The sequence below is a fragment of the Rhineura floridana genome, chromosome 4 (genome assembly GCF_030035675.1).
Source record: "Rhineura floridana isolate rRhiFlo1 chromosome 4, rRhiFlo1.hap2, whole genome shotgun sequence".
NCBI classification, from domain to species: Eukaryota; Metazoa; Chordata; class Lepidosauria; order Squamata; family Rhineuridae; genus Rhineura; species Rhineura floridana.
The window spans coordinates 16693785-16765873 of NC_084483.1; positions in this window are offsets into that span (position 1 = coordinate 16693785).

Genomic DNA, 72089 nt, shown 5'->3' on the forward strand with positions numbered 1-72089 from the left:
TTGAGAAAGTGGATAGAGAAAAGTTCTTCTCCCTCTCTCATAATACTAGAACTCGTGGACATTCAAAGAAGCTGAATGTTGGAAGATTCAGGACAGACAAAAGGAAGTACTTCTTTACTCAGCGCATAGTTAAACTATGGAATTTGCTCCCACAAGATGCAGTAATGGCCACCAGCTTGGATGGCTTTAAAAGAAGATTAGACAAATTCATGGAGGACAGGGCTATCAATGGCTACTAGCCATGATGGCTGTGCTCTGCCACCCTAGTCAGAGGCAGCATGCTTCTGAAAACCAGTTGCCGGAAGCCTCAGGAGGGGAGAGTGTTCTTGCACTCGGGTCCTGCTTGCGGGCTTCCCCCAGGCACCTGGTTGGCCACTGTGAGAACAGGATGCTGGACTAGATGGGCCACTGGCCTGATCCAGCAGGCTCTTCTTATGTTCTTATGTTCTTATGTTCTTATTAAATTAGAAAAAGTGACCATTACTGTTTTGAAGTTCCAGATGGTGAAATAAATGATTTTAGCCTGATAATTAGGAAGACAATGCCCAATTTCATCCACTGTTATTCAGCACCAGTGTATCATTTGACTGGCATAGATGTGGAAGGCTCTGCATCAATGAAGGCATCATCCCAGTAGCAAGGAGCTATTTTAACGAGTGCCAGAGACCTCGGCATGGTCATATGAGGAAGAAACAGAGAGTGAACAACATATGGCTAGTAATATAGAGCAATATGAATTGCCCTTTTGTAGTTATTATTACATGGAAATTACACAGTCGACTCCAGCCTCTGTAGCAATCATCCATGCAAAAAAAGAGAGGAAAAGTGCCCTACAACATTTTATTTATTTATTTATTTAACAAAATTTATATACCACGATTGTAAAAAAACTTCTAAGCAGATTACCAAAAATACTAAAAATTATCAATAAAACAACTAAAAACAAGTACTTAAAACATTTTCAAAACATTTAAAACCATAACTAACTAAAAAGTTTGAAACACATCAACATCTAGGTGTCTGGATAGTCTTGCCTAAACAAAAAAGTTTTAAGCAGGCACCAAAATGAATACAGTGCCTGATGTCAATAGGCAGGGAGTTCCAAAATGTAGATGCTGCCACACTAAAAGAATGATTTCTTGCAATGCAGAATGAGTATTATGTGGCGCCTGTTCTGCAGATTGAACTGCTCAAGGGAGCACATATGGGGTAAGGCAATCCCACAAGCAATAAGGCTTATTTATTTATTTAAGGTATTTATTATACAGCCACGAGAGTGGCTGTATACTATAGCCAGCAAGGATTTTTCCCATTCCACTATGTTAAATTGAAAATGTCCCCATGCCATTCTGCTTCTTCCTATAAGGTCATGTCAAAACAAAATCTTACAAAACTTATAGTCCTGAACTCAGAAATGCTTGCTAAACAACCCTCTAAGATTTCATGGTAATACAAAAAACACTCAGAAAGAATCCAGAGTTCAAAGTCTAAAAGAAGAGTGCAGAAATCCAGACCCCTATTGTACATTTTTCTGTCAGTGGTCTCATAATTTGTTGAAATTAATTACAAATCAGCCATGTTCACAGAGTAACTGTAATCCTATTACTGACGTTGCCCCATACTCTGAGCCCCTAACAACTCTAAACAACCTTCACAAACTACACCTCCCAGGATTCTTTGGGGGAAGCATGACTGTTTAAAGTGGAATAAATGACTGGTGTGGATGTAGCCAGGAGCAGCTTTGCTTTTCATTTGGGTGGGAGGCTACATGTGTCTGCTGCAGAATAAAAAAGTGGGTAAAAAAACCCCCAAATAATTATACTGTTAAACAATGTTTTCCTTTTGCAAAGGAAAGGGGCTTTTCCTCTACCCAGTGCCCACCCAATCTCTTCCCCTCCCCCCTTACTCCTCCCCCTCCCCCTCTCCATTCCACCATCCTCCCCTCCTCATCCCCCTTGCCACCATATGCTCAGAGGCACATGTTACCAAATTCTTCCTACACAGGAAGCTATACAGGAAGTGGATTGGACTGTGAAAGACACAAGGCTGGTGCCAGAGGGTGGCCAGGTTGGGCCCTGGCTGAGGGCCCCTGCAGTCAGAGGGGCCCTGAAGGACCCCTCCTTAGGGTGGGAGGGTAGTGCTCCTGTTCTGTGATCCTTGGCAGCATCAGGTCCTACAACCTGACCCTGCCGCAGATCGCCAAGAGGGAGCTCTCAAGCATTCCCCCAATACAGACAGCACAGGCTTCAAATAAGCCTGCACACACACCCCACCTACCTTACCCATCAGTGTGAATGTGCACGCATGTCTTCCATCACTCAAGATGGCAGCAGGGTCTTCCCTAAGGCTCTGACAACCCCACCGTCATTTTGGTTGATGGCAGGCATGGGCACTTCATTCACACAACACAAGAGGTAGATGGGATACAGGTGGATGTATTAACCCATTCCACCTGTATCGGTTGGGTGTTGGGCTATTGTGCCACAGGCCTGGGCAGGCTGGTGCCCATCAGCCCAGTCATGTCTGACGCCAGCCCTGGAAAGACCAACCCAAATTGTGTTTGCATTTTTACAAATTTGGAGGCCAGTACGATATCTCAGAGAGGAGGTCAGGTCTCCTGCTCCCCTGGTGCATTCACTACAGCTGCCCAATTTCCCTGTTTTTTGAAGTTTGAGAGAAATATCTATTGGCTATAGGTACATTCTTAAACTGCAAGGGTTTTTTTTGCCTGTTAGTGAATATACCTGTTGTCAGGTGGACCCTATGAAGTGATTGACATAAAATTATTAAAATAAGTGTCCATAATGATTATACAAAAAAAAAAAAAAAGACAAATGGCAAAGTACCACTTTTTGAAACTCTGTTTCTGTTTCTTTCCCAATCCCTTCAGGACCAAATTGTTCTTTGGAAGCCCCTGTGGTGGCAGTTGAGGGAGGGAGGGACTCTCACTGGGACCTGGATGATGGAGGCTCATTAAGTTGATTCTGTTTCTTCTCCACTTTCCTCTGGATAGGGATGGGGGAGAAATCTGATTCAGTTCTCATTTAAAGGCACACCTACCTAATTGGCATGTCCTGAAACAATACATGAATAAAAACACAGCCACCTTTCAAAATTCATACTTCTCCAAATTTGGTAATTTCTCCATTCAAATAATGCATACAAAAATGTATATACTAGGATACAATGTGCATAAAAATTCATATATTCATAAAAATGCCATACAAAAATACATTATACTAGGCAAAATTGCATAGAAAAATGTGTATATTAAGAGAAATTTACACTAAAATGCTGATGAATTTTCATGAGGACTCTTTTTGAACGGATATGGAAAACTGAACTTAAGACTGGGAAAATCATAAACGGAGAGAAACCAAAATTGACATTTACCCATCTCTACAGTTATTCTGGTGCAGAATGGATTGTTGATCTTTTAGTGAGGTACACTGGCAGTCACTGGAACTCCAGGTGTTTATAGGAAACCCAAATGAGTCTGTTGAATATGCACAGAATGGACTTGATGCTCATTTAGACAGCCCATAGAATTGGGCACATATACTCAAACATCTCTAAGAGTTTGATCTGTATTATTCATATTATAAGGAGGGTTGGTCATCTGATTGTTGCGTGGCCTGCAGTGGGTGCGGAGCTGCTACTTAGATACCTTGGCTTCTGCCATATTATCCAGCAAGCCAGGCTCTTTTTTGAGCTTTGTTGGAGCAAGTTCCCCTGGGTGCTTTGAAATCCCAGACAGCATAGTTTTGTGTACAAATACTAAAACCATGTAATGACAACAGAAGATTTATGTAACTTTAAAGTTGACAACGAGGACATTGAACTTGTCAAGGATTATCAATACTTTCGCACAGCTATTAACCAAAATGGAGACAATAGTCAAGAAATCAGGCTAGGACTGGGGAGGGGAGCTGTGAGAAAACTAGAAAAGGTCCTCAAATGCAAAGATGTATCACTGAACACTAAAGTCAGGATCATTCAGACCATGGTATTCACAATCTCTATGTATGGATGTGAAAGTTGGACAATGAATAAAGCGGCTAAGAGAAAAATCAACTCATATGAAATGTGGTACTGGAGGAGAGCTTTGCACATATAATGGACTGCAAAAAAGACAAATAATTGGATGTTAGAACAAATTAAACCAGAACTATCACTAGAAGCTAAAATGATGAAACTGAGGTTATCATACTTTGGACACATCATGAGAAGACATGATTCACTAGAAAAGACAATAACGCCAGGAAAAACAGAAGGGGATATAAAAAGAGGAAGGCCAAACAAGAGATGGATTGATTCCATAAAGGAAGCCACAGACCTGAACTTACAAGATCTGAACAGGGAGGTTTATAACAGATGCTATTGGAGGTTGCTGATTCACAGGGTCGCCGTAAGTTGTAATTGACTTGAAGGCACATAACAACAAGTAGACAGGGTCAGTTGCATGATCTTTCTTTCCCTCCTTATCAGTCTGCCCACAAGTCACAATTTCACCACATATTTTACTACCTATCTTTACCTGATGGTTGGTAAAAATCCTTGTTTTCCTGCTATTCCAAGTTCTGGTCCTCATGATAGGCAACTGACAGCAATCAATCACAAAAGGGCAACATCCATATTTGCTTCAATTCTATTGTAAACAAATTACAATTCTTTATAGGGTTTGTATATCAGTGTGATATTATGCATGTCTGAGGCATCATCTTTGGCAGGTACCACTTTCAGAAGTCAGGAGAGAACACATAGAGACAAGACCGTTCTGAACCCTTTCAGAGGAAAACTTATAAATTTTCCAGTTGAACGGATACTACAGATGACCAGGCTACCTTAGAAAAAGGACAGAGAAATCTGCTTATTTTAGTTCTCTAAGTTTCTCATTTTTCCAATCTTAAATTCAGTTCATAACAATCTACAACAATTTGTGGTTTTCAAAAAAGTATTTTTCTTTGAATTTCTCCTGATAAATGCATCTTTGTATGTAGTTTTTACTAAAAACATTTTTGCAAGGGGCTTTCCCTAATATAATGTACTTTGGGGGAAATGTGCCCAGAAATACATAGATCAGCGAAAATGCCATACAAAAGTGCATGTTATTAGGGAAAGCTGCTTGTAAAAATGTATTTATTAGTCAAAACTGCACACAAATACGTGTTTACTAGGAGAAATTCACACTAAATGTGATTAATTTTTAAAAATCACAAATTGCTGTAGACTGATTTGAACAGAATTTATGACTGAAAAAATGAGAAAGAGAACTGAAATCACTCCATTTAGAGAAGTGTGAATTTTGAAGGATAGCTGTGTTTCGGTTCATACACTGGTACAAGAAGTACAAAATAGGCAGTTTCTCATCAAAATACAAAAAAAAAATATTTCTCCTCCGTACTCCAAAATGTGAAAGCTTGTTCTGAAGTGCTTAGTTTGTGTTCACTGCACTGTGTGGGAAGCAGATTCCATTCAGTATAATGTGTGTTGCTGGAAACCACCGGAGCAGAGAGTGCTGTTGCACTCACGTCCTGCTAGTGGGCTTCCTATGGGCATCTGGATGGCCACTGTGAGAACAGGGTGCTAGACTAGATGGGCCGTTGGCCAGATCCAATAGAGTTTTTCTTATTTTCTTATGTGTGCTACAATAGGTAGCAGTTCCATCCAGCAAAGGGAACTGCAACTAGACTGCCCATAGAGATCTGGAAGCTGAACTCTAGTGTAAAGGTCACATGGGAGGAGCCGGAGCAAGCACTATAGAACTTGTATTCATTCTCTCAATAAAGCTTTAGTCATAACAAGCAGGTTTCTGTCTTCTTTGAGGAAAGAAAACACTATTCATACATGGTGTCAGAAGTGAATCTACTTTTCTGAAGACAAAGAGGGCTCATGTACCACTGCTTACAGAGGCAAGAAGCACACTGGTGGCAGAAGAAGATCCTTTGGCAATGGCAGCCAGCATGACTCCAGTTCCAGGGCCCATGGACATGGCTGGTGATATTGGTAATAACTGGATGTTTTTCAAAGCGCAGTGGGGGAATTATAAGATAGCAACTGGATTGGATGGCAAAGATAAAAAGATTAGGGTTGCAACACTGCTATCAGTGATGGGAAAAGAATGCCATTTGCTCCAGCAGCATCTTGATATTATAGCAGCAGATAGACAAGATCCCTCCAAATTGCTAGAAGCCTTCAAAGGCATTTTGAACCTACTAGAAATGTTATGTATGAATGCTATCTCTTTAACAAATGTGCACAAGAACCTGATGAAACGCAGAAAGGTAGATTCATGTGCATATAGCACTTTGAAAAAAGAATTGATTAGAGACAGATTGGTTATAGGCATTACGGACAAGGGAGCACAGATGAGAATGCTCCGAAAGCCTGTCTTGACTCTGCAGGAAGCCATAGACATATGCAAGGCTAGTGAACAAACCCTTGTGCAAATGCAAGAAATGCACCCTTCAGAAGCTGATAGCATGCATTATATCAGCAAAAATAAACATTTTAACATGCATATGCCATCATGCAAAAACATGCATATGCCATCATGCAAAAATAGTGCTGAGCCCAGAAGATTTCAAAGTGAGAGTTGTGGATACTGTCGCAAAATTCATGATCCTGGCAAATGTCCAGCATTTGGAACTATTTGCAGAACCAGTGGCAAAAAAAAATCAATAAGCAAGAATTTGCGATTGACTTCCGGGAAGGGTGACTTCGCCTGTGCCTGCCTTTGAGACGAGCTCTCGTCTCAGAAGAAGCTTTTTCAGTTTTAAAATCAGTCAGAACTTTTTTTTTTACTGGTAAAGACTTTCTCCCGGGCAGGGAGAAACCTAGAGATTAACCACAAAAGCTTGTGTTTGTTGGGGGGACTGGATTTCTTTAGTTTATGAAAGAAGGTTCAGCCAGCAACGCCGGACGGACTTCCAACCAAGCTCTAACTGATTAAGCGAGACGTTTATCTTTTCTTTAAAGATAAACGGATTTTAACAGGCAAGCATCCTTCTTTCTATTTTTATCATCTGTCTTAAATTGTTGCAACAAAAAGAGATTTGTCAATGAATCAGCTATAAAGAATCCCTGGGTGAGTTATAACTCTTCTCTTTCATTCACGAAATTAAGGAGGAAAGAAATCGTAATAGCTTATCTTTGTTTTTTATTGCAAAAAGCTGGCCTGGAATTGTACATTTTAAAGATACAAACGGATGAGGGATTTCTATTCCGAGGAGAAAAAAAATAATAATAAATCTGATTGATGAGCTTTTGAGTATTATATGTCTGGGGCTATTTTTTCTGGTCTATTTCATTCTGACGAATCTGCTTGTTCTGGATGCCACTAACTGTTTTGATGCTGTGAACTAAATTTGTTTTGCATTCCTGAGCATATAAGAGATAAGGCAGGCTGTGTTGGCTACACTGTGATGTCATCAGGCTTGGAATATTAACCCCTTTGTTGCTGGAATAAGAAGTGGTTTTTTTTTTCTTCGTGGTTTTAAGAATGGCAATCAAGGAAGTGACTGAGAATCTGGAAGTAACTATGTTTCAGAAAATAATGGATGAGATTGAGATAATGAAACAAACCCTGAGACAGGGTAGACAGGAGATGAAAATTGAATTTGGCAAAATGAAGCAGGAGCTTAAACAAATAGGGGATTTTGTGAGAGAGGAGGTTGATGAGATCAGAGATACAAATGGTCAAGCATTAGAAGATGAAAAAAAGAAAAATTAAAGGGAAGATGCAAGCCCTGGAGATTGGAACAAATGTGGAACTGGAAAAAGACTTGGAGTTTATGGATATTAGAGATAAAGTTTACTGTTTGGAATTCAGCGTTGTCTCCGAAGAAATTAATGAAGATATCAGAGATAAAGTTATCAATGTCTTGGATAAATTTCTGGACTGGAATGATGTGATGGAGTTTGACATAGAAAAAATCTATAGAATTAATTACAGATATGTGACAATGGAAAAACTTTCAAGAGATGTGCCAGTGCATTTCGTAAAAAAGAAGAATAGAGATATGACTTTACAACAATATTTCAGCAACACATTCAGAATTGATGGCAAGGAAATATTTGTGATAAAGGAAATTCATATCAGACTCTTATTATATGACTATGGCTATGACAGCAAGATTATTATGGGACACTGATAATGGAAGAATGGCTACTGAAATTATTGGACCTAACAGGATTATTATGGGTGCAAGGATGGAAGATGGAAGATGGAATTAGCATTGATAATGGAAGAATGGCTATTGAAATTATTGGACCTAACAGATTTGATAAGATGGATTAATTGACATGTTTATTTGGAGAAAAATTGATAGATATATTTCTCAAGGAGTTGAAACTTCTCTTTGACTTTTTGTGGAAAGAATAAGGTGATGTTTATGAGATTTGATGATTAATTAAGATAACTACTGGAGGAAAGTGATTTTGTAATATAATTTAAGAGACAGGTTTGTTATATATTGTAGACCTATAACTGATCTGCGACAAATCGGAAGTCAACATTTTATTTTATTGTTTAATTTGTATTTTTGTTTTGTTTTGTTTTTGAAAATCTGAATAAAAATTAATGATAAAAAAATAAGCAAGAATTTGCAAACAATCTAAACAGAAAAAAATCTGCACAGCATGTGAAACAGATAGGCAATGATGATCTATACAGCAATTCAGACAGTGATATTTTTTTACATACATGACATCAAAACAGTGCATACTAAGACAAAAAATGGTTTGTCAAATTTGTATTAGCACCTTGCACAGAAACCTTGCAGTCCTAGCTCAAGCAAGTCACTGAATGTCAAATAGACAGTGGTGCATCTGTAAATGTAATGGGTTACAGAGATTGTTTCAATATTAGGCAAGAGGGAGAGGTAAACCCATCATCAAGCAAATCTAAGCTGAGACTATACGATGGCACAGTTCTCTAACCACTAGGTCAATGTGTGCTTCAGGCAGAATATCAAGGAAAAAGATATCAGCTAGAATTCCAGATTGTAAATTCCAGACAAAAGCCCCTCCTATCAGCAAGCACGAGTGAACGTTTGAAACTGGTAACATTAAATACTACACAAGATGTCCATACACTCAGACTTGAAGCCAACAGTACCTTGGCTATGTGTCAAGTACAAGGTGGCATAGCAAAGGCACAAATTCTAAAAAATTACCATGATGTCTTTGAGGGACTTGGCTGTCTTCCAGGCACCTTACATTTCAAAGTGGATGACACTGTGCAGCCAATGTAACGTATGCCACGTAGAGTCCCTGTCACATTGAAAGACAAAATCATAACTTCAATAAGACAAATGGAAAAACATGGAATAATTGCCAAAGTGACAGAACCTACCAAGAGGATAAGCAGCATGGTAGCCATAGAGAAACTTGGTAAACTTCACATCTGTATAGATCCAAGTAATTTAAACAAGGCATTATTACGAGCTCACTGCCAGATGCCCACCATAGAAGAAATCTTACCAGACCTTGCCAAGGCAAAAATATTCTCTGTCTTAGATGCAAAAGATGGGTATTGGCAAATCTTATTAGATGAAGAAAGCATCTCAGAAGGACGTTATAGGTGGCTGAGAATGCCCTTTGGAATAAAACCAGCAGCAGAAGAATATCAGCACCACCAACAAGATCCACTGGCAGGTCTCAAAGGAATCAATGTAATTGCAGATGGCATTTTGGTGTATGGCTGTGGAGATTCAATGGAGAATGCCATAGCTGACCATGATCTCAATCTCATCTCTCTCCTGGAAAGGGCGAGAAAAGTCAATCTGAAACTCAATAAAAATATGAGGCTATGACTGACAGCAGTACCCTATATGGGACACCTCCTAACATCGCAAGGCTTTCAGCCAGATCCAGAAAAGGTGAGAGCTATCCAGCAGATGCCTAAACCATCCAATACCAAATATCTTCAGCAGTTACTGGGATTTGTTAATTATCTGACCAAATTTCTTTCTTGCCTTTCTGATGTTTATGAGCCTCTCAGATGACTATTTGACATGGGTACAACTTGGGTGTGGCTACCTCAACATGATGCAGCCCTCCAACAGATCAAAGACTTGGTTACCAGGCATCCCATGTTGAAGTATTATGACATGAATGAAGATGTCACCATTCAATGTGACACCAGTGAAACCTGCCTGGGTGCTGTACTTTTGCAAAAAAAGACAGCCTGTTGTTTTTGCATCAAGGTCTTTATCACAGACTGAATGGCATTATGCCCAAATTGAAACAGAATGCTTAGCAATAATATTTGCCTGTGAAAAAATTGACCAATATATACGAGGTCAGAAATGCATCAAGTTTAACAGCGATCATAAGCCTCTAGAAGTTATTTTTAAGAAGTCATTGCTATCAGCTCCAAAACGCCTCCAATGCATGCTTCTTAGGCTACAATGCTATCCCTTGAAGGTACAATATAAAAAAGGAGCTGAGATGTACATAGCAGATCTCCTGTCCAGAGCACCCTTGCCACATGACAGGCACACTGACAAATAAGACTATGAGATACTCAATTCCCTTGAAGCGCAAGCCAAACAAGAAGAACTAGAAAGCATTAATCAAGCTGCTTATATGCCAGTCTCACATCAAGGACTTCAAAGAGTCCAGGAACATACTTTACAGGACAAAGCTGAAAGTATTGTTCTCTGTTGTCTTAGCAGGTTGCCCAGCCACCCAGGACAAAGCTCCAGTATCTACTGAAGAATATTGGAACTATCGTGATGAATTAAGTGTTCAAGATGGCATCGTATTCAAAGGACACCAAATACTCATTCCAAAGCAATGAGAAAAAGACATATCAAGAATACATCACACTCATTCTGGAATAGAAGGATGTTAGCAGAAAACTAGAGATGCGATATACTGGCCAAACATTACCAATGACATCAGAGACCTTGTACGCAACTGTGATGTGTGTGCTGAGCTCCAAGCCAGTCAGCAAAAAGAACCATTGGTGATACACAGGATTCCTAACAGACCATGGAGTAAGGTAGGAATGGACCTTTTCACAGAAAATGGCAGCAATTATCTCATTCTAGTAGACCACTATTCAAACTTCTGGGAAATGGATAAACTGCCAGATACAACATCAGCAACTGTAATAGAAAGAATCATGAACCACTTCAGCAGACTTGGCATACCTGACTGTGTGATTTCAGATGGTGGACCACAGTTCACTTACAAAGAATTTGCCACGTTTTCAAAAACTGGGAATTTCACCATGTAACTTCATCTCTCTACAACAGTCAGTCTAATGGCAAAGCTGAATCAGCTGTCAAAATGGCAAAAACTCTATTAAAGAAAATGGCAAGAAATAAAGAAAACATATGGCAAGCTATCCTGGAGTGGAGAAATACTCCGACTGCTGGCATGAATAGCAGCCCAGTGCAAAGACTTATGTCCAGACGCACATGATCCTTTCTACCTACAGCTTTTGCATTATTGAAACCCAAAATTGCAATGAAAGTCACAGATCAGCTGCAACACAAACACAATAAAACTAAAAGCTATTATGACAGGGATTCAAAAGAGCTACCACATCTGCACACTGGAGATTCTGTAAGTGTCCGATTATTTCCTCAAGACAAGACATGTCCTTGGACGAAAGGAACATGCATGGGACAAATGAATCCCCGCACTTATATTGTTGAAGTTAATGGGCGCTCATGTCGATGGAATCATAAGTTCATTCACCTGAGTCCTCAAGGACTTAAAGACATCTCAGATGTGGTAGATGATGATATACAGGATAATTCCATCTTCCATGCACTCATGAAGATGTACACCATACTCCAGGCCCTGAACCACAAAATCAAGAGACACGTGTTACTCTATCACCAACACCGAACACCAGATTTTGTATTAGATGACTGATAGGCAGATTAATTATCAGTCATTTAGAACCAATGCTACTTTCAAGTTAATTGTTTAGTTGAGAAGTTATACTTGTTATTTGTATGTTCTTATAACACATATGACGTTGGGGATGTTATAATAGGTAGCAGTTCCATCCAGCAAGGGGAACTGCAACGAGACTGACATAGAGATCTGGAAGCTGAACTAAAGGTCAAATGGGAGGAGGCTGAGCAAGCACTATAGAACTTGTATTCATTCTCTCAATAAAGTTTTAGTCATAGCAAGCAGGTTTCTGTCTTCTTTGAGTAAAGAAAGCACTATTCAAACAATGTGTGCAAAGGAGATTTCAGTTCCAGAAGAAAAAAAGGAACCTCCATCTCTATGATTCTGCATTGGAGTGGGCCTTTCAGGCAATCTAGTCCAACTCCCTTCTTAATGACAGAGCTCAGGTATCCCCAGAAGATGGTTGTCCACCCTCTGCTTGAAGACCTCAGGGAGGGAGAGACCCCCCCACCCATCCCTCTGTGCTGAACATGTTCTGGCTGCTAAGTAACCAAAGTGGTTGATGTTCACATGCCTCCTTAATTTGCCTAGGAAAATAGAGTGCTCATGAGAATGTCCATGATGGATGTAAGTGCTCAGAGTTCAGAGCTTGGAAAAGTTACTTTTTTGAACTACAACTCCCATCAGCCCCAGCCAGCATGGCCATTGGATTGGGCTGATGGGAGTTGTAGTTCAAAAAAGTAACTTTTCCAAGCTCTGTCAGAGTTGGGGATCAATATGGAGCAGTAGGACTGACCTTTTCCCAAAGTATTCCAGTGTTCAGGATTTTCCATAATGCTGTTGTGCTGCATACATGCAAGAAGGTGCTCACCAGTATTAGCCAAGCAGGCCTAGTAGCAATAAGTAAATAAATACATTTCTGCAGTTTAAACAAGAGAGCCGTTCTTCATGATACCCAAACTAGGAGGCTAGCATCTTTGAGGACACTAAAGCACACATCAAAGGAGAATTGTAAAATACTTTGTACTTACAGCTGCCCTTCCAAGCCATCCTCACTCTGTATTATTTACTCATTTGACGCCAGAGGGGCAGCTACAGGGCATGCATGCATGACATTGCTTCTTAGGATGGTAATAAAGTGACAATATGTTTGGGGGGGAGAACTAGGCTGAGGATGGTTAATGCATGTTTGTGAGAGGGTTTGAGGAGCTGGAGGTACATGCTAAATTATGGGTATGCTAGCTAAAAGGGTTTAAAGCTACTATTACTGCAGAAAAAGATGTAGGAAGCAAAGCCAGGCTCAACTAATAAGCCTGCAAGAAAATTGCCCCTAACTACAGGAATCACTTTGGAAGGAGATGAGAACAGCATCCATTAGTGCCATATAGGTAGCAGTTTGGGCTTTGCTAGTGCAGATATTGCCTTCTAGAATATTGGATCTGCTTTAGCTTCAATGTTCAGGTTTTAAGTTTGACAGAGCAGAACTAATCTCTTGAAGACCCCTCATCAATCACTAGGGTGAAGACTTTTTGTTGGTAAATTTATCAGGTCAGGAGTACCCAGGACTGGATTAAGCTGAGGAGGGCCCCAAGGCTGATTGGTGTTTGGGCCCCCCTTTTCCTCTTAGGCAGATCTGTGGAAACAGCCGCAGGAGGGATTGCAGGACAGGAGCTTCTGAGCCGCCTGCCGTCCTGTCCCATCCCATCTGCTTCACCTACGTTTCCGCTTTTTTTGCGGCTGCGTGCACTGCACTCGCAGGTTTGCCATCAATCAAGATGGCGGCTGAGGTTTCCCTAAGGGGCTGAAGCCTCTGCTGCCATCTTGGTTGATGGCAGCAATGCGCGCATGTAGCATGCATGTGTGCCATCAACCAAGATGGCGGCAGAGGCTTCAGCCCCTTTTAGGGAAACCTTGGCCGGCATCTTGATTGATGGCAAACCACAAAAAACAGCAGAGAAAAAGGTAAGTGAAGCGGGGGGATGGCGGGCGGTTCAGAAGCTCTTGCACGGGCCCCCAAGAGCTCCGGGCCCCTAGGCTTCAGCCTACTAAGCCTAATGGATAATCCGGCCCTGGGAGTACCAGCAAATAAGTTGTGGAATCCCAGAACCTTATTCTGGGGGAATAACAGTGGCCAGTAAATGCAACTTAACACACAGCTTCTGGAACATTTTTGGGATGTGCATCTCCTATGAGATTCAGGACATGGAAACTCAGCACCATACCCAGAAGAGCTCTCTCTCTGCCTGCTCATCTAAGATTTAAGTTTTTCATGGGAGCCTCCCACACTTCAGATGCTAGTGTTAGAAGGTGATGGAGTGTAAGAATATATCTCTGTAGAAGAACCACACACAAGCCTTCCTAGTTACCTTATGTGGACCAGCCCAACACCTGCTGTTTTTCCTGCCTGCACTGAGCAGACCAAGAAACCAGTGCAGGGTCAGAGAAGGGCAGATGTGCACATGATCTTCACATAGATGTGCTGTAAGATTCCTTCCTTCTATACTCTCTATGGTTGCAGTCCCACCCATGTCTACTCAAATTCAGTGGGGCTTACTCCCAGGTAAATGGGAGCAGGATTGTGGCCTATGGTATCATCATCCCTCCCATCCATCTTCTTCCACTCATGTTTGGATGCTGTAGAAATATGAGACACTTGCATCCCATCCCAGCCTGTTCCACATATATCCAGCTCTCTGGTTTAGGTGTCTCATTTTGGAGGAAATTCTTTTTTTACCTGGATTTTTGTGCCTTCTAAAATGGAGTTCACCAAAGTGAGCATGTTATGGAATGTCTTCCATACCGCAGCCACCCTTTGCTTGGTCAGGTTGCTATGATGAGTCCAGGGGATGGTGTTTCTCGCACGTGAGCCGAGTCGTGCCGTGGGCCTTGGGGGGGGGGAAGACTGATGGCTCCTGAGTCCCGGGCAATGTTCAACTCAAAGGGATCAATGTAAGAACATACTTACATTAGACTTATATAGAGGAGGTCCTGCTAATCTCTTGTCTAGTCTACAAAATCAAGTCTAAAATCCTTTCACGATTTCCGTAAAAGATTTAAAACCTTTTATCTTGGGTAACTCTAATATCACACCAATGGTCTACATAGACTTTGATTTGTAGTTTATAACAACATTCTCCTATGTAGTACACTGCTACAAACTGCACTGATCACATATTATAGCCATTCTGCCTCTGTGTTATCCTATAGGTTTTTTTAAACGGAGCTAAAAAGATGAAGAGTAAATATTAAATATAGAGGGACGAAATATATCTTTTTAGGGAAACAGAATAAATGTGTTGATTACTGTGGTAGAATATATGACCAGATTGTCTCTTTAGATGTACTTTAGATGTGCTTTTTGAGACTAGTAAATTTGTATCATTTACAGTGCAATCCAATACATGTCTACTCAAGTAAGCTCCATTGGGTTCAGTGAGATTTACTCCCAGGTAAGTGTGTATTGGATTGCAACCTTAATTATTCTTTATGTTTGTTAGATTTTCTATGTATACTTTTTTAAAAAAGAGACGTGGAGTAATTCAAATAGCTTTTGTTCGTTTTCTTTCACTACCTCATACTGAGGATATGATCAAAATTTCCCATAGCCCTGGAATATATTGTTATTGTACCGTTCCCAATTAAGGCTATTCTGCCTGCCTCATTTAGCATAGATGTTCAGTGTAAAGTTTCACAAGTCAGTGAGAGATATTTCATATACTTTACAGTCTTCTGTACAGACCGACATCGCGGTATTGCAATACAGAATTAGTAAGCTACAACAGATGTTAAAGAACTATAAGGAACAAAATCAGCAGGGAAATATTATTTACAAAGTAGACCAGTAGCACAATGGATTTAGATCTAGAACTTATTTTATAGTATTTCTAGAATTATTATCTGAATCATAACTTGTTTTTACCAAGTGGAAGTTTTAAGTGGAAGGCCAGGATATAAATCCGTTTAATAAATAAATATTCCATCGTAACTTTCTCCTCCTGGAGACATGGATGGTTATACAATGATGGGACTCTACCGTATATTTGTTTTGTTTCTCTCTCTCTCTTTATATATATATTTGCTTTGTCTAGACTTTGTAGACTAGATCGATTTGAGATTTCAACCTGTTTTGTGATATTTTGTGATATAATTTATTGGTACTGTTGTAGTTTTATTATTGCTATGTTCTGAGTTGTTTTTATTATAGTGTTTTGTTCTTGCTATGGAAGCTGCTTTGAGGTCACCTGGTGATGAAAAGCGGCATACAAATATACTAAATAAATAAATAAATAATAGTGCTGGAAACCAAAGTCTGGGCATTTAAGGCTGAACATGTAAGGTGTTTTTTTTAAAAAAAAGATTCCTCATATCCTCCCCAAGTTTTTGGTGGTAATTACTAGGCACAAAAACAAAACTGGACAATGCAACTATTAATATACTTAATTTACGTAATTGCATAATATGCCAATTAGCCTGCCCAGATTTGTGGAACTGGAATATGGCAACCCTATTCTTAACACATCATCATAAGCTGTAGTTAATTATGTAGAGGGAGATTTACCTCCCATCCATGTCAAAAAGGCCATAGATATCAGAATCTGAAGATCACCTATGATTAAATAATGACAATTTAACTGCTGCAAATAAACATTTAAGGTCCTAAATGAGATAGACAGGAGGAGCTGATGTCTCTGAAACATTCATTTTCTAGTGTTGTCCTTTCTAAAGTGAAAGACAATTAAGTGGAAGCATATTTAGCACTCGATCTTAGAGAAACAGTTTAATATTAGTATGAACACAACAATGAAATAAGCATTTTAGTAATGAACAGAAATAATTAGTACACTGCTTTTTCTTCCATATTGGAATTGGAGGAACCTAGTGGGAGATGGTTAATGCAATATAACCCAACATCCTCTGGGGCACTCATCCAGAATGAAGCTTATTTTACAGCTGTTGGTGATATATATAGTGAATTGTGATAAGCAAAAGGGATTGGAATGGAGAGCCAATCCAGGAACTCCTGGGAAATGTGGCTCAGATGATATGAATGACTGGCTTCCTGTTTTTGGTGATGTAAACGTGTTCTGTAAAGTTAATCCTTAAATGCCAAGTGTTCATTAATTAAAATTGGCTTAGTCCCCCAAAACATCTTTGGATACACAAAGTATGTTCTGGATAGATTTATGCACTGTTAAGTCCCACTGACTTTAACAGGAAAATTGAGCACATGCTTAACTCTCTCCCTTTGCAGGGAATTAAGCATGCTGAATTTTGACTGGATTGTGCCCTTACACTTTTTACAGCAAAACTTGTCAAAGTTCTATCCTAACTTTGAAAATAATTTAAAATAGGAAGAGAGCAAACCTAAGGTGGTGGTGAGGATTTGTGGTAAACCAACCATCACATCCAAAGCCCTGCTGGCTAGCTGCAGTCAGGGCAGGAGCTGGGGGACTCCTCCCCTTCAATTTTTAAAAAATGTCTCCTCTCCTCCCTGGTGTATTATTGGGGCTCTTGGTGGGCACTTAGGATCCTGCAGACCCGTAGCCTCCCCTGATATGCCTCCAATGCAGTTTTTCCTCTCCTCCCACTAGCAGGACATTCTATGACTGTGGAGTGTTCCATGGGTATACCAAGGGACCTCTAGTAGCATGAGTCGCTGCCCACCAGCCACACTCCTTTTCCATCAGCTGAGTGACATTTACACCATTTCCAATTGTCCCTTCAGCTGGTCTTTGCCTGGTTTTAGTATTGATGTGGATGACCATTAAGGTCTGATACAAGTTTTCAAATAATGATGGAAAGGAAACTGAAAATTGAAGTAAAATTTATTCAGGAGCTCACAAAATGCTAGCCAACCAAAACAATGTATTTGTCAGAACTCTGCCACTCCCTCAGTCTCGGAGCTGGAGAAGGGACCAGGGGATTGTCTCTGATCTTACACTGCATTTTGGAGATGGAGCACAAAGTCCAGAACTAGTTCCCGCACTTCCTCTTGGGTCAGAGAATGCTTTCTCGCTGATGATGGCTACTGAGAAAAAATTGAACTCATTAGAAATCAATCAGCTGGCATTGCTTTATCAATATATGCAGTTCTATAAGCTAATATGGCTTTGCTTAGGATAACCTGCAAAATGAGTCACTTGCTATGAAGAAAATAAGAAAGGGGAAGTTTGAGTTTGCACAGTTTGTCCCAGGCACAATGGGAAGTTGTGGTCTAGCAGAAATATTTGTAATCAGTTCTAAGCACTTTAAAATCTGGTTGCAGCTGAAATGGGTAAGGCAGATGTGACGATGGGAAGGTACATCTTACATGTGTAAACCACCACCCCTAAATGTGATATTCCTTACCATATATGGGATAAGATCTGGAATTTTCTATGTGATGTATGTACAACTATATATGTCTGTGTGTCCAGGGTTCGAGAAGGAGACTCTCTGACTCTCTCTCCTGATGTACACCAGTGTTTTGCTATTGCTTATCAATAAACTTCTGTTCTTTTGGCAGTCTTTTGCAAATTGACTTTTCTTTCAACACTACTAATTTATAGAGGAGGATATTTTTGAGGTGGCGCCCACTTTGTGGAATAAACTCCCTATGAGATCAGGAGAGCACCAACAGTGGAATGTATTTGCAGACACTTAAAGACCTTTTCATTTACCTTGGCATTTCCTGACTGCTGATATTGAATTTTTCTTTGTTAATTCTGGCTGTTGCAGTTGCTGAAATTATGTTTTATGGATGTTTTAACTGCTCTTATTTACTGGGTTTTTATGTATATTGTGAACTCCTTTGAGATTTATAAATGAAAATTAGTAAATACTTTTTTTTACAAAAAAATAATAATTCTTCTTCTATGAATGTGAAGAGGTGGGAGAGAGAGAAATCTCTTCTGTTTTAGAGAGCTGGCAGATGCAGATAATAAAGTCCTTGTTCACTTAGGCTATGTATTTGAAAACAGCGAACAGGGAAAATTCACCCAATACAGCACTTCATATTTGAATGTGTAGTATCATTGAAATGCACAAATGCTCAGATTTAGTTTATGAAATCAAACTGACCAATTTTTCCAGCTCACTTTAAAAAAATAGAATGAAATAGCTAGTTTGGCGTGGTGAGGGGGACTGGAAGGAAATTACACCTATTTCAGTGCTTTAGCAATTTTGTAGGGGCATTTGAAGCATGGATGAATGGAGTTAGGTTGCACTTGATGGATTTTTATGCTGAGATCAGGCATTTCAAAATTAACCTCCACCCTCACGGATTTGTAGCGTTCAGAATTTCTAGTTTTGCCTGTGTATGATAGGTAAGTCTGTTTATCTGGGCATGACCTTTATTGAGCTTGAATTCATTTCGGTTCAGTCAGAATCAATCATTGCTACTTTCAGAGAAAGAAGAATGGCCTGGTTTTAACAGCTTCTTTCTTAAAGCAAATAGGAAGCCCCTAGGCTAATACATATTGCTGCATACAAGATTTTGGATAACCCAATATAATTTCCCCCAAACCTTTAGTGTGTTACAAGAGGCACCTTTCAAGCATCAGGGTGTTACAGCTTCTTTTCTATCAGATGCAGAAGAATGTCCCACAAAAGTCCCTAATTGCATTCCAAGCACATACATGGCAGCAGTAAAACGGAGTGCTAGTGATCTATAAATGCTGTGGTAAATTACATGGGTGAGGCCTTGGAAATGACAGGTCAGCAAGCAGGCCCAAAGACACTCACTGAAATGAAACACCTCTTGTTGGTGACTACACGTCAAAGTCACCAGTACTAGAGATGAGCTAGAATTCTACCCAGTTAGGATTTGGTACTGAATTTTCCATTAACTCACTTACTCTCAATTGTTGAGGATCGGATTTTAATGTAGCAAATGTCCATGGTTGTTTATGAAAATGGGCTTCTTTTTTAAACAAATCCACATCAATTATGAGAATATATTTAAAAATATCAATATTTCCTTCAAAAATCTATATTTCCTTTAAAAATATATATTGATACCAATATTTTTTTGAGCAAAAAAACACCAACGCCAACAAGGGACCAGTAAAAGCAGCAGCTGGCAAATACAGAATAAACTTGAACTGATGGCAGCCTGTTAGGTCGATAGAATGTTTTCCAACTGGCACTGGCCAATGGATCCCATCCCTAGTCTATACATGAGGAGCATGCACCAACCACAAGAATCCATTTGGATCTTGATTTAGCACTGCGCAAAACAGCTAGATTCAACTGGGACCAATTTGGAGGCTGCTCAGTTTGGAGGTGGCTCAATTCAGGAGTCTCAATCTGAATCCTGATTCAGGAAAACCAGATATTTGTGCCTTTCCATTCACTATTATGGGGAAATTTAAAAATAGTTGTGACTTTTTGTTTGTGACATAATTTGTTTAAATTTGCAGGCATAGCAGTCCTTCAACTAAGCCTACAAATTTTCAGGCAAATAGGTCCATGGGTTTGATGTGCCAGGTGCTTTAACTTGCAATTTCCATGCTTTGAGCACATGACTACATTTGTAAGCACCTTAATAACTAAAAAAAACCTAAAGATTTTTAATCCTGGAATTTATTTATTTTATTCTAAAATGTTTACCACACTGCTAAAAAGGATCTCATGGTGCCTAATACACAGTACACTGAGACACACAGAAAATACAACAAAACATTCAGAAGCAATCCCAACAGTCAGAAGAGCCTAATGCCTTCCTAAACAAAAATGAGCTTAGCGAACAGGCCTAGTGAGGCAAAACATTCTACTAGGAGTGCACTCTCATAGAAAGGGCCCAGCTCCTCACTGCCAGAAGCCTTAAATCTGAAGGTGGCAACACGGGCAAAGCAATATAAAACTGTATTTCCCAAGGGTCATGGCAACTTCTTCTTCATGCTCCACTAGTGGACTGGAGAGGGAAGGAAGAGATCGGATTTCCCTCCCTCCTTCTTCCGGTGGCCAGAGTGCCACCCCCGCTGTTACTGCAGCTGGGTCAATCAGGTTTAAACGGAAGAGGAAGAATTTGAGATCAAGGGGGCTGTGTGGGAGGGGTGGAGGTTTGCGGGCTCTTCTTTGAAGGAAGCTTTATGAGTCCCTGAAGTTCATATCCAGGTCCAAACCTGGAGAGTTCTAGCTGTGACATACAAATGTTGTAAATAAATGCATATGTAATCCTTTTTTGTTCTGCATTCTTTGACTGTAGGTAAATAGGTGTCTGAATAGAAGAATAATGTATTGCACCTAACCTACCCATTAATTCTACAAGACAGTGATTTTATAGATGATAAAGCATTACACTTGGAACCCAAAGAACTGAGGTTTAATCCATGCTCAGCTATGAACATCCTAGTTGACCTCAATGAAATCACCTAAATCTGTAGCCTCAGTTTCCCATTTACCCAAAACAATATTGATGAGTTATGCCATATGGTGGTTCTGAAGATGAATGAGATAATTACTGTATAACAACTTGAATAGTGAAATTGCAATAGAAACAATATTTTATTAGTAGTAGTTGTAATGTTACATAGTTACAGTAAATTTGCCCACGATGAACAATGAGCTGAAAATACTTTTGGATCTCTGAGTAGCTATCAAACGGTAAAAACTGGCTGCCTTTCTCCTAAAAAGAATGAGGTAATAATCCTTTGAAAAATATTATTTATTGTGCCATATTCATCTTCATAATAACATCCACATTATTAAATCCAGTAGTATTACTTCAAATTATGCCCTGTGAACTTTGGATTTAATAAAAAGCATTTCACAATATTAAAGCACTTCGTTATAAACACAGCAAAGAAGAAAATCGGCATGCTCTTCAGTTGTTCATATCAACAGTGCAACCAAATGGTTATGTATGGAAAATTATCCAATCTTCAGTCTGGGACAGTAGATTTTATAATGAAATGAGAGGATTTTTAGAGGGCACCTAATGCTTTCAGAAAATATGTTTTACTCGTAGACCTAGATGTGGAGACAACATGTAAAGGCAGCTATGGCAAAAAAAATGCCCAATTATTATTTTTTTACTATTATACATCAACTACTAATCAAAGTAGTTGTATTGAAAAATGATCAAAAGGGAAAGAACATTTTGGGGCAATTCTCATGGGGGTGAGTTTGCAGGGGGTTTGTTCCATGTAGTTTACTTACAGGGTGACTGAGGGGTGTTTGTGAGTGTCCTTTCTTTCATTCTCCAAATCACCATTCAGGTGATTTGCACTCTGCATCTTTCCTGAGTGCCTGTGCTTCCTGAAACACCCTATGATGTCCTCAGGTATATACACAGGGAGGTGACAGCTGTTCACTGTTGTTTTTGAAATGAAGCAGTTTTACTTTTGAAGAAATCAAAGCAAAAAGGGTTTGTGTGGGGAAGTTTTTAGGTGAAAGAAAGAACTTCCCTTAAAAGCAAAATCAGTGACCACACCACTCTAAAGTTCTCAGCAGCCACCAACACCACCCCGGCTTCCCACACTTGGATTAAAATGAGGCGAAGGCATCAGGACTCCTCCCACAGGTCTTTTTGAGATCCAGAAGCAGACAGCTGGGGAGGCTGAAGAGTGCTGGAGAAATATTTAATGGGAAGAAGAAGGAGGAGACACCACCAACGGCCACTTTGTAAGGATAAATCAAGATCAGTCCTGCACCCACCAGAAGTATAAAGAGCTCCTAAAGCACCCTGCAAAAGAGGCAGTAAATGGAAGCCTCTTTCACATATTGGGCACAATGCACCATATTGTGAGAATACTTTTATTTCCTCCCTTTGTGCCCCCTCCCCATCTGTTTCAGAGAGTTCTCCTGACTCTCTGGGCAGATTTGGGGGGGGGCACAAGAGGCTAGAGAGGACATATCTGTTTGCCAACATGTGTCCATTCTGCTGGTGAATGGACACTGGTGGATCTCACTCATTTAATATTAATACCACATTTTTGCTTCCAAAATTCAATAAATGGATGCTAAGTCTAAGGGAAATTTTCCGTGCTTTGTTTGCCATATCTTAATATAACAATTTCACTCAGTTTAGACTATTTTGCAATATTCAGAATGTCTTGCAATCTTCAAATGGAGGGTAGTTTGTTTCCTTGGACCTTAAAAGTAGTGGCTGGCTTTTGTCCAAATGAAACATGAAATATTATGATCACGTAACAAGATGATAACCTGCTGAGCTCCCCTTGAAGGTTTTCTTTTCCCCTAGCCATTCCTGTGTTCCTTTTCTCCAGTGCATGCACACTTATTTAATTAGTTTTTAGTGTGATATATTCAAATGTATAAATCAATCCAACAAAGAGAAGCCCCATCATCAAAACAGAAATACATTACAGTTTCATATATCCAGGGCAAGCCCTGCTAGTGCACTAGGGATAGATGAAAGCAGGAATGGGTGTGTCAGTGGTGCAGGAAGACATTTTAAAGTGTTTCCAGTGGTCCTAGTTGGTGGAAGGGGAAAGGTGCTGTTTGGGATCTGCTTCCGGCAGCAAAATGTCTTGGGCCAGCGCGGAATCTGCCTTGATGCTTGCTGTAATAGTTGCTGTAAAACAGCTAACCTCAGATCACGTACACTCAATTTAGCTAGTCATCTAGCACACTTTGAGACATGATAATCTGGTTTTACTGGTTACCTTGTGCAAACAGTACAGTCTCCAATTAGCTTTACCTCTGTAATGTGTGACACTTTCCCCAAGTGTCAGTGCCAGATGTTGGGAAACCATTGATCAAGACACTCCCATGGGATTCCTCCTTTAGTGCACCCACTTTGTCCTCCATGACCATATTGCCACTGCCTACTTGTTTGCCTCTTGCTCTGGGCCAATCTGCACCACCACCTAGACAAGAAGTGTGTCAGGGATACTTCTCCCCCCCCTTACTGTTTTCTTACTCACAGAAGGCAGGTGAGCAGGCAGCAATAGCAAGAAGCAGCCAAACCAGGAGGTTCCATGGGCCTTAGCGGATTCCAATGATGCCAACCCCTGACACCTGCACTGCCTCCCCATAGCCACTCCCTGAGCATCTATGACGCCATGGAAAGTTTGCTAACATTGTAAGTGTGAAGGGGAAGAATCAGTCATAGAATATTGAAAAATGGTACAGCTTATCTGAAGGTTGTTGGAAATTTAGGTTGAGGCTCAGAAACACCATACAAGGCCTAGGAAATAGGAAGAGATCTTTGCTACTTGGCAGAGAGGAAGCAGCAGAGACTGAGGTGTGAGGCAAGCAGGGAGGGGGAGAGCTTGGATGCTGAATGACACAAAGACCCACTTGGGATGGACAGGTATCACACAAGATCCTCACCTGTGAGGTAGCAGAAGGAAGGGGGACAAAGTAGACAGCATGCTGTGAAATAGGGACCATGATGCAGTAGCAGTCAACAGGGTGGCAACACTTACCTGACCTCCCATCACTGGTGTGGCTGTGGATTACCGGGAGGGAAAGGAGTGAGGTGTCTGCAAAGTCAGCATGGTGCAAACACACCGGCAGGTAGTTCTGGGTTGGGCCCGATGGTGCATTTCTGCTGCACCAATCTCATACCCACCTCTCCCTTCCCTTTCTTCATAAGCTGTAGTGGTGCTGATGAAGGGAGGTCAGGTAAGCACGCCCACCCCGCTGACTGCTACTGCCATGATGGAAGGGAGGGTGAAGACAGGAAGCCGGAGGCTCAAAGTTGAAAGGCACCAGAAGTAAGGAGCCGAGTACCATTTTTCACAATTAGGAAGCAAAAGATTTCCTCAGAAGCATAAAGCATTGCTTTCTCTGTAGGGGATTGTTTTCCAAGGCAGCAGTCATTAAGTCAAGCTTATCACTAGAAAAGCTAAACTCATTCACCCTGTCATAAAGACTACAAATGGAGACTACATCTGATGGAAGAATGTAGATTACCTTCGCCACAAAGAAGCCCTTCTCCAATGTGCTTTTCAACAGTTGAAAATTCTCCCCATCTCGATGATGAACTTTTTTTCTTTTTTGGCAGAAGGCCTGGAGCCAGAGTGATTTTCCATTCCTGATATCACAACTAATTATCCTATTACAGCGTGCTATATAATAATATTATTCATGCTAATATTAGCAGTGTTATCACTTTTATAAATGCTACTTCTACTAAATAAATTAAACTCCAGGGCTATTAACATTTTGATTACTGTTTAGCGGCGCTGAATTTCTTCTTATTCATCTTGTGCTGGCAGCCACGCTGGTACCTGGATTAATTGCAAAATTAACAGAAATTTAAAGTTAATGCTCATTGTGTGTGACTCTAACCGTTTTGTAATGCAATCTGAGGCCTAATGCAGTGAAATCGGCTTCCAACTCCATGTTATGCCCTGCACTCTCTGGAACAATGGCTATTGTTGCAAGGTAAAATCCCATATTGGGTTTAATCCTACCAACCCCCAAGTGAACTGCTGCTCATGGAGTGGGACTTAGATGACTCCTCCTGGTCACTGCAGCCTTTTGCACCACCCAAAAACCTTCTACCGTGGCTTGGGAGATTCTCCAGAATAGCACTCAGTGTTGTAGAGAGGGCCTACTGCTAGGATTGTTTGAAGGCTTACAGACGCCTGTCTTCCAAGGTGAACTCACCTGAACTGTAGCTCCCAAAGATGTGGTTTGTTTCAGAATCTATACTGCCATCAAATTCTACAAGAAGGACCTGGGGCTGCAGTTTAACCTCCCCCATTTGTACAGGTTTTAAGTGCTTGGGGCTAGAAAGCACAGTAACTGCAGTACAATGTCCCTAGAAAGGATGACATTTTGGGGGTGCATTTTCAATGGGCATGGACCCTGCTGCATTTCCTAGCTGTTCCAAATGACTTTTTTTTAAGTGCACCAGAGGTTAAAATGCAGCTTGTGCAAATGGTACAGAACAGGCTGTCTATCACTCACACGTGAAACTGGCATGGAATAATTTTTGGCCAACCCATGCATTCCTGCCTGCAACTAGGGAAATCAGCCGAATCTAGAGGTCTCTCTATTGTGTGAGTGGAAGTGCCTTTCTCCTTGTGGAGAACATTGTTCAATCCAACCCATCCTGCCCACCCCCATCAAGGATGTTTTTAATCTTTCAATCTCCTCTCCTACCTATTTGGTTAATTCTAACAAATAGGATGGTTTGGATGAATTGAACATATCTAGCTGTCTGTGGGTCAAAAATCGAGATATTGTATTGTTGGTACCCACTAACTGATGCTGACTAAATGAGGTTGATTAAATGTGCTTTGCTCCTGGGTTAACTTACAAAATTGCATGTTTGTAAGAAACGCTGCGGCTAACATTCCAAAAGAACATGCCTGAAACAGACACAGTATAAGCTTGAGAGTCCACAGATCTCTGAGCAGGCAAAGCGGTCCTCTCTGAAACATTTTTTAAAGCAAAGAGCAGAAGAAATACTGTTTATTTCATCATGGTGGATAGCAAAAAGGCTTCCTAGAATTCCTTGATTCACGTATGGATGCCTCTGAATTGGGGATGGGGGAGAAATTTGATTCATTTCACATTTAAAGCCGAATGTATCAAGTTCACACTTTCCAAAACAATATGAGAACCAAAACATGGCCATCCTTCAAAATTCACACTTGTCTGAATGTTGTGATGCATTTTTTTCCCAACCAACCATGTTTACAAAAATGCATATATTAGGGGAAAGTGTGCATAGGCATGAGGGAAAATAGCACAGAAAATGCATTACGTTAGGAAAGATTGGTTGCCAAATGTGTACATTAGTCAAAACTGCATATTAAAATACGTTTATTAGGAGAAATTTGCACTAAAATGCTGATAAATTTTCATGATTATTATTTTTTGAATTGCATATCGCTGCAGAAATGTGGAGAAATGATTTTAAGATTGGAAGAATGAGAAAATGAGAGAACCAAAACTGACAGATCCTTCCATCTGTACTCTGTATACCGTTTGTGGAGAATCACAAGTGAGGAGAGTACTGTTGTGCTCAAATCCTGCTGGTGGGCTTCCCATGGGCATTTGCTGGGCCACTGTGAGGACAGGATGCTGGACTAGATGGGCCTTCTGCCTGATCCAGCAGGCTCTTCTTATGATCTTCATTAATGTTGAGTGCCTCACCCTGTGTAGTAGGAGTTACAGGGGAAAGGTAGTGTCTCAACGCTATCCTTCTGGTTATTCTGTCCTCATTTCAATCTTAAGGTAGTAGACTTGACACACAAGTTAAATGTATCTACGTTCCATAGAAGTCAATGGGACTTAACATCTGGGTTTTATACCCTGCCACCACAAGTGGCATCAGCCACCATTTTGCATCCTCTACAGTCGTGACTGCCATAAAAAAAGCTGGTGGAGAAAATTTAGAGAAAGCTGTGTAAATCTGCCTTTTTTCTTTTAGGGGGAGATGAGAAAAAGAAAATCTCTGAATTTCCCAAAATAATGTCTTCTGAGAAATGTAGGCTCAGCTGTAGTCTATAGCAACAGTTTTCCAGGGTCTCAGATGCAGGTCTTTCCCAGCTGTACTTAGAAATGTCAGGGATTGAGCTTGCAAACCTTTGCATGCAAAGCAAATTTTGTATTTCACAGGTTGCTGATTCCTTTGAGGATCACAGATCCCTCAACTAGTGGTGCATCTACTGCTGCATCATTTAGCAGAAATACTCCTCTAGGAGAAATTTGTATGCTAGATATCAGGGATTCAGTTTCATCCTTCATTAAGCATTAGAAGGGCCATAGCTCAGTGGTGGTGCATCTGCTTTGCATGTAGAAGGACCCATTTTCAATCCCCAACACCCCAGGTAGGGCTGGGAAAAACTGAAGTCCTAGAGAGCCACTGCCAATCAGTGTAGACAATACTGAGCTAGATGGACCAGTGGTCTGATTCGGTATCAGACAGCTTCCTATGTTCCTCCCACAGATATGGATTTTGGAAGAAGGATGCTTAAGAAGGTTCTCTCTGTATGGTCAGAGCAAGAGGACCCATTGAGCAACAGCACTCTACCTTCCTTCTATCTGTAGAGTTAAATGGACTGAGCTGCCCTCCTCCATCAACACTATTGCCCAGCTAACTCCCATCTCTGTCCCCTCTCCTCCAGCACTCAAATACCATGATGGCAGTAGGTTGTCTACAAAACAGACTTGAGGCTTGGAAAAAAACACACACAGGAAAGGAAAGTCATTCAGAGAAAAAACATGTTTTGAGCCATGGACACCTATTCCTACTGTATTTAGTATTTAGCTTACCCACAGGTAAGTGTGCACGGCACAGATTTTGCAGTGAAGCTGGTTTGAAATGCTAGGGAGGTGGTGGGCTCTCCAACACTGGAGGCATTCAAGAGGCAACTGGACAGCAACCTATCAGGTATGCTTTAAGTTGGATTCCTTCATCGAGCAGGGGGTTGGACTCAATGGCCTTATAGGCCCCTTCCAAATCTAGTATTCTATGATTCTGTGTTCAGCATCCAGACTTTGGAAATGCTGATAGACAGATATTTTGCAAAATTCTACTTCGCTTGTAGCCCCAAGGTCTTGCTCACAATCTCACAGTGTCCTAAAAAGCAATATAACTAAAAATGTAACTCTGGGTTTGGCATAAGTGTGTATAAATTATTATACAAAGGAAGGTCAAATATCACTTTCCACTAATAATTCAAATATAGGATTTGAACAATGGAAATTCAACCTTGCCTGGGTCAGGATGTTCGGTGTGAGTTGTCTACACACTCAATATATGTGTAAGAAATAGTAGATAAAGAAGACAGGGTATTGTAAGTAAGCTTTTCATGCAGGCTATAACAAGAAAGACACTATAATTAAAGGATTAGGAAGACGGAATGCAATTTCCTGCCTATTGATTTGTTGATACAGGAAATGAGAATTAATTTTCTCATTTCATCTAGTGAGTATAGAGCTTCTAAAAAAAGGCCTGACTGACAGCACTGGGAATTGGAGCCTTGTTTATATACATTAAGAAGGAGTACTGTGGACCTTACAATTGAAGTCTCTTTGTTTTCTCCCCCCCATCCCCAGCACTTGCAGATGAAAGTGTTAAGAAAGTGAGTAGCTTAAATACAATCCAATGATTTTTTTAAAAACATCACCTACCTGCCAATTTAAGATCAGAGTTAAGGCTCAAGCTCCCCAAAGCTGAGAAACTGGAAGTTAAGGCTGATGCCTTAACAGATTTGCCCCGTGATCAGCAATGATATCGTGCAGTGTCACACATTGTGCTCACTTGCAAATTGCCCTCCATGCATCCACAACTTTCCTTGGGCTTTCTGGCCCAAATGCAGATGGGGAAGGTGATGTCCCTGGGACCAACAAAGATGCCCTGTTTGTCCTGGTCCTCTTTTGCCTTACAAAGCCTCTGAACCTTAATATATTGCTACTACAGAAATCCTAGGCTGGCAATCAACTAAATAAAAGTACTGGTGCAAGGTTTAGCACTAGTGCAATAGGATTTCCCCACCTCCTCCCCCCTGCGCACACCCCATGCCATCTCCAAATCTGCTCCGGAGGGTGAGGGTAATTCCCAGAACAGATTTAGAGGGTTCAGTGAGGGAACACAGGGGGAGAACGTTCCATTGCACAAGGAAAAATCCTTGCACTGACTAAACATTCAGCTTAGCGTTACGGTCAATACAGCCCTTTGCCTTCACTACAAGAGCCCTCCCATGCTCCTACAATAGCCAATGTATATCTATTCAGGCTGAAATGCAATCAGTGCAATATATTTTGCCATTTCTTCCCCTTTGAAAACAGCTGCAGAATAGAATTTGAACTTGTGTGGAATTGTGCCCTTTATGTGTGTACCATATTTCCTTGTGCTGCTAATATATTTAAAATATATTTAAAATTGCACCGTGCTATCAAAGCTATGAGATCTGGTATGCAAAACAAGATAGGCAGTCAAAAAAAAAGTGTGTGTGTGTTAATTCTTCTGCTTGTAATTGCACTGCTTGTAATTGCATTTGAGGTCAGTTTTTAACAATTTGAAGGATCTGAACACGCTTATTTTTGTGAGAAGATGCTAATGGCGAGACTTGTTCTAGTCAGTCCCCTACTGTGCCATTCATTTTATATACCAGTAACAAGCTCATTCTCTGACTGCTGATCCTTATGTAATCAAACTGAGTCCGTCCACACACAAAAGGGAGGTCTCAGCACTCTTCAAGGAATGCCAAGGTTTTCAGAAGTACAAAAACATTTTTTTGGGGGGGGGAAATCAGAGGGAAGGGGAGAGAAAGAGACAAAACAGGAAAAGGAGAACTGTTTAATGGTCACTGAATGCTGAGTACATGTTGGAAAGGGGGAGAGGTGTGGAAAACCCAAAGTGGAATGAAATGGAGTGTCCTGGAAGAGGGCATAGCTGGCTGCCACCCTGAACAGGAGGAATCCACACTGCAACATTTTGTTGCAGATCTGCTCTTATTGTTACACTGTTGCTTTTAGAGAATCACCCAAAACACAGTTGTGCAGTAAAGACTACAGGCAAGCCTGGTGCTAGCAATAGCCAGGTTGGGCACTGGCCAACAGCCCCTGCTTAGGCTGGGGGAATGGAGCTTCTGCCCCGCTTTCCATGCTGGCATGAGGTCATGGGACGAATCATGCGCAACGACCCAACGCTGCTGCTGATTGTGGAGTGGGGCAACACACACTTGAATGCAGGCAGTGTGGACTTAAATAGGTCCACCCGTCCCACCTACCTGCTCCGTGCCCACGCCTGCCATCAGCCAAGATGGTGGAGGAATTGTCTCTAAGCGATTAATGCCCATGTTACCATCATGGGTGATGGCAGGTGTGTGTGCACACAGTGTGCTAGTGTGGTGATGCAGCGACACAGGAGGTGGGGCGGGCAGGCCTATTTAAGCTAGCACCACCTGCATCGGGAGGGGGCGTTGTGGAGTATGATGACTGGGGCCCAGGGCAGTCTGGGGCCCAAGGGCTCAGTCATGCCTGGTGCTGGCCCTGACTGCAGAATAGAAAACTTCTGTTCAGGAACCAGGTAATTTCTCTGTTCTATTCTGTCTGTGTAGTGCCTGGTACACTGTTGACCCGACAGGCCTCTTCACACATGATATGTTTTAGGGACATGCTTCAGCATATACCTAATGTGTACCATGAACATGAGCCATGTCTGTGTTGTGTGGTAGGAGTGTGTCGCACCCCCCTGTAGCAATGGGAATAATACAACCAAACACAGGTTCATGGGTGAAGTAGGGCCACAATTTTATTGATTAGTCCTTGTGGAAGGAATGTTGAGTCAACAGCTGGGAATGACCCTTGAGTTGGGAACTGCTTGAGTTCCCAAGCAGTTGGGGAACTACCCTTGGGAGTTGGCTAGCATTAGACCCAGGTGGGGTGTGAACTCAAGGCACCTGTGGTCCCACTGACCCACCAGTGAGGGTGTTGTGAGCTGGATGAGTCAACACTCCTCCCAAGCTAGGGCCATGACCACCATGTACCCCACTGGACCCCTTATGGGGGGGCCCTTATGATTGATCTTGCCCAATGCCATTTCCATCTAAAGTTGTTATGTGAATTGCACAGCAATTTTGGAGGGATAGGCAAAAAATCCTTCTCAACAATGGGGCCAGATTCGTTGAGCAGAAAAATTCCTATCCAGCCCTGTCAACCACTAACCTAGTTATACACAGCTCAGTGATGCCCTATAAAACCGGCATGCAAAGAAAGAGACCAGTGCTAAGCTGTCTGGGGCCTTTTCAAGTGCTCTCACGAGACTGCCCTATAGTGTGGGTGACCTCGCGAGATCTGGGCACAGGTGGGAGGAGGTGATTTCCTCCCTCCGTCACATCTGGGGGCATACTCTGCCCCACCAAAGGCTTGCAGCTTTGCTTTACAAACAAGTCTACCACAAAACTACACTTGCCACCAAATCAGAATTAGCTGTCATTCCCTGTTGAGTGTAATAGTTTGTGGCAAGCCTGCATAAATGTTGCAGAAGCATTGCGTTTTCCAAAGGGGACTGAAATAAGCCAGAAACTTACCTGTCCCTTAAGAATCATGTAATGTTGCATCTCTGTGAAGCAGCACCAACAGCTGTCATTTCTCTGACGCATAGCTGTTTATGAAGTCAAAATCTGTCTGTGGCCAGGGATTGATTGCATTACAATTAGTATCACCTGATTACGTCTGATCAACTAAGCATTATCACATTATTGTCTTTCACAATGTCATCATTAATGATAATGAAGAGGATTTCTCCTCTGTGTTAAAGGATATCAAGCCTGTTTTCCATTAAAGGAGAGATCCATAGTTTATTGCCTGCCACAAAAGCCAGTGGGTTGGAAAGATGAATTTGGGGGAAGAGTATGATTCTGATCCATGGAGAAGGATGTACATGCATTTTCCTTGGGTGCTCTTGCTGGTTCTTTTAAACAGAGAATCTCACACCTAATTCCTAAAGTAACAAAATTAAATCTACAGGATCATGTCACAGATACTCAGTCAACCTAGAGAGGATAACATATGTGGAAATCATGTATTTTTGGAGGGGGAGAGTCAAAGAGGAACACAGTAGGTAGTAATTTCTTGGGGACTGTTTGTAAAGCTTTGTCCTATAGACTGAGATAAAATAGCCACCACAGTTCATCACCCCATGTGCAGGAGGCAAATTTAGGGTATCTTTCAATTGTTTGGGGGTTGAGGCAAAAACATTTAGGGGGGAGAGGGTGCTTACTGTGAAAAAAGTGGTAAGTGGTGGCTTTCTCTCTTTTTTCTGCTTTAACGTTTAATATGGGGTGGGAAACCTATGGCCCTGCAAATGCTACACTAGTTCCCGTCAGTCCTGACCTCTGGCCATGCTGGATGGGGCCCAGGGTGATTGGAGTCCAACAACATCAGGAGGGCCACAGGTTGCCCAGCTTTGAATTAAGAAATGGAATCTGGTATAGTGGTAGCTGGTGGTGGTGGTGGTAGTATGGTGATAATTATAATTATTATGTTTTACAGTTTAAAAAAACCCAAAACGTTTCACAAGGTGTTTCTGCACAGAATGCCTCTCTGGGATTATGCTAGTGGACCAGCACTTTTGTGGATGGTTTGGCTAGTCTCGTCTTAAGATATTAATTAGAGTAAAGGAAAACTATGGGAGATTTTGAGATTATTATCTTATTATTTTTCATATTTTTGATCCTCTAAAAATACATCGATTGATTTCTCAAAAAAAGAGTAAAGGTCCCCTTTCATATTCATCATTAGATCAAAGATTGCTGCAAAATAAGGATTTCACTCCAGACGATGTTAACCCAAAAAACAGTAGATGATACCTATCATCAAAATTTATGATGCCTAATTCACATACCCAGACTTGGATTGACAAATCATATTTCATGTCCCCATCAAAGCAAAATTGGCTTCTTCCTGGCTGTATAAAATAATGCCCATGCAGTACAAATAAATTTATTTAAAAGCATGTATGTCTCATGCTGCATGGAAAATAACCAGAATTTACTGGACCATGCTGTATTCCTGTACGAGAACACTGGAATCAGGATAAGTTTTTCATCCTGAATACAAGAACCAAAGGCCAAACCTTGCACTGATTAATTGCTGTGTAATCTGTCAGTTTAGAATCAGAGAGTTTGGGGATGGGGGGGTGGACAGTCAGAATTAAGTTATTTGTAAGGCAATTTAGTATGACCTTAATGAAATCCAAGGTCCACCAACTTAGTCTATTAATCTCTATGCCACTGAAAGAAGTGGGAAATTTGTCTCAGTGTGTCATTAAGAATTAATTTATTTCTTCAAAAATTGCCAGGAAGAAAACTTTATAATATTTGTAAGCATAGGCATGATGTACGTGCATGTGAGCATGATGAAGCAGTCTTGTACTTGGACCATTGGTCCATCTAGCCCATGAGTATATACTATAGTGGGCAGCAGCCCTCCAGGATCTCAGGCAGAGGTCTTTCCCAGACCTTGTTCAGTTGGAGATGCCAGGAACCGAAACGGAGATCTTCAGCACAAAAAGCAGATGCTTTGCCTCTGTGCTTTGACCCTTTCCATGTCGAGATGAGTCACCTCATTTTGCTCTGGCAAAAGCTTCCAAACAAAAAGCAGTTCCATGTAGAGCTAGTTGAACCTCATGTTAACAGAGACATCAGTCGTTGACATTTACAGGAAGAGCTGCAGCTTAGTGGAAGAGTATATGCCTTGCATGCACAGGTCACAGGTTCAATCCCCGGCATCTAGGTTTTGGAATATCCCTTATCTGAAACCCTGGAGAATTGCTGCCATATATGTGGAACATGGTTCTGACTCAGTATATTGCAGCACCCTCTTTTCTTGTAGTTCTGAGCAAAATTGGAGGGCTGTAGCTTTTTCACCAGATAGAGATTGTCAAGTGCACTATTGGCCACCATTACAGCCTGAATTGACATATGCATTGATGAAGAATCAAGGGACACATCATGGTCACACACAGTTTGAATGATCTGTGGGATGGGCATCTGTCTTTGTCAAACCTTAGGGCTTGCTGTCCACAGTCACTTTAGACTTCTCTGAATTCAATGTCAGAAGGGGCTCACCTGCCTCAACTCCCAAGAACTGGCCAGATGCCAAATAACCAAAGAGACAATAGAACTCTGGGCTGGATGAAAGCAAGGGAGACAGAGATCAACACGTCAGTGGTATTGAATTCTGTGTCTCCACTGAATCTTTCTTAACAACCTCACATAAACATTGACCAGGAGTGGGCAGGGACTAGATAAACTGTATGACCTCTCATGAAAAAAGGGGGAGGCCCTGCTTGTGTAGCATCCTGTTCACACTAGGGATGGATGAGAATTTTGATTCAGTTCACATTTAAAGCTGAATCTATCAAATCCACACATTCAGAAACAATCTGAGAACCAAAACACAGCCATCCTTTGAAATTTGCACTTACCCGAAATTTGCAATGCAGTTTGCCAACCAACCAGTGTTTACAAAAAGGCATATGTTAGGGGAAAGTGTGCACAAAAATGAATATATGAGTGAAAAAAACATGCAAAAATGCATTCTGTGATGAGAAACAGCTTACAAAAATGTGTACATTAGTCAAAATTGCCTACAAAAATGTATTTATTAGGAGAAATTCACACTAAAATGCTGGACAATTTTCATGAGGATTTTTAAAAAAATTCACAAATAGCAGCAGAAATGTGGAGGACTGAATTTAAGATTGGAAAAATGAAAAACGGAGAGAACCGAAACTGACAGATCTTTCCATCCCTAGTTCACACAGTGGTGCAGTTAGGTAATATAACTAAATATACAGCCCCTCTTTTTTCTGTGGCAATGTATATTATTTCTCTTACTTCAAAATATGGAAGTCAACCCTGCTGTGTTTGGGGACCTTCTGCTCATTCTGCTGAATGGGGCCCTGGCACTATGCCCCAGACTTCTGCTCTGACCAATGACACCACTGTCTTCACACAAGGTTACATGCACGGAGAAAGAAAGCACACAAGCCCAAGGCACCACACTGCATGTGCAACTTACATGTAAGCATGGCACAATGATTAAGCCTGGCCACCTCCCATTCAGCTCCCAAAGAAAGACAAAGGCCCCATCTGCACTATACATTTAGAGCAGTTTCATGCCACTTTAAACTGTCATGGCTTCCCAAAGTATCCTGGGAATTATAGTACACTAAAGATGCTGAGAGTTGTTAAGAGACCCCTATCCCCCTCACAGAGCTAGAGTTCCCAGAGTAGTTTAACAATCAATCTCTTTTCCCTGGACACTCTGGGAATTGTAGCTCTGTGAGGCTAATAGAGGTCTCTAACAATTCTCAGCACCCTTAACAAACTACAGTTCCCAGGATACTTTGGGAAGAGCCATGACTGTTTAGAATCGTATGATACTGCTTGAAATGTATAGTGCAGATGGGGCCATGGTGATGTTTCAGTAGAACAGGGCGGGGACTGTGATGTCCCTGTATATATATAATAGTGTAAATATGGTAAGTGCAGGTTTATTAGAGTATATGTGGTAAGTAGACTGAGTGAGAGGGGGGAGTACATGGGCTGGAATGTTGATGAGTGTTGTATTATGATTGGCTGAGCGCTTGAGTGTCTGAAGGTATAAATGAGAGGATGACAGTTGAGAGGGAGTTGTTTGGTTGTTTGGTTCTGGGTTTTGGAGGGGTGGATTGGATTAGGCGGGTAGTGAGGCAGGTTATTGATGACTAGAAACATAAAGAGTAACCAGAGCTTGGAAAAGTTACTTTTTTGAACTACAACTCCCATCAGCCCCAGCCAGCATGGCCACTGGATTGGGCTGATGGGAGCTGTAGTTCAAAAAAGTAACTTTTCCAAGCTCTGATAACACATCTTATGAAACCACATGCTTGTTGACTATACGTTTAAGTAATCTTGTTATTCCCTGTGTATATAAATAAATATTTCTTGGTTTACCAGAACGCCTGATCCGTGGCTGGGTTTACACAGACCAGAAGGGTGGGCAGGGCATATACCAAGGTTGGGAAACAGTATTGATGGTGGCAGCGGTAAAGAGATAGTGTAACATCATCAGTTATCCAGAGCAACCCAGGGCTGTAATCTTTAGAGGCACAAAGATACAGGGGGGTTGTGGCCTGTAAGTGCACCCAGACACAAAGTAGCAATAAGCCAGGAGGAGACTAAGGCACAGCGTCAAGGCATTATTGTTTACAGGGAGTGTCTGGTGGTGCTGCCTAGCAGTGGGATCTTGTGAGATCTTTGCTAGAGCCGGTGAGAGAACTGTTTTGAGAGCAGGACCCTGAGGTGGGACTGTGACAAGGCGGTGACCACAGGAAGGGGCCTGACAGGTGGTGGCAGTAGCGGTGGGATCCTGACAGGGACCAAGGAAATTAGTTTCCCCCCCTCAAAAAAATGAAGCATTAGTGTTGTTATATGGATATTTCCCACACAAATACACACTTCCAAACCTACAAAAGAAAAGAAATACAAAGTAAGCAAACCATTATTTGTAGGATAATCACTGTACTGTGGTTTATCATGGTGCTGTTAAGAGGGAAAACAATAATATTAACGTTACAGCACAGCAATAGCTTTTGTGATGGGGAGTGTAACATAAAACCAGATAAAGGTCTGGCAATATCTTTAACACAGAAAGCTGGGCTGACCAGTGCTGGAGAAGCCAATTGTCCAATCCAAGGTACTATTAATTGGTGAAAGATGCATAAAAAACCCTTGTTCACATATGTCTACATCTGCACCTAGATGAAAATGCTACAGATTTATAGTCCATAAAATACCCCCCCAAAAGTAATTTTACTCTGAAAAATTGAGTTACCATCACTGACATGTCTCAGCCTGACAGACATACTGATTTGCCAACCAAAGCACCTTGTAAACATGGGCATTTATTATTCTGCTGAATGAGGTGTTAAAGCTCATTCTGCATGCAGGAACTCTGTGTCCAAATTAAGAAAGAATTAAACAGTGAGTAACTCAGTTACTTTCCTAACAATGGTCCATTAACTCTAAATCTGTAGCGAAACAATAAAAACAAATATCCACCAGTGCTGGGAATAAGGAAATTATGAGTGTTCCTGACTAATGCTGCAGGCCATGGTTGTTGCAGCATCACTGAAGACAGAAATTAAAGGGAAGTCCTGCTGCCTGGCTTTATCTCCTATAAGAGCTGCTGGGACAGTGGCTATTCTGAGGTTAACAGAAGATTGCATGATTCCACTCTTTTTCTACCTTAGTGATTTTGCATCACAAAGGTCTCTCCACATACTGTAGTTTCTCCACATACCATAGGTGAACAACATTTTTTCACCCACATGCCCTGGCTGGTGGGCAGATAGCTGTATACCAGTGGTCATGGCTAGGGCCACCTTATGCTCTAAGAACATTAGAAGAGCCCTGCTAGATCAGACCAAAGGCCCATCTAACCCAGCATCCTGTTCTCATAGAGGCCAACCAGATGCCTATGGGAAGCCTGCAAGGAGGACTTGAGTGCAATATTATTTGTGATTCACTGCAACTGGTATTCAGAGGCATACCACCTCTGGCACTGGAGGTATAACATAGCCATTGGGGCTAGTAAGCTCAAACACGGACAGATACCTGAGATACATGGGGAGGGTTTGTGATATTCGTGAAGAGGAAGAAGCACAGGGATGACACATCTTCCCCAGACAGCTACTTGGTGGGCTGACAGGAGAGCACAACATACAAGAGGAAGATGGTGCACAGAACCATCCTCAACATCATGATTGCACAGGCTTGGGGAAGTGCAAAACTGAGCAAAAGTCAGTGGTGGTGGGAGAATTTGGTGGCAAAAGGTGGCTTGGGCAACCACGGAGGGCTGCACTGAAGGCCTCCAAGATGGTGGCTTGTGGCCAACACAGGTCGAAGATTGCCCACGTCTTCTATTGCAAATGGAGTATCCATACACAGTGCAGCCCCTGTGAGTGTTCTACAGAGAACTAAGCCAGTGTATTTGGTGGCCTCACTCCCTAGTAAGTGCCCTTAAGATTGCATACGGTGGTTCCTTACTGAATATAAACAGGAGATCAATACTGCCATTCCCAATAAAGCCCAATTCACATCCACAAGTTGTCTTGTTGTGGCCAGCCACTTGAAATCCAAACCACGTGGAGGATGTGCCACATGGTGAGCCAGTCATGTATATCTGCTACTCGGTTGCATTCTCTGAGAAGAAGCCATGCTGAATTCATTGAGACTTACTTCCAAATAGAAATGTACAGGATCATGCTGTTAGGAAGATGTAAGCACACTGCTGTTAACTGCTAAAAAAAAAAATGCCATGCTGTGGTGAACCGAGGCATGGCATGTGGTAATGTCTTGCCACATGGCAGCACCTCCATCCATTTTGAAGGCTCTTACTTGTTTGCTGGGACCAGGTCCATGAACAGGTTCACATGACTTTTTCTTGTGACAGTACTCCCTGGCATGGAGTACCAGCCCCTCTTTTTTGCTGCCCAGGGCAGCCATTTTGTGTTGGAGCCCCCAGCAGCTTTATCAAGATATGACTACTGGCACCTCATGTTTTACCAAAAAAGCACTGCTTGTTCATAACATTGTGAGATTGCTGTTGCTGAGTCTATTACTATGGAGTACATTAATGCCAGACCTGACCATAATTAATATTTCTTAATGGTCCAGGATAGCCAATGGATGTCCCTTTATTGGAGCTAATGGTTTCTCGATATAGTGATCTCTCTGGAACTTTTGAGAAACTGTTTAGAGTTCAGGGTAGCCAAGGCAAGGTGGTGGTGGAGGTGATGTTTGTGAACAAACAGCACTTTGAGACAGAGAGAGGGAGAGAGAGCAGAGAAGTCTACTTTACAGTCCTCTGTTTTGAAGGGCTCTCAGAGTCCTCTTTCTGAAGGTGTCTTCTATTTGTGGGCTGTCTGGTTTATAGATAAGGAGCCATAAAAAGGGAATGAGCAAGAGCCTTTAGATTGCCCATCAACAGTTAGCAGGACCTGGTCAGCAGACTCAGCAGGAAAACACAGGTCATGTGGTTGTCTTCCCCACTACCGTAAGATGTACTGTATTTCTATTTCAGTAATTATTTATAAATCTGTGTCTATACATATAAATCATCATATGCAGATGCCATGCAAATTGGGGTCCTTTTATTTTATTTTTGTGATGCAAATCCTCTTTTTTGTCAATGCAGAACTGGACACCCTAGCTCTGTCTTCAGACCTTGCCTGGGTACCAAAATTTGTTATTTCAAAAGCTGGCAAGGACAACACAGCAAATATATATATATATTTCCCATAATATCCAAGGTTTCTAACCAAGTTAGAAGCATAGGTTTCTTAGAAGTGGAGCTGAAAGGTGTAACTGCTTGCTGCACAGGAAGGAATAGGACAGGAATAGATTGAAATGGCTTAAAAACAGGGAAGCATGTTGCTAACTGAACAGTGACCACTTTTTTCAGCCACTTCTCGTTTTATACTGCTTTATAAAAAAAAATAGGACAGCAGCCTTCCTATTTCATTGTTGGTAAGACTGGAGAGGTAGTCTTCAATCACAGTGTAGAGCGGCAGGGTTGAAATCACCTTCCTCCCATCAGGGCTGCCCTTGAGTGTGAAAGACTAGAGGGGGGTATCTGTAAAAAGGTAGTGCTGCTGACAGAAAGCTTTCAGCAAAGGAGAGAAAAATAGATGTGAAATGTTGAAGATGTTACACACAGGACTATGCTCACCCGGGGTGAATATATTTCCTTGCAAAAATGTGCCTTGTGTTTTTCGCTACGGAGGGCAGCCTCGCTCATCCTTTTGTTATCAAATCTTATGCCTCATCTCCAGCAGTCAGCCTGGTCCCTTGCCCCAGGAAACCAAAATGGGTGGTTAAAAGGACAGGTCTTAGTCATAAATTGTGGGCGTTATTTAGAGCAGAAAAATATGCTGTTCTGTGAATTAATAATTGAACCTCTTGACCACCATTCAAGATTTTTTGTGTAATGTCAGTTAGGCCTTTTTGAGCCAAAGGTTAGGTTTTCAATGAGATACTCATGTGTATGGGAAGCCATTCAAAACTAACTTTAAAAAACCATTCTGTTCAGTTCAGAGTTTCCTGTCAGGACACTGCAGGATCTTATGGATTCCCCCTTTCCATCTGCACCTGGCTCCCAGCAGGGATCAAGCCTTTGTCCAAATCAAAATGTCATCAAATGGTTCTCTTGGATTGGCTCAAAACCACCTAATGAATTACATTGTTGGCTACTCGCAAAAGTCAGCACTTTCTCTAAAGGTGTGTGTCCAGAGGAGGACACCTGCTTGGGTTTTCAGCTTGACAGAAGCAGTTACAGTCAGAGTTTTCCTTTGTTCTCTGATTGAGAGATTAACAATGCCTGCCTGGCAGGCAAGATTAGTAACTGCTTGGTAACCGAGGGCCGCTTTTCAGTTCTCACACACCAATTTGTATGCAGGTAAAGATAACAGAATACACAATACACACCATATCAGTTGTCAAGTACACATGCCTACTGCATATCACTCTCCACTTGTCCTTTTAAAATGTACAAAAGCAGATACATGATCTTTTCCCGGTCTGTTTATTTTCAAGAGAAAAGTAAGGTGCTGCCTTTGCTGCTGCCCCCAAGAAAGAAGGGGTGCCTGGCACTCTGGCATAGGGACTAATGTTACATGGCCTTTGACCTGTGTCAGAGCATAGGACTTTGAGGGGACTGGGTCTGTCAAGGCCTGGCCCACCAGAACTCCTGTAAGCACCTCCAGGAGTGGAGAATTACCCTCCAGCTTCATTGTTAACAGCAGGAGAGATAGCCAAGACTCATGCAGGCCAGGCATGCCACTTTTGTTTATTTTATTGCACTTTTATTACACATATCTGAGCCTGGAACCCAAGGCAACATGCTTGTGGTTCACAGGTGGTCTCTCCTCTAGGCACTGACCAGACCTAGGCCTGCTTAGCTTCGCCATGTGCTTTTAGATCATATCTTGGAGCCAGTTCAATAATCTGCTGATGTAGTTTTCCTCATGCCTGCATGCTAGCTCTGGTCCTAGATGTTTCTAGAAATGTATGCACTGTATAAGAGAGCCAGTGTGGTGTAGTGGTTAAGGTGCTGGACTACGACCTGGGAGACCAGGGCTCAAATCCCCACACAGCCATGAAGCTCACTGGGTGACCTTGGGCCAGTCACTGCCTCTCAGCCTTAGACGAAGGCAATGATAAACCACCTCTGAATACTGCTTACCATGAAAACCCTATTCATAGGGTCACCATAAGTCGGGATCGACTTGAAGGTAGTCCATTTCCATGCACTCCCCCTCACCCCACACACAGGGGTTTTACACACATTGGGAAAAGTAGTCTCTGGCTCAGAATTTTATAGGTTTCTCTTGTGCAAATCAGCCAGCACAAGTCAAGGGGAAATTTGCAGCATCTGCATATAATATTGAGTTTCCATTTCCTCCAATTAATGCTTAGGGGAGTTATGTGAAGAACATCAACAGCACTAGTGGAATTACCTGCATAAGTCTCCCAAATTGCAGGAGAAGAAAATAGCCAGCCTCTAATCCCTTTGAAACCTTAAGGCATGAGATTAGTTCTACAAAAGTATCTTCCCCAAATGATAAAAGGCACATTACACTTATTTATGTTGATAGTCCAGACATGCATGTAAATATGCATTTAGACATCAACTGAACATTTGAAGCTGACTTATACAGAGTCAAACTATCAGTCGACTCTCCTCTGCCATGAATTGACACAGCTCTCCAAAGTCTCAGGCTTTCCTAGCTGATATACTTTAACTGGAGATACCAAGGATTAAACCTGGTACCTTGTGTGTACAAAGCATCTGCTTTTCACTCAGCTGGACTGGGAGAGTTCTTCATACTCCAAATGTCAAGTGAAGGTTGCCTATACATTGTCCATATTTTATGGGATTCCATCACATACCAGAAAATTTGGCTCATGTGATTAGAGTGCTCTGTCACAACAGATCTAGGTTGTTGTTTTTTTTAAAAAAAGTTACTTTTTGCATTTAGGAAAGTGATGAGGAAATGCACTAAAAACTGTGGGATAAATGTTTTATTTATTGGAAGATGTCAGACTAGAAAATCAGGAAGAATGCTCATTGTCATATAACCTTCCACAGTCAAATCAGAACAAATGTTCAATAAAGCCTGGACATCTTTGCATAAGCTTTGTGCAAGCAAAATCAGGACAACAGCTCAATAAACAGGTCTGGAGGAGCCCTAAGAAAGTGAATATATTCTCCCCTTTAAGAGCAGGAAAGGGACAGGTACTTAATTATTAGACTCTGATTCATTCCCCCTTGGTGGATCTTCCTTTTTTTTTTTTTTTTCAATAATTTTTATTCAGATTTTCATAAAACATACAAGACAAAATCATAAAACATTCAAAGACAAAAAACAAAATCAAAAATAGTTAAACAAAAAGAAAAAAAGAAAAGAAGAAAAGAAAAAAAAAAAAAAACAAAAATAAAAAATAAAGAGTAAAATATTGACTTCCCATTTGTCAAAGATCAAATCAGTTATAAGTCTATAATATATAGCAATCCTGTCTCTTAAGTCATATTATAAAATCACTTTCCTCCAGTAGTTATCTTACTTAATCATCAAATCTCATAAACATTACTTTATTCTTTCCACAAAAAGTCAAAGAGAGGTTTCAATTCTTTAAGAAATATATCTATCAATTTTTTTTTCCAGATAAGCATATCGATTAATCCATCTCATTACTAATTATGATAATCTTATTGTCATAACCATAGTCAAAATAAACATTTCAATTAATCCATCACATCAGAATCTGTTAGGTTCAGTAATTTCAGTAGCCATTGTTCTATTATCTCTATTAGTTCCATTTTCCATCTTCCATCTTCAGTAGTCTTGTTAAGTCCAGTAATTTCAATATCCAATCTTCCATTATCAGTATTCCATAATAATCTTGCTGTCAAAGCCATAGTCATATAATAAGAGTCTGATGGGAATTACCTCTATCCCAAATATTTTCTTGCCATCCATTCTGAATAAGTTGCTGAAATACTGCTGTAAAATCATATCTCTGTTCTTTTTTTCAAAATACACTGGGTCATCTCTTAAAAGTTTTTCCATTGTCACATGGCTGCAGTTAATTCCATAGATTTTCTCTATATTGGGCTCCATCACATCATTCCAGTCCAGAAGATAATCCATGCCATTGATAACTTTATCTCTAGAATCTTCATTAATTTCTTCAGAGATAACATTGAGTTCCAAACAATAGATTTTATTTCTAAAGTCCATAGACTCCAAATCTTGTTCCTGTTCCACGTTTGTTCCAATCTCCGGGATCTCCTCTCTCACAGGGACCCCTATTCCAGTCTCCAGGGTCTCCTCTCTCACAGGGACCCCTATTCCAATCTCCGGGGTCTCCTCTCTCACAGGGACCCCTTCCAGGGTCACCTCTCTCACAGGGACCCTTATATCTTTAATCTCCTGCTTCATTTTACTCAATTCAATTTTCGTTATCTCAATCTCATTCATTATTCTCTGAAACATAGTTATTTCCAGATTCTCAGCCACTTTCTTAATTGCCATTTTAAAAAAAAAAATATAGGAAAACCACTTCTTATTTCAGCAACAATTGGGTTAATACTCCAAACTTGGTGACATCACAGTATAAACAGAGCAGACAGCCTTATCTCTCCAATAGTTAAGTAAACAAAATGCAGTTCCCAGGATCGAAGCAATTAATGGCAATCGTCAAGAAACAGATTCGTCAAAATAAAATAGACCAAAAAGAGAGTAGTCTCAAAACAGTATAATATTTTTCAAAATAAAAATCTGGAATAGAAATCCCTCTTCTGTGTGTATCTTTAGAATGCAAATCCAGGACAGCTTTTTGCAACAAAAACAGAGATAAGCTATTAATTAGTGCGTAGCAGAGAGAAGTTACGGCTCCCCAGTGAGATGTCAAAAACCGATCAATCTGGCAAATCTCTTTTAAACAGCAACAATTTAAGTCAAGTAAAAGAAAAATATAGAAAGAAGGGTGCTTGCCTGTTAGTGCGTTCTCTCTTAGAAGATAAGATGAACGTTCGCTTTAACAGATAGAGCTTGCTGTTGAAAATCCGTCCCACCTTCGTCGGCTGGACCTCGTCCCATAAATTAATGAGATCTGGTCGTCCCAACAAAAATAGGCTTTGAGGTTAATCTCTTCGTTTCTCCCTACCCGGGAGAAGTTTAATCAGTCAAAAAAAAAAGAAAAAACTGACTGATATATCTGAATAAGCTTCTTTTGAGGCAGGAGCCCGTCTCAAAAGCAGGCACAGGCTAAGTCACCCTTCCCGGAAGTCCCTTGGTGGATCTTCCTTAATCTACCGAGCAAAGGGCATGACTGGATAAAAAACCTCATTTCACTCACATGTAACGTTTAGTTCTGTTGTCTCCTTGCTCTTGATTTTGATCATAGGCTTACTGTTTTCTGATCATGTAGGCCAAGGGGCTTGTCCAAAGAGCAGAAATCCACCACTTACTTAATTGCTGCAGGGATTCCTTGAAGTGCAGATGCTCTCTAAAGGAGACTTGCTGCAGCTTGGGCTGCTCTCAGAGCCCTCACCAACGTTACACACAAGCCACAGGGTGAAACTGTAAAGATGAATACAGTAAGGCCCCATTTAAAGCTGTTATTATACCACTTTAAACAGTCATGATGTCCCGAAAGTATCCACCTGAACACAAAAATACAAAGCAGCAATTAAAACAGTTGGGTAGCACCTAGGGATGAGGGAGCAATTCCATTCCATTCACATTTAAAGGTGAACTTACCTAATTTACACTTTCTGAAACAATATGCAGACAAAAGCACAGCCATCTTTTGAAACTAGAGTTGCCAGGCTCAGGGCTGAAACTGATCCTGTATCTTTAGAAGAAGAGGTCAGCCAACTGCAGGTGTTCTTGCAACACTGTAATGGGAAAAACCACAAGGTGGAATTCTCCTTTCCCCCTGCACAACTTTTAAAGATACAGAAGACCTCTTGGTTGCCAGGCCCGGCCTCCAAGAGGTCTTCTGTATCTTTAAAAGTTGTGCAGGGGGAAGGGAGAATTCCACCTTGTGGTTTTTCCCAGAGCTTGGAAAAGTTATTTTTTGAATTACAACTCCCATCAGCCCACTCCAGTGGCCATGCTGGCTGGGGCTGATGGGAGTTGTAGTTCAAAAAAACTAAATTTTCCAAGCTCTGTTTTTTCCCGTTACTGTGTTGCAAGTACACCTGCACTTGGCTGACTTTCTCTTCTCCTAAAGAAGAGGCAGCTGGACAGCCATCTGTCGGGAATGCTTTGATTTGGATTCCTGCATTGAGCAGGGGGTTGGACTCGATGGCCTTGTAGGCCCCTTCCAACTTTACAATTCTATGAGATACAGGATCAGTCTCAGGCGCTGAACCTGGCAACCCTATCTGAAACTCACTTGTCTGTATTTTGCAATGCAGTTCTCCAGCCAAAGTAATGTGTAAAAAGTGCATGTAGTAGGGTAAAGTATAAATGCATGTACTCATGAAAACAACATACAAAAATTCTTAATGTTGGGGAAATTGCCTTGCAAAAAGTGTATATTAGGAGAAATTTGCCCTAAAATGCTGACGATTTTTCATGAGGATTCTTTTTTAAAAAAGAAAAAAATGGCAAACTGGTGTAGAAATGTGGAGGACTGAACTTAAGACTGGAAAAATGAGAAACTGAAAGAAATGGAGAGTTGATAGATCTGCCCATCCCAAGTTTTACCCAATGGTAGCCTTGTGCTAGGGGGGAGGAGGAAGCATTTCTATTCACTCAGAGTGGGACACCCAATTTTTGCTGACCCTTCCTACCCAGTGCAGTCCACCATACCATCCAGAAGCCATTTCTGGGGGATGAAACACCTTTCAGAACAGTATGGGGTCAATGCTGAAGACTAGTAGGCAGGGGGAATTGGCAAAAATTAGAAGTCCAGAATTGTGTAAACGTAAGCGCTTTCCACTCATGAAAAACCACCACTTGATACAACTAGGGGTGGGGAGAAAGACAGTTTGGTTCACAATCATAAAACAACTGAGTTCGCTCTTCCAGAAACAATATGCAAACTCATATGCAGTTCATCTTCAAAATCCACCCTTCTCTGAATGTTGTAATGTAGTTCTCCAACGAAACAATTTGTACAAACACATGTATATTAGGGGAAAGCATGCATAAGAATGCATATATTAGTGAAAATAATGTACACAGAGGTATTATTTCAGGAGACATTGCTTCCAAAAATATGAGACAAAATAGTGTGCAAAAAAAATCCATATTGGGAGAAATCTGCATTGAAATGCTGAAGAATTTTCATGAAGGCTTTTTTTAAAATGTGGAAATGATGTGGAAATGTCAAGAACTGCATTTAAGATTGGCAAAATGGGAAAGTGAGAGGAACCAATGTGACAGATTCATTCATCCCTAGACACAACCCACAACCCAGTTAAATATCTTCTAGCAGTAAAAGTAATTCAGAACAGTAAATTTATATGCACACACAACCACCCCAGATAGAGAAATATTTAGATTCACACACACACACACACATTAGAGATGGGCAAGAATTTCAATTCAGTTTACATTTCAAGCTGATGTTATCAAATTTGCATTTTCCAAAACATAATTGAAACACAACCAACATTCAAAATGTACACTTTTTCAAATTTTGTGATGCAGTACGCCAACCAAACAATGTTTACAAAAAATCATATATTAGTGGAAAGTGTGCATAAACATGAACATATGAGTGAAAACAACATGCAAAAATCTATTATATAACAAGAAATGGCTCACAAAAATTGGTACATTAATCAAAACTGCGTACAAAAATGAGTTTATTAGGAGAAATTCACACAAAAATCCTGGAGAACTTTCATGAGAAACTGAGAGAACTGAAATTGACAGATTTCTCTCTTTCACACACACTCTCTCTCTCACTCACTCACTCACATTCTAAGAACACCAGAAATGTTGGAAGGAATCTAACAGGCAAATAACCTACCTTGGCTTCTGCAAGCATAATTGGGGGAGGCAGCAGAGCTCACCTGAAGAGGGTCACCTGCCCCAATGTGGTTTCTGCTTTTGCCAGAGCTTGGAAAAGTTACTTTTTTGAACTACAACTCCCATCAGCTGGCTGGGGCTGATGGGAGTTGTAGTTCAAAAAAGTAACTTTTCCAAGCTCTGGTTTTGCCGTGGAAGAGGAGTTTCTCCATGCTGAGAGGCAGGAAACAAAATACCTTGTCTGAGAAGGAACATTGCTAGCAGTGTCTTTTCCTGAGCAGGTTGCCCTACGTCTGCCACCTGGCATGGAGAAGGCTGCTCACAGACAAACACAGCAAGCTGGCAGAGAAAAGATGGAGAAATCTGTCTCTTTTCTGCCAGCGCACTCCACTTCTATGCTGGCAGCAGGGGACAGAAAACAAAGTGACTAAGAGGGGAATCCTCTTCTCAATGGCCAGCAAAGAATGCTCGTTTGCTTCTTTGCCAGCCTACTGTAAATCACAGCACTTTGAACACAGACCTTGATCCTCCCTTGAGGAGTTTTGAGATTCAAATGGAGGTGTGTGTACATGGAGGTGAATGAACAATTCATTTCGGGGGAACAAGCAGTGTTTGTATGTCCCTAGAAAACACTTTCCAGGATGTGCGTGCAACCGCTTCCACCACACTTGAAATGTAATGCCTGCCTTCATCTTTTAGATTAGGCACTTTTGAAAAGCCCAGCTGTAGCAAATAAGTGGATATGAACTGCAGATGAGGGCTCAAGAGCATGCAACTTGGCTTTCACTTCTTGGAGGGTACAAATGTTGTCATCTACCCCAAATAGACCCTGTAAAAGGTAGAGGTGTCCCCACACTTACAGTGTGAGTCGTTTCCGACTCTTAGGGTGACGTCTTGCGACATTTACTAGGCAGACCGTATATATGGGGTGGGATTGCCAGTTCCTTCCCCGGCCTTTCTTTACCCCCCAGCATATGCCGGGTACTCATTTTACCGACCACGGATGGATGGAAGGCTGAGTGGACCGCAACCCCTTTTACCGGAGATTCGACTTCCTCCATCCGTTGGAATCGAACTCCGGCCGTGAGCAGAGCTTCAGCTGCGTTACCGCCGCTTACCACTCTGCACCACGGAGGATCTAAATAGACCCTGAAGCAACTTCTTTTTTCTTTTTGAGCATCTCAAGCCTACTATGTTTTCGCAAGTAGTCTGGGGTGAAAAAAGCACCATAGCCTTTGGAGGAGGGAAAAACACAGCGGACAGAGAAGTAGGACGAGGAATGAGATTTTGGAGTTTAACGGCACAGAACTCTCACCTATGGAGGGGAGAGAGGGATGGAAGCTGGAGCAGTCAAAGAGGAGATTGCAGCTCTCTTGGTGAAGCAGGAAATAAATATTCTGGGACCGTTTGCAGCAGGAGCCGTGGTGCTGATTGCTCTCCAGTGTCCTTGAAATATATTGTGTCAGTCTGCTGCTTATTTCAATATTCTGTTTTGCTCACAAAGCACCTGGAATGTTTCAAATGTGTGGGAAGAGGGTTGGAGAGTTTAAGGAGCAGAAGTTTTAGGGACACGGATGGCTCAGGAAACTGCACCCTGATCAAATCCACTTAGCATGTTCTAAACAAGCTGGGGGGAGGGGGAGGAGCAGGGGCGGAGTGTTTGCCTACTCAGATGTAATTATGGTTGGGGTAATGTTGCTGATTTCCTCATGTTTTAGAAATATATTTCAGAAACACAGTGAGAGCCTTGCCACCGTGGCAAGGGAATTAATGAGTGTACAGTAATTGCTTCTGTTTAGTAGAATCTGCCTTCTTCAGAGGAGACGTGGGTTGAGAGACATCCACTGCATTGAGCAAAAATGTACTCAGGTCAGACCTGGTCCTTGTGCCAATGAGTTTAGATAAGGGATTCTCCAAACTATTGTATGTGAACCATAGCACTGCCCCTGCAGGCGCCACCACACTGACCTCCCCTCCACCTCTCCCCCTTGGTTGTCAGCAGTGACAGCCATGTTGGGAAGCCAGGTAAGTAACACCGTCCCACCAGCCACTACTGATGTGAACAATGCTGTAGGGATATGGGAGAGTAATGTTTCAGGTCCTTAATTAAGCCAGGCTTCACATAGCCATGAAGCTCACTGGGTGGCCTTGGGCCAGTCACTGCCTCTCAGCCTCATGAAAACCGGAATCAACTTGGAAACAGTACATTTACAATTAAATTTTCCTGCTAGCAGCTTAGGGTGCATGTCCATAGAGGTCTTCAGAGCTTGGAAAAGTTACTTTTTTAAACTATAACTCCCATCAGCCCCAGCCAGCATGGCCACTGGATTGGGCTGATGGGAATTGTAGTTCAAAAAAGTAACTTTTCCAAGCTCTGGTCTTACTAAGATACTGTTTGTATCTGTTTGGCACTAGCTGATAGGGGCCAGAATTTTCTCAATAGTCTACACCAGCTTCCCACAGCAGGCACAAGAATGCCCTTTTTATGAGTAGCGATGAGTGGATTACCCCACATTCCTTTCCATTATGGCTCTGTAGACTCTGCTCCATGTTGCCTTCCTGCTGATTTTATATGGAGAATTTCTGACATTGATTCCAGAATTGGCACATGTGCGAAGGGGTCCAGATTACTGATGTTCACAAGGGTTTGTGTGCATTTATGAAACACCATAGCCCCTATCCGGGTGTTCAGGGGAACATGAGCAAGCTTAAAGTGGGGAGAGGGTGAGGCATGCAAGCAAGCCCCACCCCAATGGCCCTGCATGTGCCAGCTTCACTTCCAAACTTCACATGTTGAATGTGAAGATCTGAAGATTTTAACAGGGCTTGGGGACCCCCAATAGCACAGGGTCAGAATCCCTCTTCAGAGCTTTATGCTCAATGTGTAAAGGTCAGAAATGGAGCTTGCATGCAGAGCTGCCTCCTCCCTGTTTTGAGCCCACACATGTTCACCCAGATGTCTGAATAGGGCTCATGTTGTGAGTACAAACACTTCTGCATATTGGTAAACAGGACACACACACAAAAAGACACAAATGAATAAAGACTGGAAATGGCTGTGGCAAAATGATCATGCGGAATTGTCACCTGCAGCATTCTTCCCTAACTTGGTGCCCTGAAAATCTTTTGGATTACAACTCCAAGCAGCTCGTCAGCACAGTCATGCTGGCCAGAGTTACCAAATTCTTCCAAGCTACAGAGTAAGTGGATTGGACTGTGAAAGACCAACCCAAATTGTGTTTGCATTTTGATAAATTTGTAGGGCAGTACAATATCTCAGAGAGGAGGTCAGGTCTCCTGCTGCCCTGGGGCATTCACAATAGCTGCCCAATTTCCCTGCTTTTTAAAGTTTGGTAGAAATAGCTGTGGGCTATAGGTACGCTCTTAAACCGTAAGGTTTTTTGCCTATTAGTGAATTTCTCTGCTTTTTAATCCAGCAGGTAAGAAATGGGATCGTGTGCAAATTTGCTGAGAATGGATTGATCATTTGCATGCTTATTGAGTTCAGTGGGATTTATTCTCCTGCAATCATGCTTAGGATAGGTGAAACTGACCACAGGGGATTGGGAGGGGGGAGGAGGAGGAGGAGGGAGGAGAGGAAGGGCAGAGGGGAGGAGGGGGAGGGAAGCAGGCAGGAGGGGGAGGGGAGGAGGACAGGTTTGATCATTTGCATGTTTATTGAGTTCAGTGGGATTTACTCCTGTGCAATCATGTATAAGATAAGTAAAACTGACCGGGGGGGAGGGAGGGTTGGAGTGGGCAGGGGAGGAAGAAAAAGGGGGAGGGGAGGGGAGGGGAGGAGGAAGGGAGAGGAGAGGGGAAGGAGGAGAAAGGCAGGTCTGATCATATTCATGATTATTGAGTTCAATGGGATTTACTCCTATGCAATCATGGTTGGGATAGGTAAAACTGACCATGGGTGAGGAGGAGGGGGAGGAGGAAGTGGAAGGAGCAGGTTGGAAGGGGCAAAGGAAGGGGGATGGGAGGGCAGGTTTGATCATTTGTATGCTTATAGAGTTCAGTGGTATTTACTCCCGTGCAATCATACTTAACATAGGGAAAACTGACCAAGGGGAGGGGGAGGAGGGGGAAGGAGGAGGAGATTGGAAGCGGATGGGGATGGGGAGAGAGGGGCAAAGGAAGGGGGAGGGAAGGGGCAAGAGGGAGGGCATAGGAGGGAGGAGAAAGGAGGGTGGGTTTGATCAGTTGCATACATTTTGAGTTCAATGGGATTTATTTCTGTGCAATCATGTTTGAAAATGGAAATGGACTGCCTTCAAGTTGATCCCAACTTATGGCGACCCTATGAATAAGGTTTTCATGGTAAATGGCATTCAGAGGTAGTTTTACCATTGCCTTCCTCTGAGACTGAGAGGCAGTGACTGGCCCAAGGTCACCCAGTCAGCTTCATGGCTGTGTGGGGATTCAAACCCTGGTCTCCCAGGTAGTAGTCCAATAGTGACCTGGGGGAGGGGCAGGGAGGTTAGGAGGAGGGGGAGGGGGAGGAGATTGGATGGGTGGGCACAGGGCAGAGGTAAGCCCTTTACCTTTCCAAAAAGAAAACATTGTGAACAGTATCATTGCTTTTCAGCATTCCCCCCACCTTTTTATTCTACAGCAGGCACATGTAGCCTCCCACACAAATTTAAACCAAAGCTGTCCCTAGCCACATCCACACCAGTCCTTCATTTCACTTTGGACAGCCATGGCTTCTCTCAAAGAATCCTGGAAAGTATAGTTAGTGAAGGGTGCTGACAGTTGCTAGGAGATGCCCTGTTCCCCTCACAGAGCTTCAGTCAGAGTGGCTGACTGTTAAACCAGTCTGGCCACTGGAACTCTGTCAGTGGAATAGGAGTCTCCTCTCAGCACCCTTCACAAACTACACTTCCCAGGATTCTTTGAGGGAAGCATGACTATCTCAAGTGAAATAAAGGTCTGGTGTGGGTGTGGCATTCTGAGTAGCCAAGCAAAGCAGCTGTGAGTCTGGCTTTTAGAACACTGACAGTTGGTTCATATTAGGTTAAAGCCAATATTTCTTAAATTAATTAAAAATCAGCCAGGCATTTTTTAAACTTGTAAAGTGCAAAAGAGGAAGGTCAGCGTATGGGGCAAGGTCAGTATTAGGATTACAGGTACTCTATGAACATGGCTGAGTTTTAATGAATTTCAACAGATTATGAGAACTCTGACAGAAAAAAGACCAAAAGGGCTGTTGGGGTTTTTTCCTCTCCTTTTAGACTTTGAACTCTCTATTCTCTCTGACTGTTTTGTGTAGCGCCATGAAAATTGAGGGGGTTGTTAAGCAAGCGTTTCTGAGTTCAGGACTATAAGTTTTGTAAGGTTTTGTTTTGAAATGAGCTTATGGGAAGCATCAGAATGGCATGGGGGTATTTTCCATTTAAGATTGCAGAATGTGAAAAATCCATGCTGGCTATAGTATACAGCCACTCTTGTGGCTGTATAATTTGTTATTCCTTGGTGAGAAAAGCAGCTTGTGCTGTGTGTGCATTTGTGTGTGTGTGAATGTGTTGGGGTGGGGGAGGAGGTGATGATTTTGATCAAACAGAAGGCTGAGAAGGAAAAGGTTAAATAGCCTCTTTCCTCTCCACCTAACCCTACAAGCCACCCATAGTCATTTTTCATGATAAAAGGAAGCACTCAGGGAAAGTAAGCATGGAATTAGTCATTATGCATAGTTCCACCTGCAGATGTTACATGATTAGCATATGTGCAGAGGTGCAGACTCTCATGCGGCATAATGGTGATGATTCATTTTACCGTATGCACACAATTTGCTACCACACCAAGCCTTGGAATCAGACAGAGGGCATGTTTGGCTTTTTAATTATGCATTCAAGGTTAGAAACAAACCATTGAGTTCTTACAGCTAAAAAGCAGCCGGCTTTCTGTGGCTCAAAATATTTTGGTTTGATATGTTGTTGCTAAAGTACTGAATTACCGCACAGGGTTTCTTCTTAAGTGTCCTTCCCAACTGGGTCTTCCCGAGAGCTTTGTTGAACAGAAATGAAAGTGTAATTCAGCCATCTGGTTTAGATGAACACGCTTCCATACATGGAGTGGTGCACCAGGGGAGTCAACTGAAATATGATAGCAGCACTGGAGTGCTTTTCAGTCTCTCTTTAATTTTTAATAAGAGAACTTTTCTGCCTCATTTAAAGTTCCATGTGGAAAGTTTGGGATGGAAGGGAACATAAATGGGAGAATCCATCTTACCTCCAGGGACAGGGGAGAAATTTGATTTGGTTCACATTTAAAACTGAATCTATCAGATATGCACTTTCTGAAACAATATAAGAACTGAAATACAGCCATCCTTTAACATTCGCATTTGTCCGAATTTTGTGATGCAGTTCTCCAGCCAAACAGGGCTTACAAAAATGCATATAGTGGGTAAAAGTGTGCATGAAAATGAATATATGAGTGAAAACAACATATAAAATGCATTATATTAACAGAAATTGCTTGCAAAATGTGTATATTAGCCAAAGCTGCATACAAAATGTTAGTAAGAAAAATTCACTCTGAAGAGATTTCATGATGATTTATAAAATAAAAATTGCACCAAAATGCTGCAGAATTTTCATGAGGTTTTTTTTAAAAGGCAAATTGCTGCAGAACTGAATTTACAATTGGAAAAGTGAGAAACTGGGAGTTTGCAATGGAGGAACAACGAGCCAATGTACTGAAATACAGTTATGGCATTGCCAGTTTGCATAAAGATGTAGTTATGTGCACAGCTGTAGGAATGGGATGTCAAACTAACTTTCTAAGTGCTAGTATGGCAGAAGTCCAATGGGGTTTCTATTGCCAGTATTTATCATGAGTCCCATGGAAAGGGTGTGGAGTGAGGAGGAGGAGGAGGAGGCGGCAGATTTGGAACTGGGGGAAGGCGCTAGTGATGTACCCCCCAGACACGGTTGAGTCTGAAGGCTCCCATGCCACTGACAGCGACAGTTCTGCTCCTGTGGATCCAGTTATCACTGAGGAAACAGAGCCCAGTCAGGAAGTTACCTCTCCATCTTCCCTTTGCCCACTTTCCTCGCTCATGCTGCCACCACCATACAGCCCCCCTCCTGTTGATGAGGTAGTCCAGCCTCCCTCACCTTGGACATGGCAGCTCTGGTGCCAGCAGGCTTATAGGGTTCCCAGTGTCCTCTGAGATGGAGCGTTTGCATCCATGCACATGCACCCTCCCAATAGTGACACTTTCCTCACACAAGTATGGAGCTTGCCAAGCCTTGCTTAAGGCTGGTAAGGAGGCATATCTAACTGCTGTGACAACATCTTAGTGCAGTGTAGTCATGCCTAGTTATTCCTAATAATGATGCTGAATCCCGTGTAACCTGTAAGCTGATTCATGAAGCGCTCTGAACTGAAACTTTCCATTAAATTTACTAAAGAAAAGCACACCCATGTCTTTGACCAGTTCAGGCAGGACAATATTACTTAAGGGCTGCTCAGCCAGATAAGCACATCTACTGTAGATGTATTGATTAGGAACTTAGAAAGACAGAAAATGCATGTAATCTACTTCTCCCCTCCCCACTCTTTCCTTATCTGCATAACTTAATGTAGGGCTTTTTTGAACATCCTTTATACCTTTTGCCACAACATGGATTTTAAAAACATGTTTTTTTAATGTTCCCTGGGTCAGAAAACCTGTACAGACTTACTTATACGGAATTTCAAATATTTTTGGATGTCCCTCTAGTTTTGAGTACCACTGCAATGAATATGCATTTTCTAACCTGGAAAGTGGCAATTTTAAAGGATCAGATTTTCCCTATCTATTTTTGTAGCAGTTCACAAGTGTTCACAACCTCTCTTTCCTCCCTCCAATATTACTTTAGTGACAATGTTTTTCTTTTTTCCCATTCTTCCTCAAATGAACCCAGTCAATCAGGGACCCCATACTGGATGTGATTATGTTACAATGCTACATAGCCAATCAGATTTTGCTGTGTACTAGTATCACTAGCAAATGAATCTAGAGTGAGGGCAGGGCTTCCTATACTGGTTATATGGGCAATTCCAGCCATTCAGGGATCACTTTAACAACTCTTTTTATAACACTTTCACAGTCCTTTTACATCCCCTCCAAACAATTATCAAAAGGAGGTTCCCTTTCAACACTGACAAATATTTTCAGAAAAAGCTTCCCTCATTTCAAATGACCCAATCCAGGAAGGAAAATCTAAATATGGCAGCAGCCTTCAGTCCATGCAACTGATGTACATTTGGATGTATAACCCTATCTACATCTCATTATTTATCTGGTTCTTATTGAACAGGATGGATGTGTCTTTTGATATAGATGAAGTGCACATTTCCATTTACAGTCAGTAGTTGTTACACAGCTAGAGCAAGATCAGTGCCAAAGTGTTGTAGAAGTAGAATATTTGTAACTCCATGGACTTTTCACTGACTAATAATCAGTCTAGTTTTCTGCTAAATCCTTGTGATTTAACATTTACTTATTTGAATTTGTAGCATGTTCAATCTTGAGTGCTTGAGAAGAGATCAACAATTTAAAACAGTACTAAGTAACTAAAAAAGATAAAAGATGCTAAAACAACATCATCATCATCACCAACAACCACCACCACCACCCAGCAGCAGAGGTTTAACTGCCAAAATTAAGTAGCCCAGCAAAACCCTTTACAGATGATCAGACTTGGTCTTTAGCAAGTGAGTTCCACGATTATAGAGGAGTCACCAACACTACCTATCTGTACTCACTCATTGTCTGAACATCATAAACAGATGAGAAAGTACTCTTCTTAAGTGACGGCACTAGAATAACTTAAAAGAAGGAGTGTTTCCTGTCTCATCCACCTACAGCTTAGGCTGATCTTCAGCCATTCAGATGGGTTATGCCTTAGCCAGGCTTTACTAGCAACCACCAGCACTAGTTTTTAAGGTGTTTTTAAGACGAGACAGAGAAAGGGGAAAGGAGGGGCTGGAGGAGAGGATTAGACAGAGCCAGACAGCAAGTCTTAGGTTGGGTCTGGATAAAGGTTGCCAGGTCAGAAGCATCCCAAAACCTGAGATTTCAGGGGTGGGCCTTAGTGATGTCACAGGGATGGGCCTGAGTGATGTCACAGGGGTGGGCCCGAATAGGGTTGCCAGGCTCAGGGCCTGAGAATGATTCTGTATCTTTAAGAGAAGAGAAAATTCAGCCAAGTACAGGTTTTCTTGCAACACTGTTATGGGAAAAATCACAGGGTGAAATTCTCCCTTCCCCCTGCACAACTTTTAAACATACAGAAGACCTCTTGGAAACTGGAGATGTTAGATGGGAGCACTCAGGAGTAAAGATGGATGCCCCTGAAGTAGGGTTGCCAGGCACAGGGCCTGAGAATGATTCTGTATCTTTAAGAAAAAACTACAGAAATATGGAGACAAGATAAAATCAAACAGAAGGCTTTTGTGGAACCATATTTTAAAAGTGATGAAATGCACATCAGAATATGTTTGCAAAAATGATCTTTTACGCATACCATGGACTGCGAAAAAGACAAATAATTGGGTGTTAAAACAAATTAAACCAGAACCGTCACTACTCTGGACACATAATGAGAAGACTTGATTCAATAGAGAAGACACTATTGCTGGGAAAAACAGAAGGGAGTAGAAAAAGAGGAAGGCCAAACAAGAGATGGATTGATTCCATAAAGGAAGCCACAGACCTGAACTTACAAGATCTGAGCAGGGTGGTTCATGACAGATGCTCTTGGAGGTCACTGATTCATAGGGTCGCCATAAGTCGTAATCAACTGAAGGCACATAACTACAACAATGCAATCAGGTCTCTAAGCTACAAAAAAATGACTCACTTTTTTCTATTCAATTGAGAGACCATAGTTTGAAAAAAAATTGAAAGATTGATAAAGAATGTAAATTGGGTGTAAAAATACATAGCATGTGGATGGAACATTTTTAAGCTGTTTTTAAAGTTGTTTTTTAAAACTGTTTTTAAGATATTTTGTTTTAACATGTTTTTAAAGACGCTTTGCTTCAATATACTTTAAAGTATTTTGTTTTTAAGATGTTTTAGAGGGCTTCTAGTGTTTGCCACCCTGGGCTCCTTCTGGGAGAAAGGGAAGGAGAGACATTTAATAAATAAATATACAATTATATGTAACCTTTTAGCCCAAGAAGGGGTGGCAGTGCTCTATGTGCATCATACCTTCTTGTGACTTGCAACACCAGCCTTTGACGCTCCCTTTCCCCCAAATCTCACATCAGAACGGCGCTTGGGAACCAGGAAGGCTCCAACCTGGTCAGTTCCTGGGTGGTTGCAGCTGGGGGCAGCCTGTAGCGGGAGGGGGATCCCCCTTTTTCCTCTCTCTCTCTCTCTCTCTCTCTCTCTCCCTCTCCCCATATTATTACATGATTTTTTCTCCCCCCCACTTTTTTTTGGTGCCGCCTCAGGGCTTTTAGGCTGGCTACAGGCCTGGTTGGGGTGGGTGGCACTCTGCACACCCCCAAAGGCACTATGTCCCACAGCAGGAGAAAACCCCAGCTCAAGGGGACAGACTCCTGGCTTGCGCAGCCACCGATCCCAGCCCTTGAGTGCCCCTGAGCATACCCGAAGCACCTTGGGCTCCCCAGGGCCCAGCCAGGCAACCCCTCCTCTCACTCATCCGACTGCTGGGCTGAGACACGGCCGGTGATGCGCCAGAGCTCAAGGGCGCTGTTGGGCCAACCAGATGCAAAGGCGGCTGTGTGGATCTCCATGGGCATAGCAGCGCCCTTGAAGACTTCCCAGTGCAGGCCCTCGAGGCGCAGGAGCACCTCCTCTTCCTCAGGCCACAGCTGCCCAGCACAGGAAGAAAGTCAGCTGCCCTGACGGTGTGGCTGGCTCCTCAGAGGGAGGATGCGGCGGTGGCAGTGGCAGCCACCAGTGCTGCTGCTGTTGCTCAGTGCCGGGCTAGGTTGGTGCCACTGCCATCTGTCAGGGGCAGGACATGGTGCGCAAGGTAGCTGAGCACCGTCTACTCACTGTGGGGGCCCCACAGCTCACAGGCCAGCAGCACCACCTGCATGCGCTGCACCACCGACCCGGGCTTGCCCTTGCACACCTCTTCACGGGCCTCAGACTGCTGCCCACACCCACCAGACTCCCACCCCAATGCTGCTCTTTGTGCTGCATGCCGCTCGGCTCCAATGACTGGCAGTCCTCCTGATGGGGCTTCCCCCCTCCCGTGCCACCCTGTCACAATCCCTCTCCATCCCATGTAAGGGGCTGCGTGTGCCCAGGAAAGGCTGCACGTTTGACCAGTCGCCCCGTGCGCTTAGGGGACACCGCACTCACTTCCGAGGCATCTTTAGCGAGGAGGAGCCATCCAAGATGCGCCCCTCCTGCACAGCCCACTCCACTTAGAAGCAAAGAAGCCAGCCAGCCTGCCTTTTCACCATGATCCTTCCGTATGCTGCGCTTCACCAAAAGTGTTGAGCTTTGGGGAGAGAGAAAACTCCTGGACTAAAGTTTGTGTCAGGTGGTGCTGAGCAGGAAGAGGGGGCAGGGGCCAGGCGAGATGGTACCAGGGAGGGAGGGATGCAGTGGTGGCAGCTGGCTGCTGAGTGAGTGAGCGTGCATGCATGCATGAACAAACAGGTGGGCAGGAAAGAAGAAGGGAGGGGAGGCAGCAGCCTGCCCAGACCCCTTCCCAGCAAGCAGAGAGCAAGGATGGTTCCTCTGGGAAAGGGAGGCCGGAGCCTTCGGCGTATGCGTGAATGACGCATGTGTGTCTGGGCGGGAGCCTGGAAAGCCGGAGATCCAGGTATTTGGGGGTGAGCTGACCGGAGACCGGAGAGGGCCCCCAGATGCCTGAGTCTCCGGCTTAAAAATGGAGATCTGGCAACCCTAGTCTGGATCTCTTGCTTCTGCATCTTCAATCAAGCATGAAGCAGAAGGAAGTATCAGTGGTGCAGCTAGGGTCGGACCTCAAGATTGACCTCCAGGGCCTCCTCGCCTAGGAGCTCTCAAATGACTAGCCAGAGCATGGGAGATTATTGAGGCAGCGACAAACAGGCCCCGCATCAGCATGTGGGCTAGCATTACTTTCTTACTTTTAAAACCATGTTATAGTCAGGGGGAAACCAGCCAGGCATGTACATGGTCATGGATGATAATGTCATTATTTTAACTTTATTTGTTCTAATAGATTTCTTACCTGTCCTTCACCATTAGGTCCTAGGGTAGATTACGAAAATAAAATATACAATTATAAAACAAATAAAACAGTGACAACTATAAAACAAGGAAAGTGTAAATCTTCAAAAAATACACAGTTCTTTTCTACAACAAAATTGTGATTGCTCCCAAGTAAATGTGTTTAGCAGCAGTAGCAAACTCCATCTTAGTCCAATTGTCATGATGGTTCTACGATTTCAGTGACTTTAAATGTGAAACTTCAGGTGCTGAGATCATTTCTTTTTTGAATCATGATTGGCAAATTATTGTGAGTTTGTTTTTTTGGCCTGTTTTGCTCTAGCCTTTCAGGAATGTAGAAGCCATTGTAGAGCATGGAATGGCTGTGGGTGGTAGAGAGAAGCAAAGTGTTAATTGTGTGTTTCACAATGGAAGTAATATATTGGCTTTCTAAAAAGAGCCCTATAAAGCCATTAAGTCCAGGGTCTAAAATTTCCTAGCTGCACTACTGGGAAGTATCCGCTCTACTTTAAAAACCAGAACAATGTGATGAGAGGGGTAACCCTGTAAGGTGGCCTTTAAATATAGAAAATAAAATATGGTGAAGAAAACCTGTGGCCCTCCAGATGTGGCCTCCATTATAGCCAATGAGCAGTCAGACTCACCATCTGTGTGATGAGGGATGACTTGGGAGCAATGCTAATCTAAACTCCATCCAGATGCCTTCACAATTGCTCCAGCTACTACATCAATCTGATATGTGGATCTCATGTTTTAGATTCATGCTGGGACATAGCCACTGTGCCAGATCATACTGGTTGGTTGTTTATCAGCATGCAGCCATTTTTAAAACTTGACTCATTTATTTGCTATTATATGCATCACATCAATCCATGGATTTTCTCCCCTGTATCTGCATTTCTATTTTTTTTTTACCATAAGCTCATGATGGGTTTTAGTTGGCAAGTACATAGGCACTTCAATAATTCATTTTCAGTAGAAGTTTGTCCAGCCATAAGAGGTAAAGACTGTACAGGCTATCTGGCTTTTAGATTCTTTTAAAAGATAGTTAGCTCCTTAGAATCATTACACAGCAGTTTATTTTGACTCTGAGCTCTAGAGATGCAAGGGCATTGACTTTGCATCAAATGACGGGTGATTGTGTATGATGAAAAATTCTTCTTATCATTCATTCATCGGTGATCACTCGTGGCCGAGTAAGATTGTCTTCCAAGATAAGGTCTTTAACAGTGGGTCCGTAAGTGACTGTGGAGGCCAATTCTGGATCCACACAGCCTCCCACAGTAAGGACATAGGTTTCCAGATGGAAGATGGTTGTGATGAGGATTTGTTTGTGGTGCCTTCTGCTTAGCTCGTTTGTCCCGTTCACCCTGTATTCATGCTTCTTCAAAGTCCATAGCACCTTTGATAATAGCCGACCTCCATTTGGGACGTTCATGGGCCAAGACTTCCCTGTTGTCAATGTTCATGTTACATTTTTTTAGATTCACTTTAAGAACATCGTTAAACCTCTTTTGCTGTCCACCAATATTCTGTTTTCCATCCTTAAGTTGGGAGTGAAGTAGCTGCTTTGGTAGATGGTGATCAGGCATTCAAACAACATGGTCAGTTCAGTGAAGTTGATGTTGAAGGATCATTGTTTCAACACTGGTAGTCTTTGCTTCTTCCAAAACACTAACATTAGTACGTCTGTCTTCCCAAGTAATTTGCAGAATTTTCTGGAGGCAGCTTTGGTGGAATCTTTCAAATAGTTGGGAGTCGAGTTTATAAATGGCTCATGTTTCACAGGCGTACAGTAAGGTCAATAGTACAATGGCCTTGTAAATAAACATTTTGGTCTCCCTGCAAATATCCCGATCCTCGAACACTCTATGCTTCATTCAGGAGAATGCGGCACTCGCAGAGCTGAGACAATGTTGAATTTCAGCATTGATGTCAGCTTTTACAGAGAGATGGCTGCCAAGATAGGGGAAGTGATCAACATTCTCCAGCATCACACCATTAAGCTGGATTGATGGTGCTACAGAGGTACTAGTTCGCACCTGTTGATGAAGCACTTTGTTTTTCTTTAATATTAAGTGAGAGCCCAAGCTTTCCATATGCTTCTGCAAAGACATTTAGGATAGTTGAAGATCTTTCTCTGAATGTGCAGAGACTACAGTATCGAGTTCTATGACAGAGGTTGACATCACCTTACTTTTTGCTTTCAGCCTACTGAGATTAAAAAGCTTTCCATCTGTTCAATATATGATTTCCACACCAGTAGGAAGTTTCTCCTCAATAAAATGTAGAATCATAGCAATGAAGATAGCAAATAAGGTAGGAGCAATGACAGATCCCTGTTTTACACCTGATCTGACTCTGAATGGATCGCTCTGAAAGCCATTATCCAAAATTGTCATTGTCATGTTTTCATAAAGGAGTCATAAAATATTCACAAATTTATCAGGGCATCCAGTTTTCAGAAGGATGGTCCAGAGAGCTGTTCGATTCAAAGTATCAAAGGCCTTAGATCAATAAACGCCATATATAAAGGTCGATTCTGCTCCCGGCATTTTTCTTGAAGCTGTCGTGCAGTGAAGATAATGTCCACTGTCACCCTGCAAGGGCGGAAACCATTTTGAGATTCAGGGAGGAAATCTTCTGAGATCGGTAGGAGGCGATTTGTGAGGTTCCTTGCAAAGATTTTACTTGAGGTAGCAAGAAGAGAGATGCTTCGATAGTTCCCACAGTCTGTTCTATCACCCTTCTTAAAAAGGGTGATAATTATGGCATCCCTAAAGTCTTCCGGGATCTCCTCCCTCATCCAGATTTTTTTGATGAGCTTATGAAGTTGTTGTATAAATTCAGGCCCATCTTCTTTAAAGACTTCAGCAGGAATCCCATCAGGTCCAGTAGCTTTGTTCTTCATTTGATTGATGGCGTTACTGACTTCATCCAAATTAGGGGATACTGCAAGCTCGTCTCTAGCTTGTTGTTGTGGAATTTGTGAGAAGACCTCACCAGCCACAATAGAGTGGCAATTAAGGAGGTCGTGGTAATGCTCTTTCCAACGCAGTGCAATAGACTCTTTACCCTTAAGAAGTTTGGTACCATCCATTGAATGTAAGGGATTTGTTGGACCGTAGATGGTCTTTGTGGCATTAAAAAAGCCCAGTGCATCATGAGCTTTTGCAAAGTGCTGGATTTCTTGAGCTTTCTTTATCCACCAGGCGTTCTTAAGTTCTCTAGTTCTTCTTTGGACCTCAGCCTTTGCATTGGCATAGATTATTTTCTTATCAGCACAGTTAATGTCTTTCTTCCATATCTAGAAGGCTTTCCTTTTCTTGTCGATGATATGTTCAATCTCACTATCATTCTCATCAAACCAATCCTGATGTTTTTTAGTTTGGTATCCAATAGTTTGTTCACATGCTGCAATAATAGATGTCTTCAGTTTAATCCAGTGTTCCTCAAGATTTTCAGGGAGTTCTGTTGGTAGATGTTTCTTGAGAGTTGTTTGAAAGCAAGCTCGGTTAATAGGATCTTGAAGGGCATGGATGTTCATTTTACACCTTGGTTTTCTTCCTTGGAGCCTATGTTGAGGAACAATATTAATGGCCATAGAGGATCGAATTGATCGGTGATCTGTCCAGCAGTCATCAGCGCTTGTTATGGCCCTAGTGAGGAGCACATCACAACAATCTCTGGCACGGACAATTATGTAATCCAGTAGTTGCCACTGTTTTGACAGAGGGTGCTTCCATGATGTTTTAAATTTATTTTTCTGGTGAAAGTGTGTGTTTGTAATAACAAGATTATGCTCTGCACATTTAGTCAGAAGTAGAATGCCATTCAGGTTGCTATTGCCAACTCCTTTCCCAATGGTTTCTGGATGTAAATCGAAATCACACCCAATGGATGTTCACTATCTGTATTGTCCAGCAATGTCTGTATATTCCATGTACCAAAATTGAATTGCTAAGTGGTGACCCCACTGGATGCTGTAATCCAGTCAGGGAGAGAGATGAGGCAGACTATGTTCAGGGCACCTTTTCTAATACGGATCCTGAATAAGACTGCTCAGTTGTGTATATAGCTGCCAAACTACTCAACTGCCTCAGTGCTTGAGCCAGGACAACTTAGTCTGTTTCCACCACCCATGTGCAGGTCCATGACTAGGGGATTCTGGATTTCACAGTCCTGCCCCCGTTGCCATTCGCTGATCGCCATGGGACTTTGGGTTTGGTTTGGTTGGAAGATGCCTGTGCATGAATTAGTTTTATGTGGGGAGTAGAGCTCAAGTAATATACAAGCATAGCTGGGAATATTACAGTCCATTGTGTTCCACAGCATCATTTCACTATGTGTCTTTTATTGTTATTTTTAAAGCATTTATTATGACAGTCATATCAAAGGAATTGTAATGTATAAAAATGGAAACATGGATTCTTATACAAAATATAAACATTTATCTAAATCAAAAACAAAGACTATATTATAACTTGCGATGCCAAGACCTTAGCAATTTTGGTTTATTAAGTGTTTTCTGACCTTAATTAATAATCCAAATATTCAGCAATTCAATCCAATTAATCTTGACTAAATTAGAGTTCCTACTACAAAAATGAAAATCTTCTTGAGCAGTGGCAGCTCGTGGCTCCTTGTCAATGGGGCAATGGAATCCGCTCCAGGTTTTGGTCTTATCTTTCAAGGAGCTGTCCAAGGTGCTGAAACTTCTTCCCAAAATTCATACCAAAACCCAGAGCAGATTCCACTGGTCTGCTGACATAGAGCCACCAGCTGCCACTGTTCTGAAGGCAACCTTTCTTTACTGCCATTTTAACATTCACTCTTTACATGTGGGAGATGTTGTTTCCTAATGCATTTGTCTTGGCCAATCACGGCTCAAGCCTCACAGGGGGAACCTAATGAAAATAGTTATACTTGCTGGTAGGCACAGCCATGACATGACAATGGACAGAGCATTGTCAAAGGTGCTGGCTAGAGCATTCTTGCCCACACAAAGACAGTTGAGATGCAGAGATGCCTTCTGAGGCCTTCTGAAGGCTGGCTGGTCTAGTCCTGCTGTTGGCCCTCTACCTGTGTTCTTAAAGGACTGTTGCCCAGTGCCGTAGTTCCTGTGCCATGGATGGAGAATGTCAGGCCCAGGAGCCAAACGTGGTTCTCCAGGCCTCTCTACCTGGGCATCAGCACTCTCACTAGGCCACACTGCTCACTGGCCCTGCCTCACATGCCAAATATTTTTGCCTGACAGGAATGTGTCCTTGAAATCTGATAATGTCTCTTGCTTGTCGGGATGGATGGCAGAGAGGGGTGTGTGAGTGTGAGTAGCAACTAGGCTACTGCACAAAGGTACAATTTACCATTGTTGCTCTGTCCACTGAAGCCTCTGGCCCTGCCCACCACTGACATGTGGCCTTTGGAAGGTTGCTCAGAAGGGAATGTGGCCCCTTGGGCTGAAAAAGATACCCCACCCCTATCCTATGGCATGGGGGCTGCACTGGAAGGACGTCTTCTAAGTTTGAAGAACAATATTGCACAATCCTGCTCCCCCTCACACATTCACTGAACACATGAGGGCTTTTCTCTGAGCAGTTCTTTAGGGGTTACTTATAGGGCATCATGCAAACAAGCAGCACTGAGAACTCGGTCCGTATCTGGCACATCATTTTATCCTGCTTAATTTTACTGATCTGGATGTAACTTCTAAAAAAAACTGTTTTCAGTTTAAATTCCTCAGTTGTCACCACTCCCCTCCTCACTCCAATACTTACAAATCCTTAATATCTACAAAACCAATCAACATTAATAACAGAGCAGCCTTAAATAATCTTAAACAATTTGCACACTGACAAGTTGAGAATCTGCCTTAAATCAAGATACCTCCAGTGAGAAATGTGGAACAGCATATATATTTCATTTGAAATTGCTTCTGTACCACTCCTGATTTCTGATGGTGGTGCATGACAACAATATGCAAATATACATCAGTATCGACACTTATGACTAACAAAATTATGAGATATTTGATAATCCAAACAAGTAACAACAACATAATGACTATGATGATGTACTGCTGAGCAAGGAGTTATGGTTGCCAACCAATCAATCTTTTTTTAGATAGATTATTAGTTAATAGTCCAAGTAACAAACAGACTCCTCAGTGGGAGCTTATAGTTAGAAGATGGTTTCCTGGTGGAGGATCTGTGTTTTTGAATGAAATGCCCATCAGAGCTTGAGGAGGGTGCCAGCTCTCCTGCTGAGACAAGAAGGCCAATGTGAGGTGTGTGAAGAAACTGGCAGCTGACAGTTTGGATGGAAGACGGACAGGCAGGGGGAGGTGCCTGAAGGGTTTCTCTCTGGGGATCTAATGTGGGGTGGCAGGTCTGTAGTAGCATACCTTTTGCCTATATTTATGCTTTGCTTGTTTATGTGTAATCATGGTCCTCTTGTTCGGAGTGGTGAGTAGGATGTTAACATGAGACAGGGCCTTCTCAGTGTTGGCACCCCATTAATGGAATTTTCTCCCATGAGATATTCATTCAGCCCTCACATTAGAAGGTTTTTGACACACAACTAAGGCATTTTGCTTTTTCAAACTTTGAGGGCCTGAAGAGAGTTTTCAGAATTGTGCTGATGGTTTTCACTGCTGATTTCTGTATTTTTTACAGTAACTTTGTAGTTTGAATTGTTTTGTTTTATTTTATCTCAGAACTCTTTTATATTGTTAGCCACCTTGGGCTCCCTTTGGAGGAAAGGTGGGTTACAAAAATGATAGATAAATATGGCAAAGATACCATACGTTTCTAGTTTCCAGAGGGATATCAGGATTAGTCTGTTGCATGGTCATCCTAAGCTGGAGGGCATATAGAACAATGGCTGTAAAGAAGGGGGGGAGTAAGTTTAGAGGGAAATGAAATGCAAAAAAGACAGTGATAATTACATTAAAGCTTAAATGTATGTAAAATAATTGCAGTGAGTATTCATAAAGCAGAGCTGATAATAGCACAAACATCCTGAAATTGGTAAGCTAATTAACACTTGTAGTGGGATAAAAGCCTGTTGTCTTGATTCAGGCCATGGATGACAGACATGAATTTCTTCATAAATTCTAGCTCAACGATTTCTCATTGGAGTCCCCCTTTGAACTTCTGTTCAAGAACAGCTGTTTTAAAGACAGTTATAGAGTGTTCTGGAAGGGTGAACTGTTCTGCTGGTTTCTGAATATTGCTCTTTCTTATGTAAGATTTGTGTCCATTTATTATGTTGCATAGAAGCTGGTCTGCTGGTCTGATGCAGAATGGAGAAGGGCATTGCTGGTAGATGACAGCATATATCACATGGCAAGATCAGCAGGTTGATGAACCCCTGATGAACCTCTTATGCTGTGGCTCCATTCTCTCTCATCCAACCCCAGCGCTACTGCCTCTAGAACTTCTCTCACCACTTAAGGAACTAAAGCACACACAGCAAAACGTTGGAGTTCACTACCACTACTCTTCATGCTGGATGTTAAGTAAAAATGAACAAAATAGGGGAGAGAGGAAAAGTTGTTGTTGTAAACGATGAAAAAAGCCCTAATCTGAAATATGTAATAGTTCGAAGATGAAGTGGAGGAGGTATGAAGACTTAATTGGACTGGAGTCTGATATGCACGAATGCTTGAGGAAATTGATTATCTGCAGATATCAGTTGCTAATTGACCTGATCCACACATCCCAGGGTAATGTGTTGATTGGGATGTCATTGCCTTTCAGATTTTGCACTTCTGTAAATTATGTAATACAATTCATAGCTGAAAAATGTACCAGAATGCATTAAAAATCACACATTCTAGGATACAATATATTTACATATGTGTATTTTGTGGAAAAGTATATCTTTAAATACAATATTTTATGCAGAATTTTAAAAATCAGATTAATGCAGACATGGGACAAAGCAGGTATATATGAGATTCATATGGACTAGCAACAGACCAATCTGTCCATCCCTAGCGCTTAAAATATCTCAGGTTGCATCAGTGGCTATTGGTAATATATTAACTTGGAGTAGAGTATACCAAGTTTGGGACAAGACAGACAAAATAAGTACAGATAGCTTGCTGTGCTGTACATGCATTGTGAACACACCTTCGCAACAGAACTGCACAGATGAGCATATGAGTTCCTGCTCACTTTCTATCTCACTTCCTGTTTGGCTAACAAAATAACCTCCCTGCAGGCAGGTACTTCACCTGAGATGGGAAACTTCTCATCACAAGCACTCACCTGCAAGATACTTTATTTATTTTCCCCAGGTGGAGCAGGAAAATGAGACAGCATAGAGGAGGGGTAGGGAACCTGTGGCCCTCCAGATGTTGCTGGACAGCAACTCCCATCCGCTTTGACAATTGGCCATGCTGGCTGGGGTTGATGAGTGATATAGTTTAGCAATGTCCAGAGACCAAAGATTCCTCATTCCTGGCATAGAGCAGGGAAGGCAATGGGCAAAGAGAGACAAGACTAGTTGCCTGAATTGGTGTTGGATCTGCTGCTATGCTTTTCTGTTGGTTTAATTGCTAAGACTGCAGTCCAAACACACTTACCTAGAAAGCAAGTCCCATTGAGCCCAATGGAGGTTACTTCTGAGTAGACTTGTATTGGATTGCAGCCTAAGATAGGCTGGTAATAGCTCTGAAAAATTCAGTTTGAAGCCCTTTTTAATATACAATTTAATTATACTTTTAGTGAGTGCTCACGTTCTGCTTATTCTAGGAAGAGTAGGACAATGAGGATAGGCACCCACTGTCTCCAGTAAGTACCACAAGATAGATTTATTTAATTAATTAGAAAAATATTTGTATACCACAATTTCATAAAAATATCAGAACAGTTTACAGCAATTATAATACAATAAAAACCACACTGGCAGTTACAGAATGTTTTTCTTAATTGTCTGCATAAGACTGGTGGCAAAGAAAAGTTTTCAGCAAGCATTTAAAAGTTAATAAAGAAGGCACCTGCTGAATCTCTATTGGAAGAGCATTCCACAGGATAACACGGAATGCTCAGTTTTGTGTTGATGTCAAATGAGCCTCACCAACTCAGAACAGCCAGCAATGCTCCTACAGATGATCTTAGTGATCAAGCTGGGATATAAGGGTTCAGGTGGTCCCTAAGGTACCCTGGACCTAAGTTATTCATGGCTTTGTAAATTAATACAAGGTCCTTGACCCTGGCTCAGTAGTAGAAGAGCAGCCAGGGCAAATGTTTAACAATGGTGTCACATGTTGATGGCTACATGCCCCCATCACCAGTCTACCTGCCACTACCTGCAGCAGCTGGCGCTTCCAGACCAGGTCCAAGGGCATCCCCACATAAAGGGTGTTGTAGTAATCCAGTCTCAAGGTTACCAGCGCTTGGACTATAGTGGTCCTCAGGCTATGTCCTCTTTCAGTCCAGGTCCCATTTGGAGAGATTCCACAAGGCCCACAAGCAGTCCAGGGTCTAGGCACACTGGCAGTTCAGGCAAAGGCATAGACAAAGGCAAGGTCAAGAGACAGTCAACAGTCAGGTCATACAGAGGTAGTAGATCAGGCAAGTGCATAGGCAAAGGTGAGGTTAAGACAAGAGCAGCCCACAGTATGGTCACATGGAGCAGCCCTTCAGGCGTGATGTCTGAGGGCACAGTAGAGGGTTGATGGAAAGACATTGTTTCAACTGCTCTTCCAGCCTGCTCCTGAGACTTTTGAGCTGGAGGTGCTGGAACTACAGCCAGCATCTAGATTAATCCTGTCAACTGGTATCAAAAAGAGATCTCCTCATGAAGAGAACTTTACTCATGAGGAGCCCTTGACTCCTGGTGAGTCTTGCTCTGATGCCTGGCACTTCTCCTTATGGGATGGGTTTCCATCTGCTGTTTAAGGTACCATCACTCACGTGGGCTTAGAGCCCATTCAGCCTCAGCTTCTGAAATTGAACTCTCCTGCTGCTTGGCCCAGGGGTCCCAACTCTTCCTCATCTCCAGATCTAGCTGGGTTCTGGGCTTTGCTATGTAATGGGATATCCAGGTCATACTCTTCTGATGAGAAATCCTCCAGCAAAGGCATAGCAGGCTACCCCTGTCCAGGAACAGTTATAGCTGGTGAACCAGATGAAGGTGGTAAAAGGCACAGAGGGCCTGTAAGTGATGAAGATGTATCTAGGAGTACCTCCAAGCTGCTCCTTCAGAGAGAGTGTGACCCTATCCAGAATGGGTAACTTGCCTATCTCCTGGACAAGACAACTCCCCACCCAAACAGCCTCTGTCTTCCCGGGATTCAAACACAGTTTATTGGCCCTCATCCAATCCACCACTGCACTCAGAACAGATGATGGGGAGAGGTACATCTGTGCCACAAGGCCACCGTGAAGCTCAGCCCCCACATCCTGGTATCTATCAAACTCTGGCAGCATTTATGTTTTTCAATCCATATATATTTGGGACTGACCTTGGACTCCCTGGGATCCAGTCTGAAATGGATCCTGGAGGAAGCTGGCCACCAAAATCTGCCATACCCCCATCCATCCCTGGAAGTGAGAGACTGAGATTCAATTCCTATCTCTGTACCACACATGTATGGAGCTCCCTTCTCAGAAGTAAAACACAAGGTGAAATAGAACCACATGTCACTCCTTAAAAGTCCTCATTTGATAGTCCTGGACAAACCACTATGTCCTAACCTCAATTTCTTTCTGAAACATAAAAAAATAGAGAACTATTGCACAGACTTGTGAGAATGAATGAGGGAAGGATTATGAAATACTCTATATTAATTTAAAACTGCTATATAAATGCTAAATAACACTAAGCTGAAATTCTGAGCTCAGCCAAGGCTGTAGTAAATTATTTTCCCAGTTTCGGAATAGAAGGCAATTATGACTGAGTCTGCTGTCCAGTCTGCTTACGAAGCTGAGTAACAAGTACACTGCTTGACACTGGGTGCAGAGCTTAAAGTTCAATCTGGTACTGGTTAATCTTTCCTTGGAATCTGCTGCGAAATGTTATCAACTATTTGTTACCGTATTTTGAATTAAATGAGCCAGCTTTGGACTGAAGCCATGGGCTTTAATGATTTTCCTTCTTCTCTGCAAGAATTCATTAGTTCTTGTTTGATCAGCTTCCGTCATGTGATATCATCTTTCCAAGCTGCTATTCTAATTGCATATCAAGAAAAGATAGACTCTCCATATGTGGGGAAAGCACCCTAGATACCTATCTAGACATAGTTCCATTTCATATACATTTTTTTAAAATGAGGAGTTAAGATACACAGCAACAAGAGGATGTACTATTCTAACCCTTCATAGAACCATGGTAAACAGTACAACAATTTGATGCATTGACCCTTCATCAGGTGAGAATAATTTGAGGTGATATATTTGCACTCACCTCCAAAAGAACAGTTTGCAGACTAACTAAATGTTCAGTTTGAAACAAGAGGAGAAAGCATAATATGAAGTTCTGGTGAAATGGAATCTTGGGTCAAAACCACTAATAGAGGAGTGTTGTGTAACTAGTGCATGCTAAGAAGAAGGATGCAAGCAGTGCTGTGCCAAACATTTCTTTGCCTTTTTTTCTGACCATTCTCCATAAATTAAATAGAAAACAAATGTCTTTAAAAATTATCAGAGAACATAAGATATTGGTGAAATTCTTATGGATGGGTGAGTGTTGTGCCCACCTTACCTTTGAGGTGATCATTGGGGTTTGTTAGTGTCTTTAATTCTACAAATCATTTCTTTAATGGTCCACATTTTGCAGGTTTCCCTTGCCTGAGCTTTCCTGTAAGTGCAGGAAGGTGGCACAGCTACATACCATACACCTGGCAGCTGTAAATGTTTTAAAATCTATTTACTTTTAGAGAAAGGTTTGAAAAGAAAGGTAAAAAGGGTGGATTTCCTTTTTTTAAAAAAACCCAGTGAGCACATACACAGAGAAAATATTTAGCATTGGAATCCTACACTTCAGTTAAAGCCCAGGGGAAGATGTCATGAGGTAACTCCTCCCATGGGGCTTTTTCAGATCAGGAAAAGTAGACAGCCAGGGAGGCTGCAGAATGCTGGAGAAATGTTTAATGAAACAAAATGTTTAATGTCATCCTCGGCCACTTTGTAATGATAAGGTAAATTCAACCCCACACCCACCAAAAATCTAAAGAGCTCTGTGAATGTGGCAGGGGGGGAAATGGAAAGAACACAGGGGAAGAAACTCTCAAGAACATATTTAGATAGAAACCAACATGAATTATAGATTTAATCATTATTGACATCTGGCACTAGGTGGGATTCAAATAGGAAGAGCAGCTGTTGGTTAGTAATAGCAAAAGATTGCATCTCTCAAATGCATCTAGGATATAAGGGAAGAGTGAATGGCAAATCAGTGAACTGATTCACACCTTCATAGCATCAACTAAATAATTTATAGTTTCCCTCTACACTTCAATGGGTTATATAACAAGATTAAAATTTAAAACTGAAGAAAAATCTTAAGGACAAACCTCATCCCCAAAAGCATTTAATTTTAATTAATTTG